The sequence below is a fragment of the Corapipo altera genome, unplaced genomic scaffold (genome assembly GCF_003945725.1).
Source record: "Corapipo altera isolate COAL_440 unplaced genomic scaffold, ASM394572v1 1, whole genome shotgun sequence".
NCBI classification, from domain to species: Eukaryota; Metazoa; Chordata; class Aves; order Passeriformes; family Pipridae; genus Corapipo; species Corapipo altera.
In genome coordinates, this window is record NW_020884873.1 from 26,032,557 (window position 1) to 26,104,645 (window position 72,089).

The 72,089-nt window shown below is 37.7% G+C and overlaps 1 protein-coding gene across 2 annotated transcripts; it reads left to right on the top strand.

The window, feature by feature from the left end:
• The first annotated feature begins 7,139 nt into the window (after positions 1–7,139).
• SLC6A15 (solute carrier family 6 member 15) lies at positions 7,140–44,163 on the top strand. 2 transcript variants are annotated; one of them, XM_027665511.1, is made up of 12 exons: positions 7,140–7,316; positions 17,756–18,232; positions 27,155–27,312; positions 27,762–27,888; positions 29,728–29,909; positions 31,126–31,236; positions 34,716–34,957; positions 35,063–35,255; positions 36,421–36,613; positions 38,464–38,623; positions 41,200–41,362; positions 42,797–44,163. In XM_027665511.1, exons 2-12 carry the CDS (start codon positions 17,944–17,946, stop codon positions 43,166–43,168), a joined length of 2,190 nt encoding a protein of 729 aa, XP_027521312.1. In that variant the 5' UTR covers positions 7,140–7,316; positions 17,756–17,943; the 3' UTR covers positions 43,169–44,163. The 2 variants fall into 2 exon arrangements, with proteins under 2 accessions (XP_027521312.1, XP_027521321.1); XM_027665520.1 differs by lacking the exon at positions 7,140–7,316 and adding an exon at positions 7,657–7,712 and having other exon boundaries at positions 42,797–43,212.
• Positions 44,164–72,089: the final 27,926 nt, after the last annotated feature.

Sequence of the window (72,089 nt, forward strand, 5' to 3'; positions counted from 1 at the left end):
ATTTAGAACGGTCTGTACAAAAGAGCATTCATAGAATCACAGAACCATAAAATGGTTTGGGTTGGCAGGGACCTTAAAGACCTAGTTCCAACCCCCCTGCCATGGGCAGGGACACCTTCCAAAAGCCCAGTTTGCTCAGATCCCCATACAACTTGTCCTTGAACACTTCCAGGGAAGGGGAGTCCATAGCCTCTCTGAGCAACCTGTTCCAGTGCCTCACCATCTTCACAGTAAAGAATTTCTTCCTATTACCTATCTAAATCTACTCTCTTTCAACTTAAGACAATTACCTCTTGTCCTATCACTACACACCCTTGTAAAAAGTCCCTCTCCAGCTCCCCTGTAGGCCCCCTTTAGGTACTGGAAGGTGCTATAAGGTCTCCCTGGAGCCTTCTCTTCTCTAGGCTGAGCAGCCCCAATTTTCTCAGCCTGTCTTCATAGGAGAGGTGCTTCAGCCCTCTGATCATCTTCGTGGCCCTCCTCTGGACTTGCTCCAACAGGTCCACATCCTTCTTATGCTGAGGACCCCAGAGCTGGATGCAATACTCTAGGTGGGGTCTCATGAGAGCAGAGTAGAGGTGTCAACCTTCTGGCCACGCTGCTTCTGATGCAGCCCAGCATATGGTTGGCTTTCTGGGCTGCAAGTGCATGTTGCCAAGTCATGTCAAGCTCCTCATTCACAGACACACCCAAGTCCTTCTTCTCAGAGCTACTCTTGATCCATTCTCCATCCAGCCTGTACTTGCGCCTGGGATTGCTCTGACCCTGCTGCAGGACTTTGCACTTAGCCTTGTTGACTTTCATGATGTTTGCATTGGTGCAGCTGTCAAACCTGCCAAGACCCCTCTGGATGGCATCCCTTCCCTCCAGTATGTTGCCAACACCTATCATCTGCGAACTTGCTGAGGGTGCACTCGCTCCCACTGTCCATGTCATTGCTGAAGACATTAAACAGTGCCAGCCCCAATATCAACCACTCGTCACAGGTCTCCACTTGGACATCAAGCCATTGCCTGTGACTCTGAGTAGCCAATTCCTTATCCACTGAGTGGTTCATGCATCAAATCTGTCTCTCCAGTTTAGAGACTTGAATGTCATGCAGGACAGTGTCAAATGCTTTGTACAAGTTCAGGTGGGTGATGTCAGTTGCTCTTCACTGACTGCTACTGTAACCCTGCCATAGAAGGCCACCAAATCTGACAGGCACAATTTGCCCTCAGTGAAGTCATGTTACCACGAAACACCTCCTTATTTTCTATGTGCCTTAGCACAGTTTCCAGAAGGATCTGCTCCAGGATCTTGCTGGGCATTGAGGTGAGAATAACCAGCCTGTAGTTTCCCAGGACTTCCTTGTTTCCCTTTGTAAATATGGGGGTTATGTTTCCCCTTTTCCAGTCAGTGGGAACTTCACCAGACTGCCTTGTCTTCTCAAATACGATGGATAGTGGTTCCCTCAGGACCTGCAGATCTCATCAGGTCTCATGGACTTGTGCACTTTCAGGTTCCTTTGATAGTTTCCAATACTCTGCAGAGGTGTGCATTTATTTGCCTAAGTGCATTTAATTATCTCTCATGGATGGCTTGCAACTGAACATCCTATGCTTTTTATTCCTTGCTGTCACAAAACTTAATTTATCATTAATTAAAACTGTAAAAGTCTTTTGGAGATTTCTGAAAATAAACACTCTTTTGTCTTAATATTAGATTCAGCTATTTACATGTTATTCTGAAATGCAGTAATTGAAATAGTAGCTCCTCCCTATTTAATTCTATCATAAAAGTATTAATTTACTTGAAAAACACATTCCCAGCAACTTTCTGGAAAATGAACTGTCTTGGATACAATACATCGTGAGAGGAAATTATTTTTAACTCATGTACCGTTTTGAGCTGCTGTAACGTTCTTTTTTTAGTCTCAGTGATTTGGGAATCAGAAAGAACTTCCTCTGGGTATGATTTTATTGCTATGATTTTATGATTTTATGTTAAGCATATAAGTTTCCTGGATTTAAATGGAGAATATAACTTCTGAGATTCTCATAATGTCTTGTATAGGTCCTGGTCGATGGCAAGTTGAATATGACTCAGCAGTGCCCTGGCAGCCAGGAGGGCCAACCGTGTCCTGGGGGCACCAGGCAAAGCATCGCCAGCCGGTCGAGGGAGGGGACTGTCCTGCTCTGCTCTGCACCGGTGCAGCCTCAACTTGAATATTGGGGACTGCAATATAAGAAAGATATTAAGCTATCAGTTAGTGTCCAAAGAAGGGCAATGAAGATGGTGAAGGGCCTTGAGGGGAAGCCGTGTGAGGAGCAGCTGAGGTCACTTGGTCTGTTCAGCCTGGAGGAGACTGACGGGAGACCTCATTTCAGTCTACAACTTCCTCGTGAGGGGGAGAGGAGAGGCAAGCACTGATCTCTTCTCTGTGATGGCCAGTGGCCAGGACCCAAGGGAACGGCCTGAAGTTGTGTCAGAGGAAGTTTAGATTGGATATTAGGAAAAGGTTCTTCACCCAGAGGGTGGTTGGACACCAGAACAGGTTTTTCACAGAAGTGGTCACAGCACCAAGCCTGACAGAGTTCAAGAAGCATTTAGATGATACCCTCAGGCACATGGTGTGAGTTCCTGGGGATGATCCTGTGCAGGGCCAGGAGCTGGACTCAATGATCCTTGTGGGCCCTTTCCAACTCGGCATATCCTGTGATTCTGTGATAACACATGGAAGCATTCCTTAGTAAGCAGTACCTTCTGTATTATTTTCAGAAACAAAATTCATATGTTTGTTTACATGACAGTTTGTATCTATCTGAATAATATTTTGAATGCTAATTCATTTTTCTCTGAGTAAAATAGGGTATGTACGTCACTCATTCTGCTGAAGAAACAATGGTCAATATACCATTCCATTAATTATATTTAAACTTTCAATTTAGTGAAAATTAAACTTCAAACACACATTTCAAATCCTAACTAGCCATACCCTCAATTTACAGTGTTCCTGGAACTGAGTATTTTAATCCCTATACAGACCCAATTCTTGCAATGCACTTTGATTTGCCCCAGACTGGGGAGGTGCCTTTCTAAATGTCTCTGGAACACAAAATCAGATGCTGCAGTCAGTAATCCATGCTTACTATGTCCAAGAAAATAATTCATGTTCTGAGTTATAAGGAAAAATCTTCTTCAGAATCCTGACCAGATGCCATCTCCTAGAGAACTAAGAGCAGTCAGAATGATGCTGCAATAAGAAGTCACAGTGACTTAGTGGTTCTGTGCTGTTCACTTGAAGTTTCTCAACATGTTTGTTACCATAAAATCAGTCAAAATAGGCAACTTACATAAAACATTTTTACTTTTTTTTTTTTTAATAGAATCCTTCTGTTATGGTTGGAGACAAAGTGTAATTTTAATTTCTTGAATAGACTGCTTCAGTTCTCAACAAAATAAGCTATTTTAAAAATAAAAAATTTAGGTTGAAAAAGATCTAAGTGATTCAGAATTACTGGATCATGAGGTTTTTTGAAAAAAAAGTGGAAAAAATAGGAATGGCTGCTTCTTATACAAATCATTATAGTTGATAATTACTGATACTACTCAGTTTACAATCCACAATATTCTGAATTGCAATAGCTGAAGCTGAAATTCACTGCTGAGCTAACATTGAGACAAAGAGAGAACATTAACAACAGTGACAGATTCAAAAGGAGCAAGATGCAATACTATCTAATTTCACATTTAGCCAGCATGTGAAAAAATGTAATTGACATGCACTGAGAATATTAATGATACTTGTATGCAAAAGGCTCATTTAACAAGAAACTGTCTTTATTGAAATATGCAACAGATTTTACAGAGAAGTCTGAATCACTAAACTGATCTGTCCTGGAAGTTCAAGACCCTAAACCTGAGGTATGATTTTTAACCAGTAATAATGACAACCACTTAGTATGGTTTCCATTCAAACATACTGGTGTATACTGACTCATATTTAGTCCTTTTTTAGTATGGGCTTGTCTACTTCACTTTAGTTACAGGAATGTTATTCTTAACTTTCACCTATTACTGAATAGCATACCATCAATCTAAGAAATATAAATAGTTCAGGGTAGAAGAGACTTTTAGAGAACTCAGTTCATTGCTAATTAAGATTGCACTTATTCATTAGTTAAAATAGGTGTAAAAACGTTAAGTTACTTATTTCATACATGTTTACGTTCAACAAAATTATAAAACATGTTATATTTGTTACATATTTGTTATATAGGAGACAAAATGTCCATCACATAGCTGGATAAATACATCATGGAATGGGGGAGCAACTGGCTCATGGGTCGAGTGAAAAGGGTTATAGTAAATAGGGTAGCATCAAGCTGGTGACTGGTCACTAGCAGGGTTCTGCAGGGCTCTATCTTAAGCCCAGTTCTCTTCTATGTGTTTGTAAATGTCTTGGATGCAGGACTCAAAGGAATACTAAGTAAGTTTACCAACGACACTAAACTGGGAGGAGCTGTTGTCTCCCTCAAAGGCAGAGAGGCCCTGCAGAGAGACCTCGACAAATTAGAGAAATGGGCAATCACCAATCATATGAAGTTTGCCATAGACAAGTGCCAGATTCTGCACCCGGGATGGGGCAACTCGAGATTTATGTACAGATTAAGAGATGAGATGCTGGAAAGCATTGGCAGGAAAGGGATCTGGGGGTCCTGGTTGATGGCAAGTTGAATATGAGTCAGCAGTGCCCTGGCAGCCAGGAGGGCCAACCGTGTCCTGGGGGGCATCAGGCAAAGCATCACCAGTTGGTCAAGGGAGGGGATTGTCCTGCTCTGCTCTGCACTGGGGCGGCCTCACCTTGTTTCAGACATCACAACATAAAAAAGATATTAAGCTATTAGAGAGTGTCCAAAGAAGGGCAATGAAGATGGTGAAGGGCCTTGAGGGGAATGACTTGAAGTTGTGTCAGAGGAGGTGTAGATTAGATATTAGGAAAAGGTTCTTCACCCAGAGGGTGGTTGCGTATCAAGCCTGACAGAGTTCAAAAAGTGTTTGGACAATGCTCTCAGACACACGTGATTTTTGATGCTTGTCTTGTGCAGAGCCAGGAGTTGGACTTCGATGATCCTTGCGGGTGTCTTCCAACTCAGGATATTTAAAACCTCTACGCAAGTAACAAGATAGCAAAACCTAGCAGGAAAATAAAATTGGCACAACTGCTTTTCTTCCAGTTGTTTTCTCTGCTTGTGCTTTTTTGTCTCTAAAGTTTTGACAAGGTAGAGGTTTTGTACATTAGCATTTCACCTTTGCTTTAGGATAATGGTTTTTTGTCATGTTGGTATTTCTTGCTTTCCACTTAGATTTTTTCTCTCTGTCCTCAAACTTTCTGAGTTACAAGAACAGATACACTGAAAGTCTGACCAGCAAATGAGGCTTTTTCTGTATGTGTGTGTAGGACCGTAACACAGATCTAAGCTCATCATTAACGGTACACAGAATTTAAAGGGATCTAGGAATGACCTTTTCCTATTTCTATTAACTATGCAGTCATCTGATAACACTACTAGTTCATTTACTAAATAAAGTATCACTCATGATCTGCCAAAAGAGAGCATGAATTATTCCTCTTATTAGTACTTACTATAAAAGAAGCTTATTTCACAATTAGAAACTTACTCAAGGTAAGTTCATTTTTACTGAATTGCAAACAATATTTAATCATTCGGTGCAAAATCTGTTACAGGACTGCTTTTACACATCGTTGACATACATTGTGGAAATTATTAAAGTGGACTAGCAACAATGAGAAACGCACAATGCTGTGATGAATTACTTTTATAATGAAGCAAAAATGAAAATAAGTCTGTATCACAGGTTTCTCACTAAAATAGGAAGGAAATGTAAATCAGCTAGGCAGACTATCTTCCTTACTCTTTCAAGGAAAATGACTCCTTGATTCACATGGTTTAATAAGGTTATGTATTTTTATTCAGCATGTGTTAAGATTGAAGCTGTTGCAATAACTGCTCACATAGTGAACATCAAAACCAGTTCACCCTCCATTCCACTGTGCCTATCTTCATCAAAGCCAATGTGTCTCTCCCATCTGGCTGCTGCGCCTTTGAACAGCTCACTTCCTCATCTTTACTACAAGCCTTCCTTTCCAGATGTGATCGATCTGCCTTTTTGTTTTCATTTCCCAAAGTAAAATGCAAGCCAAGAAAAAGCTGACAGAAGGGCAGTGAACAAATAAACTTCAAGACAGAATGTTTAGGGGGGGTGTTGAAGCGAAACGTCACCTTCATGTGACTGCAGTAAATACAAGAATCTGTGCACTATCACCACGGAGATGGTCGGTGCCTTCCATCCTCCTCACAGTCTTCATTCCTTCAGCCTCTAGGCTTGCTCCTACTCAGTCCACTGTGGTCACAGCACCAAGCCTGCCATAGTTCAAGAAGCGTTTGGATGATACTCTTAGGTACATGGTGTGACTCTTGGGGACGGTCCTGCACAGGGTTAAGAGTTGGACTCGATATTTGTGGGCCCCTTCCAACTCAGCATATTCTGTGATTCTCTACCCCTAGTGGCTCCCAGCCGCCTCCCGGACTCTAGCACACAGATGTACTCGCTGCGATCGCCCCCTTGCTCCTGGTTGCCCCCTCTTCCTTCCTCGGACTTACACTCCTCATTCCCCTTCAACCTCCTTCTGGAAAACCTCCGCGTTCCCCAAGGAAGCTCCCACCTGTGTGCCCACTTCCCGCCTCCAGGCCTCCCAGGAGGCCAACCCCTGCCCATATTCCGCTCTCCCGCCACCAGGAAGCCCAGGGCGGGCCGCTCGCAGCCCGTGTGAGCGGCACAAGGGACTTGGGAGTCGTCACGCGTTCGGGCGGGGAGCAAAGGCGGCAGAGGATAGAGATGAGCATAGAAATGAGGCACCCGCGGTGCCCAAGCGTGGCCGCAGGGATTTTGGCGCGGCGCTGCTGATGGCGCCTCCCTCCTCCTCCTCCTGCTGCCGCGTCTACCTCCTCCCCGCCCGCCTCCGGCGGAGGAGATGCTGCTGCAAGCGAGGGGGGGGGCGGCGTGGGGTGGTGAGCGCTCCTCCCTGCGTCAGGAGGTGCGGCTCCCCCGGCCCGGCGCTGCCCTCCCCCTTTCTCTCCCCCCGCCGCTTTTATGTCTGTCTTTAAACGCCGCCGCAGCGAGGGCTGGGCAGATGTGCCTGCCGCCGCCTGCCCGCCGCTGAGCCTCGCGCCCGCACGGCCCCGCTCGCCATCCGCGCCCGCGGGGGTACCCGACCCCCCCTTTCCGCAGCTGACGCCAGGCGGGCGGAGGTAAGGCATGGCAAGGCACGGCAGGGCAAGGAAAAGGCACGGCACAGCAGGGCGGCGAGCGCTGTGCGGGTGTGCGCGGGGTGGGCGAGCGGGCGGGCAGTGGCCGCGGCGGGGCGGCCCCGGGCTTTCCCAGCGCTGCCGTGCGGCCCCACCGCGGGGGCAGCGTGGCCGCCCCGCCGGCCTCGTGTGTGTCGCCGGGCGGGAAGGGGCAGGATGTGCGGGGGGGTTCCTTTCTGCCCGCTGTCCGCCTTCCTGCGGGCGGCGGGGGGCTCTCACCAGCCCACCAGAGAGGCTGACTTCGCCCCGGCGCCAGCTCTCGCTGGTGGGGAGAGAGCCGGCCCTCGGGAGACAATAGCGAGCGCCCCTTGGAAACCGCCCATGTGCTTTAACTGGGCGGTAGGTTAAAAGGATGTACAGGGCTGTTTCAGTTATTGTTATTGGGAAGGGCGAAGAATTTACATCCTTTTTCTACCACGAGTGAAAGAAATTTCATTCATCTCCCGCGTGTTGCGTAAAACACCTCGAATGCACGTGTAGCGCGTGTTTCGGAAGGAGCGGGGGCGAGGGCTGTTTCCATCCCGGGAGCACCGTGGAGATGCGCCTCCCCGCACGGGCTGCCCTGGGCTCTGGGAGAGCAGGGCGACCTCACCGTGCCGGGCGGTAAGGAAGCTGTCCGGGGCACCATCGCCGCCGGGGGCAAGGGCCGGGCCCGGGCGCTGCATTGTGCCGCGGAGCGTGGGCGTCTCCCGGCACGGTGCCTCCCAGCGCAGTGCCACCCGCGTCTCTCGCCCCGCGAAGGCGGAGGCAACCCCGGCGGGCGGGGGGCTGGTGCGCCCCGGTGTCAGCCATGTTTGGGTGGGTATGGTAATGAGGACCTTCTCCCTACCTTCGTGCCTCTTGGATTTATTTTCTGTTCAGGATTTTGATGGTTGCAGCCCACCCTGTGCGACGGCATATCCACCGACTGGATTCAGACCTGCGGTTTTCTCCTTCTTCTCTTTGATTTGCTTGTTAATCCTTCTTATTTTCTATGCTCACATTGACTGTTTTTGTTCTGATTTTTGTAGTATTAGAGCAGACTGGAATTTCTGCACAAGAAGAATTTTGTTGCTTTTGTTGTGGAAGTAAATGAGACGATTGAAATGTGGCTACACAATCACACTGACCTGCCATATGAGGGGTTGTGATGGGATTTGATGTGTTTAAGTAAATTGCACTTTGTTTTATTTGTAAAAGACCACATCCGCCATTTTATTTTCCATGTGGTATTGCTACATAACAAGTTCACTGCTGTAGGGTGGATTTCTAAGAGAAACCTAATAATTTTTAAGTAGTACGTCGCCGTCGATGAGTTGCTGTGACAGGGATCCAATACTCTGTTTCCCCTCCCCAAAGAAAATTATAAATAAGGTAAAGATTTTGTTATCTGATGTACACTGGTTGTATTTTGCAGCCAGCTTACTCCATTTGATTAAAAAAATAATGACAACATACTCAGCTTCTTTCTGTTTAGCAGTGTATTTCCCATTATCAGCATCACATTAAAAAGGAAACTGTAAAAAATACTTAGGAAAGATTGCTTAATTTTGTCTTGGCTAATACAGAAGATTTTTGTTTGCACATAGACCATCTTAAGATAATGATAGAATTATAGCCTGCATTCAGTGCCTATCAGACACTCCCTTTGGGCTCAGCTCTGCAGTTGAGACTCAAGAACAAAAAGTCCCATGGGTTTTGATCTGTACATGAAAAACAAAACCGTTTTATAGCTGTTCAGATGTTTCACCAGTAGTGCAACTTGAGTATGTGAAACTACCGAGGCATCTTGAAACTAGTTTTACAGCATAAGCTGATTCCTGTTGACCTTTCATGTCTTATTCTTAGGGAGTTTTTTTTTTCTTTTCACGTTGCAAAAGCCTGTATGTGCAAAACTTTTAAAATACCAAATTTGTCAGAAAATAAAAATATCACAGGTTATTCAGAAGCACAACCTACTAATTGCTGCTATTCCTTTTAATACAAATTGCATTGTTAAGATCTGTTGGAGTAGTTGCTGCTCAGGTGGCAAGAAATTACAGCACTTGGGAAGTATTCATGGTAGGAATCTTTTTGGGAAGACTTTTTTCTGAAATTCTCTAGAGTACCAGAAGCTTACACAACATAAGGACATGTTCACCTGTATCCACAACTACTTTCCATTGTAGTGTTTCACTCATATCAAGCAATAGTGTTCTTAATTAAAAGACAAAATACCTGTTGATTTTAGAAGGACAGTTTTCAGTCCTATGTTTTATAGATCACCATAGCAATGGTAGTAGCTTTTCCACTTGACTTTAAAGATCTCTGAATTCTCAGTTGCAGAATAACTTTGACATATCAGCAGGTGGCATCTTGAGCAACTCCCTTCTTCCTTGAAAATTGATTCAAAGTAACATTGCCATTATTCGAAAAATGTTCTCAAATAATTTAGGAAAAAAAGTATCATTGACAAAACAGTGCTATTCTACTGAAGAGCTGGAAGCACAAAACCTGGCAAGCCCATACAAAGTAATGTGAAAGCATGGTGGTAACTGCCAGAATGGTTGCTTTAGGTGATGGCAATAACTGGGCTGAACTTCCCATATGTCTACACTGAAACAGATCTCTGCATTCTTATCCTTCACTCCTAAGACTAGGGATTCCTTATTTGTATGGGAGAAAGCAAAGGAAAAGGTTATGTAACGCTGTGGACAGCAGTGTCTTGAGTCATGGTGCCACTAGTCTACTTCCCAATTTGGGAAAATAATTTTTTGCTGCTGGCAAATGGTATTTCTGCATTTCAAGAGTCAGAAATGTGTACTGCAGTGTTAATGATTCAGCATGCTCTCCTTAAGCCAAAATGGAGAAGGGATGGTAACTCCAATAAGACATTTGCAGTGTTTCTTTTTAAAAACATAGGGATTTATTGTAACATTACTTAAAAGCATGATTTATATAATGAAATTAAATAATCAGAGGAAGTAAGATTTCTGCTAACTCATCTATGATCAGTTCAGCTTGTTTGCTTATGCATAAAAAACAGAGGAAGAAATAATCACATAAATTCCTCCCAAGGACTGCTTGATTTACTTGTAAAACATTCTAAAGCACTGAGGGCAGACAATTAGGGTCTCAGAGCAACTATGTGTCTGATAAAGTCAAACTTTCAGTACTTGATTTTATGACTTAAATTAACATTAGTACTTTAATGAAATACTAAATATACTTTTATATCCTTTCACTTCTGAGAACTGTGATAAGATTGTACAATAAACCCATGGTCCTCTTGTATCTTATATGGTGAAGTTACAAAATGGAGATTTTGTTTCAAGTTGCCAGTAGTTACACCTTTCGAGTTGGACCAACAAGGGGTAGAGTTTTTTCATAATTGGTGAGATTACTTTACTTGTCTTCAGCTGGAAGAGTGGTAACTACTGAATTTGTTTCTTCAATAAAGTACATGTAAATAAAAGACTGTAGAATAAGTGATACATTTTCTCCATCTGAATAGGAGATTACAGTTAGCTCATACTGTAAGTCTGTGAAGTATATAATTGAAGTTGATTTGTGAGAAGAAAATACTGAGAAATCTGTGAAAGCAGGTGAGAAACTACAGTAAAGCAATAAAATCTTTAGAGTTTATGTTCAATGAAAAGAGCAAAATGACAGGTTGTAACAATCTGTCTCTTAAGTATTTGTTTGGCCAGTGATTCGAAAGTAGTAATACAAGCTGTTAAGATCAAGTCTATTGATAATGAACAATCCTGAGAAAGAAATTTTGCTATTTTTGTCAAATCATTTTGTTTGTCTTATAATAGTAGAAAGTATTCTCCTGTAACTAAAATTTGAGGAAACTAATCTGGGCCAGAAATTGTCTGCATTTGAATCTGTGCAGGCTCTTGATGTAAGATGAAGCCAGGAAGAACATTTTGTAGGAACTGAGAATAAATATCCCAGCAGTATGAAACAAATGTGTTAGTGTTAGTGAAGTCTGTGTAACTACCCATATCTGCAGAAGATGTGAATTTAGTCTTGCATTTTTAAATAGTTTTGCTATAGTGTAAATTATAGACAACAGAATAAAAAGCATTCACTTTTTCTAATGCTTTCAAGTCTCCCATAGCCCACAGAACTCTTTTTTTTTTTTTATGATGTTGTGTACGTATAACATTGATTTCTCTGCATTCTTCAGTGATGTTTTCTGAGACATGCTAATGCAAGTTTGTAGAATAATTACGATTGAGTTAAGCACCTATCAAATCTCTATCTGTTACTGACAGGCCGTATTAAACTAGGTAGGGCAAAATGCTAGATCGTGTAGTTCATGCTGAAGAGCAGCATGGTGGCTGCTTCAGTAGATAGATACAAATGGGCTTGGCTAGGCAAAAAGGCTATGGTGCATATTCCTATTTCCGCCAAAGAACACAATGCTGCATTGCAGCAGTAATTCAGTCTGTGCAATGAGTACTGTAACACAGTGTAACTCTTGCTGAAATAATTATCTGTACACAGATTCCTCCAGTGATAGCCATTTTTCACAATCACAGTACTCCCACAAAACGTGCTCTGCTCCTGCAGTCTTCCTCTCTTTCTCACTCAAATGTGATGGTCATTAGCTGTTCTTCTCAGCCTGTCTGCACCAGTGGCCACATTCCTTTTTGTAGACCCACAGCAGTCCCTTGCTCCTAAGATTTTGGTTTTTGTTTTTCTATATTGGTTGTTCCCATTGTACTTCTTCCCAGCTCATAGATTCATGTTTAAAATGCATTCTGTAGGTTTCCTTTTGGTGCAAAGGCTTCTCTTCTTCACCTTTGCGTATAGTTCTCCTGCAGTGATTTCATACAGACTGAAACCTTTGGCATGAATATCAATAAAAATCTTCTGTGAACATATGCCATGGTGAGAATTCTGACTTTTAGTTCTGTGTCCTCTGCTGAATCATCCTGGTTTCTTCATTGGGAGTCAAGGTGAAGATTTGGTGAACAGGAATGTAAGACGTAAGCTTGTGGGACTGGGCTGGTACACTGCATTTTTTCAAAGCCGAGATTAAAGTAATGTGAACTGGCTGCAGCTTTTTATTGCATTTTACTACCCTGTGTAGCATATTGGTATGTTAATTGCTTCATAGGAGAAGAACACAGTGCTCTGAAGAACAGAACATTGATCTCTTTATTCCTTTAATGACAAACATTGAACTTAAAAAGGTACCCATTCTTTTCTTGGTCTGTTTTTTTGTTTGTGTTTTTTGTTTGTTGATTTTGTTTTTGTTTGGTTTTATGATATGACAGTAGCCTTCTAGAAAGTCTGGACTTTCTTTATAGTCTTTTATGAAGTATGAACTCATGATTTTAATTTTTTCCCCCTTCTTTCCAACTCATATTGAAGATTGAAACAGTTGTTGATCAGGGAAGATTTGAGGATTATTTGTAATGCATTAAAAATTAAATGTAGGTAATTTTACCAAATTGCTATGTTTTCATCGTATGTAAAAGTAAGATTATAAAAATATAAAAAGTACACTGTGTTAGAAAAGAATGGAGAGCTTTTGGCCTTTCCTTTTTAGAGGGAACTGCTGGTTTTAAAAAGGAACACAATGTAAAATTATTGTGTTGTAATTTATGTCAGAAAGGCAATGCTAGAAGTTCTTTAACATTTAGTTAGTTGTTGCAATAATATTGTGGGATGTTTTAAACATGAAATTACCTTACAAATGGCTTTTTATAGAGGCTGTAATTCCAAGAGCATGGGGTAGTTGTACTCATTTATACTTTCAAATTGGTGAGACTTTTTTTGTGCCTTTTTTCTGTACATGTTGGCAAAATCTCCAGCCTTATAACTTTTAGTTGTTTACTTGTATTACACAGTTGAGACAACTAGAAGTATATGTTCTTCTAGTGGGTGCCTGTATATTGGCATGCAGAGCTGTCTGATAGAGATGTGTCGAAAGGAGCCTAAGATTCATTACCAGTGTAACGGTGAGAGGAGCAGAGAGTGTTGGACAGAATCAGCACAACTCCCTTACTACACATTCTATACAAGAAAGACTGTGAGAAAAGGGTGTGAAGCAAAGTTTTTCAGTGTGTCTTTTAGTGCTTTGACTAATGAAGTTCCTTTGGGTCTTACTGCAAATGCTTGCAGTTTGGTCAGTGGATTTTGTGAATTTGCCAGGATTTGTGAATGCAGGCCTGCAGCTGAAGTAAAAATTCTGTAGTGAGCCTGGATCTCCCAGAGAGCTAATTTGGGTCTGAATTCCTTGTTGCAAGGGATTATTACTGCTTAATCTGCTAGTAATGTGGCAGTCTAATCAGGTTACTTTACTTCTGCATGCTGATGCATTAAGGCTTGATTCTTCCTCCACAGAAGAAAATAACAAAATTCTCACTGTGTTTTGAGAGAGGAAGTTGGAGTCTAGAGTTTACTTGATATGTCAAAAAAGACTCACTCTGTTTTATGTTCCACTATGAGAAAGAAATAGATTTTAAAATATCAGGGACAATGCTAGTCATCATGGCTAGGCTTCACGAATGAAGATGTGGGACAATGCTAGTAAGACCTAATCAAAATATAACTTATTTGTTTGGTTTAGTAAGTTTTTTCCAAAAATTTGTTTATGCTAACTCAGATTATAGCTTGGTGTTATTTCAATGACAGAATAATTTTCTAAATGTTCTTCTAGCTGAACCAATTTCCTCTAGCTGTTTATCAATTTCCGTTCAGTTAAATTCCCTCAAACAATACAGAGATTTGTCCATTTAATTTTAGATTTTTTTTGTAGATGTAATTTTACATATGAAAAGGGATACCATCCTTATTTGCTCATTTCAGTTGTGTACAAGTCCAGAGAAACATATTCTTCAGTAAATGTGATGATAAAAATTCCCCTTCAGTGTTTTATCTGACAGGTGATATCATTTGAGTCACGAAAAGGATGACAAACTACCTGAAAATCAGAGCAAAGCCAGTTGATCAAATTCCATGATCTAAATCCAAGACAGAGAAAAAAATTCCTACCTACAAACAAACAGCCTTAATAGGACTAAATGATATTTTAGACATTTTACTTTTAATCCAAGGTACTGGTAATAGCATAGTAATGTTTTAAAATTCCTGACAGGATTTAGGACTTGGGAGTCCTAATGTAATAATAGTTAGTTTTATAAGTCCTTAGTAAAATGGTGATTTGTTATTTAAGTTTTTAAATGATACTTAGGAGAAAACGTCCATCACATAATGCTGTATTACTGCATGGGGCAGTGTAGAAGGTGTAACTAGTGGTGGAACTAACTGAAGAAGGAGTTTAAGAGAATTTGGTGTGATATTTCCTAATTTGATGCTGATGAAGAACTTCAGTTCAATACTGGACTACATCCAAATGATGTGGGAACCTAAAATAACATTTTATATGTTGAAGTGTTAAAGTTCAATACTGTGATATGGGGGGAAAAAAAAGAGAAAGCAAACTTGTTCAGTGGTTCATGTTTATCTAAACTGTGCTGGTGAGTAACCTTATTCAGTTTCTCCCTATTCAGTCTTCACTCGGGAGCATTCATATCTAGACTGAGCTTGAGCTGAGTAGTTTGATATCAGCCTTCTGCGTGGGTTTAATTTGGATCGAAGAGAGAGGCTTCCCTGTGCATCACTGACTGTGATCTGGGAGCGCCGAGCATAGACTGGCAGGGTCCTTGCACATACCAGCTGGGACCACACTTCAAACCTTTGTACCTGATGGTAGCATCTGGTGAGCTAGGACTCCTCGTTTGGTTCAGTACCAACTCCTTTAATACAGAGACCAAGTTGTTAACTCTGATAATTGAGGACTGCCTTTGGATTTGTGATGTGTCCTGAAGGACTGTCCTGTATCCTTGGTGCAGTCTGGCCAATAATAACATATTCAATTAGAAAACCAGTACTGTTAAAACTGTGGACCATTCTACTGAGTTTGTCTCCCACATTTTCTCAAACCCTGCAAATATTGCAAGTCTGTATAATGGTAGTTCTGTGGATAATGTCCTGCTTAATGGAAGGTTAATTAAAGGGAAATTAATACGTTATTATGCTAGGAGTAAAAGTATCAAGCCTAGTTTATCTTGAAGTGTAGCAATACAATGTTTAATGCATGATAGGATAGAATGATGCAATTTCTGTTGGAATTAACTCAATTGCGAGAGCTCCAGGTAAATCATATTACTGCCCTGCAAGTTACTGAATCTGAAATAATTAATACAGATATGACCTTTTAGAACATTTCAGTAAATACTAATGGATGACTTGTGCCTTTTTGACTGAAAATATCTTTTGCTTATTGCAGTTAGAGAAGGATTTCAGACCTACAGACAGTTCCACATGTGCAGCTGTTATATTAAATACGGAGAAAAAATTGTTTCATTTTAATGTAATCCCTGAGCTTGTTACTAATTACAGGAACTGAGAAGCTGCTCTAATTTACATCAGTGGAACAAAAGGAAAAAAAATGTTTGAAATGTGACTAAAAGTAGTGTTTGAAGTACCAGATGCTGTGGTTTATAGTCCAGAGCTCCATTAGGACTACTTAAATGCTTCAACATAATGTATTACTGGTGTATGCATTTTGTGTCTACATAGGTATCTCAGTCAGAGCTAAGAGCTCATCATATATGAACTAGAAGAGAGTGGAGTGCTTTAAAGACTTCACAATGCAAAGGACAGAACAGATAAAAAGAGGCTCAAACAGTCATTATTTAGCCCAGATATGAAGGATACTGTGTTAAGATTTCTCTGTTGTCTAAACAACTCTCTTTCCCCATTCTACTGTTCTGTGTATAGCTCATATGCTTAATTTTTTTTTCTTTTAAGAACTGGTATCAAGTCAAAGCCTGATACTAGTTCCACTGCATGGCAGAAGGACGGTTTATAGGACCCTGAACCCTCCAGTGACATTGGTGAACATGAAGCAGATCACAAGCTAAGTAGGCTCTACTGTGCTTAAAAAATTTGGGCTGACTGCCAGAACTGGAGTTGCTGAGAGGAGGCAGTAACAGAAGGAAAAGTGAGAAGACAGTGTTGGGAGTCTAGGGAATGAGTGAAAAGAGGTTACAATGGAGTTCAGTAGGCAACTGGAGTGAAGTTCAACTTCCAAATCCTTGGAAATTATTGGAAAAGGTAATTGCCCTGTTGGCTAGGAGGCTAGTGATAGTACTTGTGGTGACAGAGGTTTTATTTCTGTTGCTGTAAAGTCTCATCTTGATAAGCTTTGTGCTGGGTTCCAGTGGCTTAGCGTCTTTCCTTTGGGTCTGTCACAGAAGCAGCCATGAGGTGCTTCATCTCTCAGTTACTGTGGAAACTGTACCTTGCAGTTCTCTACTGCATGAAAGTTTGTCAGGACATGATACAGCCTTTGTACTATAGACCAGATGTTGCAGCAAGTCCATAAGCAAAAGCTGAAAGGTCTTATGTTTCCTGGAGTAATTTCTGATTCTCATCAGTTAGCAGTTCTTGATTAGACTTCTTGTGTATACCCTCTTTAGGGCTTTCATGAAGCTTAACACATAATTTAAATCCCTTTTAAGACTCTTAATTGTGCAGATGGCTTTGCACATACTAGTTTTATCCCATGTGATTAGAGAAGAATTTACTGAAAAACATTCCTCCCCAAAATATTATGGTTACCTTCAGTGCAGCAGCTGCAAGCAAGTCTGACTGTCTTTTTAAATGATTCCTTGTGTTTAAGAAAAACACATTCAAATGTGGGCATTTTTGTCTCTGTACATATAAGTTTGAAACAGTAGGCCTTTTAGGTGTATTTGGTTATGGTTTTTCAGGTATTTCAGATAGTTTCTTAGAAATAGGAAATAATTACAAATATCTAAAGCATCAAAGCTCGTAAGAGACGAACATCTCTCCTTTGAAACTATGGTTGTGATTATATATTCCTTGGTGAAGAATAACAGGAAAATAAGTCACCCTTGCTTTTGAAGCACCAAGTGCATTCCATATATCAAAATTTTAATTGATGCATGACTTTCTGAAATGGACTGAACAACTTAATCTACTTAGGTTAAAATATACTTTTAATAAATTCAAGTACAGCTGTAAAGTCAGGAAGTAATGGAATTAGGCTCCTAAATTTTATGTAAAGTGCATATCCCATTATTGCCTGCTAAGAAGAATCTTGTTATGCTATCAAAATATGAGCAATTAGCCCATCAGTCTTTAGGAACAAAACCAAAACAAAACCCTCAGCAAGTGAATGAAATGTACTCTATGTAAATATTTAAGACCAATTATTTCCTACAGTTTGGAAGTGGCTAACATCCCTTCCTTCTCTTTTTCTCCTCTTGTCAAATCATTAAGCAGAAATGAGTAAAACAAAGCACGTGATTTCAAAATTAATTTTCCTCTGCATAGTAGTGTAATATCTTTTTTTATTTTTTTTTCCCCCACAGATACTTTCGGTAGAACAAACGTTCAGAAACAGAAGTCATTACTCTTGATTCACTGGTATCAAGGACTCATCAGGCACCATCTTCAATCTGTTTCTTCAATATTTTTGTCCAAGCAGAGGGAGAGCTTACTTTAGTGTTTGTCTGTCTCAGCTGAACTTAACTTCCTTGCTGTTTGTCTCGTATTACAAATGCCTAAGAACAGCAAGGTAGTGAAAAGAGAATTAGATGATGAGGTCATTGAGTCAGTTAAGGACCTGCTCTCTAATGAGGACTCTTCTGATGATGCCTTTAAGAAGAGTGAACTTATGGTTGATGACCGGGAAGAAAAAGATGTAGATGTTGAAGAAGGCTCAGATGTAGAAGATGAAAGACCTGCTTGGAACAGCAAACTCCAGTATATCCTTGCTCAAGTTGGATTTTCTGTGGGATTGGGGAATGTGTGGCGATTCCCATATCTGTGTCAGAAAAATGGTGGAGGTAAGTTTTGTGATATAGCTAGTTGTATCTAAATGATTGATGCTAACTTTGCAGGTTTTGAAGTTAGCAAAGATAACCACAGTAAAACCTGCTTTTTCTGTCAGGTTTTTCTTTTAATTTTTACCAGAGCCTATGAGGAAAAACCCATATTCTCTTTATTTAGAAAGAGGTATCCATTTAAGTTAGTAGCAGATTCTTCTAAGATACCATTTCCTCATTTTACAGGTGAAAGTTCTTGATATGACCTTAACTAGTGGTCAAACTAGCAGCTAAGCAAAACACATTTTTATGGAGTGCTGCATTATATTGGACCTGGTTATTGTGCTAAAGTGTTCTTTATAGTACTTGGTCAATAAATCAAGGCTTTTGATCTTTTAGAATTTAGCAGTACTGAGCTTCACACCTTAACTTCCTAGCTTTTTAGCTTTTAGCTCCTGGCCATTTGCTCATGATTTACTGTTGACAAGAAGACCAAAATTCTGTAGGAGGGGAAAAAGGTTTTGTTTGTTTTTTTTTCTTTTACTGATAACGAATAATTTAAATCATTACACTAAGAGACAGCATCTGTTCTTGTGCTGTTAGACGGTTAACTTTTTTCCTAAATAACAAGTTACCTTTCACTTAGAACAGTAACATCAGGCTGTTTGTTCATTGACCATCTATGGTCTTGTATGCAGTTTGAAGTATGAAGCTAGAGACTTTCCTTCCTCTATGAGTGCAGGATTAGTTTTTTTTATCCTATGCTATACTGCACCCTACTATACTACATTAAGGCACATCCTATTGTAGCTAATTGCTTAGATGAATTCAAAACAAACCGGTCACTTTTTATGATACAGAAAGTGAATGTGTACAGAAAATAAAGAGCAGCATTTTACTCATAGTGAATTTTAGAAGTTGAATGACACAACTGATGTAATTAAGGAAGATAGAAATGAACTTAGAATATAATAAATGTATAATTCTCAATTTGTTTTCTCTCAGTTCAAGCAGTAAAAATGAAGTTTCTACTTTCAAATGTTCTATCTCCAGGATAAAGTCTAAATTCTTTTATATTTAGTTACTGTAAATATTTTTTTCACTCATTTAACTGCCCTTTTTTCTCTTTTATTCTGGAGAGTAAGTCATTAAATGGTTGATTAATGATTTGTGTGGAACCTAAAATTTTCTTCATCTATGACTTACATAAACTGAGAGAACATGTTGAATGTAGTTTCTCAAAACCCGTAGCTTTTCAGTGGATAGCAATCCTGTCTAGCCTACTAGACACAGTATAGAACTAGTCACTTATCACTACTAGTTTAAAAAAATAAATTTGTTAATGAATAATTTTTGAAACAAAATGATTCAGTGTATCATGAAAATGTTTATATTCTCTATAATTTCATCCTGAATATGGCGTCAAGATGTAGTCTCAAGGATAATGCATTGCAACAATTTATTTTGTGTAGTTGTGTCCCTTTTAAAGTCAGTGTTTATTGTAGTTGCCAATTTTGCAAGCCCTTTGGATTCTTCTTAGGACCAACAGAAAGGATCCATTAGTGTGCTTCTTAGAGTGTTGGTTTCATGCTGTCAGGTGCTTTTAAAGTTACTCTGCCAGTAATGGTAAATTTAATTCAGATCAAATATAAATGTATTAAAGGAATTAATAATTTCTCATTTTAGAAAAAAAATCGAAACCCCCCTGAAACCTCAAACCAACCAACCTTCGGGGATTATGTCACTTCATTACTCAAACTTGAAAAAATAACTATGATGTCACTTCAGATTGAAGGTTTTCTCCTGTGCTGTGATTGCAGGAACTTGGATGTATAATGTAGTCTGTGGTGATATGTTTTCTGCACGTGGCTGAGACAAGGATGTTTTTAGCTTTTAACAATAATTTTGCATAATTTTAGCAAATTGCAGCCTTCTGAACAATAGAGAAAAGGAAGTGGTTATTAGAGCTAAAGCTTGCTAGATTTTTCTCCATGCAAGATGGAGAAGGTGACACAAAACTTAGAAATGTGTAAAGTACATTGATGCTTTTTTATGTGTGCACAGATGGACAGATAATTCTCGCAAGTGTATAAAAGAATAGGGGGAGGGAGGGAAAACTTCAAACACATGGTAAGAAAACCTACACACATTTTATATGAGGTTCTGTTTTTCTCCTACATATATTATTTCAAATATGTTTTATTCTAGGTAAAATTAGAGTGGTTTTATGTAACCCATTTTAAGTATCAGTGTCAGAACTGTTCTGTAATCTTCTGCTGATAAAGCTTTACTATAAATACCTGTTGAAGTCTCTTAATATAAGGTAAACAACCTTTCTATGAAGTGTATGACTATGTCTCCACCTTCAGTTTAGTCCAAACATTTTTCGTTTTCTTCCCTGTGTTTAAGGAACTTATATCTGGCAAATACCATCAGGTGAGGGGAATATATTACAAAGTGGTAAACCAATAAATCCTGTTCCAATTTAAACCAAAAAGAAGTATAAAACATAGTTACTCATTTATCATTGCTTTGCTTCACAGGTTTCTTCCAATACTGTGCTCTAAAGCCACCGGTAAAAGAAAAGGCAAATCCTAAATGTGTAGTAATCTTCAGTTTTGTCTTCTTTTTAAACTTCCATGACAAGAACAGCAAAACTAACAAAATAAACATAAATAGATAGATAGATAAGGCACAGTCAGATTAGCCCGTATAGATATGTTATTCAAGGATTATGTGCAGAAAAAAATTGAGTGTTTCCTTCCTTCTTTTCAGTAGAGATTTAGTTTGTTAATGGCTATGGCCTGTGGTATGCTGACTATCCTGACTTCAGAGCTCTGTACTGCTTCACTGAGATACCTGTGATACCATCTTTAAAAGTAACTTGTGTAGTGCTATACTGCACAAAGAATTTGGGCGTCCCTGGGTATTTTTGCAGTCTCTGTTTCTGAGTCTGGTCTGTACCACCAAACCAGTTTCCTGCACTTTATTTCTTGTGATTATTTAACAGTTTCTCCTCTTGCTTTAATTAGTATAAACTCATAAATATTTAGAGTAACATCAGGTATTTTTTGTGGTTAACTAAGTTACAGTTAGACTGGGCAGCTCTTTACTGACTCACACTTATCTCATTCCCAGAAAAGTGTTTGTTGGGAGAGGTGAGAGGAAAGGCTATCATGCATGGGATGAACTTGTGTCCGCACTGGGGATGTAGCTGTAATGCACAATGTATTGAAAGGAAAAAAAAGAGGCTGGGAGGTAACTGAGCACACTTGAGGGTGCTCGTTTTCTTGACTTGAGAGGGAGGTCCTAAAGGAATTTTAAGCTCTGGGAGTGAGTGGCTGAAGATGTTCAGTAAAGTTTTGAGGAACTGACTATAGATCTCTCTGTTCTCAACACAGAACCTCTTTACCCCTGATGGGCAATGCCCAGTCCCCGTCTGGGACTTGGGGCACCTCTTCCACTCTTTACAGCCCAACAGATAAAAAAAGCTCTTTCTTCTTGATTCTTGAGAGGTGATTTGCACTGGAGCTGGGTAATCTCTAAGTTAACTTTAAATGTTTTTAATATCTATTTTGCACTATACAGTTTGTTTATTACTCTTTTACTACATAAAGATGAATATGTGTGTTTGTTCAGATAGGCACCGTTCCTATATAACAGTTTCATAACCTCTGTTAGCATGCCATAGGTTTAGAGCTGCCTCAGCTTTCTGTGATTGATAGTGAGCCTTAAAATGAACCCCTCAGGTCTACCCAATCTTGCTGAGAAGGCTAATAAATAGTGACAAACGACCTATATTTTCCTGCTGCTCATTGCTGTCATCTGGAGAACAGCTTGCACACCTTTCACTTTTTTCAAACAAAGGAAATATTGTCATTTTCCTTTAGGATTAGCAGAAGTAGAATATTTCTTTCAGCTAAGTAGAAGTAACAAAAGCAAATTAAATTAGCTGTTCTGCTAAAATGAGTGTTTTTATGAAGAAAAGTGAAGAGTCCACAAAATACCGCACACCCAAAGATTTAATGTTGTATTTTTGTGAGAATTAACTTAATTTTCCTGGGTTTTTTTAAGTCAATCTTTAATATCTCTGTGATGTAAAAAGTCAAAAGAACTAGTAAACAATGATAAACAGATAAAAACTATGAGCAGTGTAGGGAAAATTGTAGCAGATGATATCATCAGTATGTTTTGAAAAGATTGACCTGGGTAGAGTCACATCCTGAGTTTTTACAGTTAAATAGTCTGAATTTTCTACTGAAATACCAGCAGATGGAACAGTAAAGTTCTGTGATCTTATAAAAAGCACGGCAGTTATAGTGGAGAACTGCAGAGAGAGAAATATAAAAACTATTAAAGACTAGGGAGTTGTTAGGAGCTGCAGTTCGATTGTCCTAATACAAGAGAAATGGAAGCAAAGCGTTTCCTTGTATTCCAACACTTGAGTATGGATTCAATGGCTTTATTATTTAGTTTTTGATCAATAATTTATATTCCATGCCTTGAGTTCACTGATGACTTCAATATTTTTTTGTGAGTTCTGTATTATCAGACTTGAAATTTAGTTGTACTGTAGTGTGCTGAAAATGTTTTGGTTATATTTTGCAAGTGTAATTCTTCATTGAAGCTTATTGGCTAAGGGGATTTTCATCCTTTAAGCACAGTTTTGTAAAAAGGCATACCTGAACATTTTTGAGTGAAACTAATGACAGGAAGACTGTCCTATCAGTTGGATAGTACAGATAGAACATAAAACCATCTATCAGAGTTTTTCTGATAAAAGCAGTTCGTATTTTTGTAGTGGTAAATAATTTCACTTACAGAAGCCTAGCAGACTGTTAACCTATAGTGTTTTGTTGCCCACTTGTAATAACTTTGAAAATTTTAGCATTTGACATGGAACATAACTTGATATTCATCTATATGTTAGCTTCTTGCTTGCATTCTATTAGTAATAGTCTAGTAAGTGATAAGAACTGGGATCTCTCTTCAAGACAGTGATAAACTTCACCTTGATTGAGTAAGAATTAAGTCGGACACTAGACAATTAAAATCTCTTAGAGAAGCAGATGAAACATCTGGAAAATTAATATATTTTTCAGGTTACATCACAAATGGCTAGAAGAAGAAAAGTTCTTCTCTACTATCAAGATGCTAATGGTTATGTCACCTTGCATTACTGCTTTTGAAATTATTTTCCAACTCTTTAATCACTATGAGTCATGTAATTTTATGATTTTTTTCCTAAGCATTTATAAGAGCTTAAATTGAAATGTTGTTATTCCACTTCTATCAATAATGTTGTTAAATGTAGTACTTATTGTAATATCAAGAGAGACAATTTACCAGCTATCCCATTGTAGTGCTTGATTAAATAAAAAAATTAAGAAATCAAAGCAATGCTGTGCACAGTGTTAACAGTCACCAGTTCATGAAATCTTTTGTATCATTGTTATTCATTCTATTGAAGAAGGAAGAGGTATGTTTTTTCCTTATGAAGTTGAGATTTTTTTTTTAATATGGAAACCAGTGTTTAAAGCCAAAATATGCCCCCAAAAAAAAAAAAGTGACTTCACAGTAGAATAATTTCATATATATAGAAAGGAAACCTGGAGATCCAGAACTACACAGAATTGTAGTATTCAGAAGGCAACTTAACTGGTAGAGATAGCAGACAACTGATTGGAGGATGTTGTTCAAGACCAGTGTGTATAGTTTATTATTCTAATTCAAATAAAACCAGTCATTATCCAATACTGCAAGGACCCGTGTTTTCATGCCCAGACAAGTAAGAGACATGCTGAGCTGTTTCCATAGTAATTCTGTTTTAGGATGAAGGGAAGATGTCTTACTTTGAAGTATGTCTAGCTTCAAGGGAGGACTTCAAGGACTTCAGCAAAATATATGCCCAGAGATGCTGTGGTTTCATGTTGACTCTAGACACAGAAACCCTTTGCACCTGTGATATACAGGTGTATGATCCAGATACATCCAAACTGTATCATACTGAAACTCATACATGCACAACTTTCCCTATGTCCTTTTTGGGGAGGGGAGAGGAGCTCAACAGAAGACTAGCACTTCAGGTGCTTTGCACAAACCTAGCAGTATAGTGGTGAACTCTGCTGTCTGGCTACCCACGCTGAATTACAGGGTTGTGTCATGTCTAATGTAATGTAGATTTAACACCACATTTATTTAACTCATTTAGTAGAATCCAACTGATAAATCTTGCAACTTACATTCATACTGCACCATAAAATACCCACATCCACCCAGTCTTTAAACATGTGCTTAACTTTGCAGCCTTGTGATTAAGGTTGTGGACTGGGACACTGAAGAGCTGGGTTCAGTTCCTGCTCTAGTACAGTCATCCAGTGGGATACAGGGTAAGTCACTTAGGCCCCAATTTTTTTTGAGCTGTTTAGGTTTGTCTCTGCTCAGCTATGCCACAGCTGCCTAATTAAGATCTAATGTATCATTTACAATAACTCTTTATCAATTACTGTATCAATTTACAGTTATATGATATAAAAACTATGTACTGTTGACTTTCAATTAATTGTATGACCAGATTTTTAATGATAGTGATGCCAAAGCTTCTCACTTGCAGTATGAATTGACTTCTGCCTTGCAGAAGTTTTGAGCGAATGTTGATGATAAATCACAGGTATTTAATGGTATTTGTCTTACATATTCCTAAGACAGATAGTACCCCTCATTTTGGAATGTGTTTGTTGCTCTGTTCCTCAGTTTTCCTCACATTTTTTTCTTTCTATCTCTGCTGTCTCTCTTTTCCTAGTAGAAAGTAAATCCTTTGTATTCTTTCCATTATGTGCACATAGGAGATGAACCACAAGAGACACCGAAGTACTGAATGGGAATGTAGCTGCTACCTCAGTAAAAACAATCTTTCAGTAGACACTGTAGTGTGCTGAAATGGGTAGATAGGCTCTGATGTTTGGCTCTATGAAGGGAGTATTGCAACCTCAAAACAGGTGTATGTTTTAGAGCCTGGCATAGGTTTTGACCAAATGCTGCTCAGACAGTATCATTGCATAGCAAATTATCATGTCATGAAAATAAAACGCGGAAGCTAGTTCATAGCCTATAGACTGTGAGGTATGTAAGATTAATATTCTTTGTCTGGTCCACCAGTAGTTTTTCACAGAATTGTCAAATGTTTTGAGTTGGAAGTGACCTTAAGGATTATCTAGTTCCAATTCCCCTGCCACGAGCAAGGAACCTTCCACTAAACCAGGTTACTCAGAGCCCCATCCAAGCTGACCTTGAATGCTTCCAGGGATGGGGAATCCACAACCTCTCTGGGTAACCTGTTTCAGTGCCTCACCAACCATATACTAAAGAATTTGTTCCTAATATCTAATCTAAACCTATTCTCCTTCAGCTTAAGTCCGTTCATCCTTGTCCTGTCACTACATGCCCTTGTTAAAAATTCCTCTCCAGCTCCCTTGTAGGCCCCCTTTAGATATAGGAAGGCTGCTGTAAGGTCTCTCCGGAACTTTCTCCTCTCCAGGCTGAATAACCCCAACTTTCTTAAGTCTGTCTTTCAGCCTTGTGATCAACTTGGTGTCTTGCCCCTGGACTCCTTCCAACAGGTCAATGTCTTGTGCTGGGGGCCCTAGTTTTTCACAGGTTTTATTTCTTCTGTCTTTTTTTCCCACTAGTCTTGGCCTCAAGACTGCAGTTACTCCATGCTTTGTATCTTTGTAAGATACTTGTGATGGAAGGGGATGTCCAATCAGTGTGTATTTCATGAAGAGCAAAATAGCAAGTGGACCTGAATAGGAATGGATGGTACCAAAACATCTGAGACCACCTTCCCTGAGCCTAGGGAAGTTTAGGTTTTCTAAAATAAACTGTATTCCATGAGATAAGCTGCCCACTAAGTATATGAAAATGACAGTGTATTTTGATAGACTCCTAAACAAGCCCTAGAAAGTGACACTGGATGAATAAACTTGAATTAAGACTTAGTTGGAGTTGAGGGTAAATGTCAAATTCGTTTCTGAACTTTGTTCAACATCTCTCTCATTACAGAGATGAATAGACTGATCATACAAGCTAATAGCTCTGAGTCTAAGCTTCTGTGGTCTTGCTTTAACATGCTGCAGTCTGCATCTCTTAAATGCTTTTCTTAAGCAATGGTTGCAAACAGAAATTCTGAGCCCTTTGAGTTAGTTGGCCAGCCAGTGCAGTAGTCTGTATTGCAGTATAAGAGTCGACTGTGAAAGAAAGTTGAGTGCCCCATTGCTAATTGCTGATGCCTACATGTGTTCTTAGCTCTAGTACTAAGTATTCCACAACATTAAGGAGAAAGTTAGGCTCTGAACTTTTCAGTGCACTTAGTGTATATTTGCTTGCAATTAGACTTACTGAAATAAATGGATATACATCCTTTGGTTAGGATTGTGTATGATCATGGGAATAAGACCTCAAATATCAGGAATTCTTTTTACATATATGTTTGCATAACAGTGAAAGTAACAGTTGCATTTTCAAATATACCTTGAAGGAGAGAGTTGGTGAGTACTGTAAGATCTGGATCTACAATACAAGTCAAGGTGTAAGGTTTTTTAAGAAGTGTTAAGTCGGCTCCCGATGACTATATTTCTAAAAAGTTTGATCAAATGCCCAGAATTTCACACAAGTGAACAACTAGTTTTAATAATATCCCACTTTAAGTAAGGTTTGCCTCAAAAATGTTACAGTGCTTTAGAAAGTCAGTGTGTCTGGGTTTTTAATATCTTACAAAGATGTATGACCAAGGTTCGGGTAAAATTACTCTTTGCATGTGATCAAAAAGCTTTGCAGTGCATGACAGTAATTCAACCTTGAAGCAATTAGGAGTTTTGACATTTGTTCTGTCAAGTTATGACTCTTCTTTCATTTACTCTGATTTATACTTTGTTCCCTTCATAGGTGCCTATCTTGTGCCATACTTAATCTTGCTACTGATAATAGGGATTCCACTCTTTTTCTTGGAGCTTGCTGTGGGGCAGAGGATACGCCGAGGGAGTATTGGTGTGTGGAATTATATCAGCCCCAAACTTGGTGGAATTGGATTTGCAAGCTGTGTAGTAAGTTTTTTAACATTGTGTGGTTTGCTTTTAGGCTGCATGATTTAGACTTTGTTTTGCTGCAGGGAAAGGCCCTCAATTTGTAGCCGGGTGTCAAGGTCAGTTTACAGTGATCTTAAAACTTGAATTGGTCCATTAAAAATGTCTGTTAAACCAGTTAACTTCTGTTTTATGATTCTTTTGAAATTAGGAGCTATGGAATGGAGTAGTCTTCTGGGCAAAAAAAAGACCCGTGAAAGTATAGGTGTAATGTGATAAAGACGGAGAAAAATGAAAATTTAGAAAATGTCAGATACTTAAATGGGAGAAGCTATTCCCTTTTTATTCTGACTTAATTAAAATTGGGTTCAGTGGCAAACGCGCAGAATATGCAGAAGTTCAGCAGGGATTTTTTAATTTTGCTTTAGAAACGTAACTTTTTGACCTTTTTCTTTTTTTTTTTTTAATAGGTATGTTTCTTTGTGGCTCTATACTACAATGTCATTATTGGATGGAGTCTGTTTTACTTTTCCCAGTCTTTTCAGCATCCACTACCTTGGGACCAGTGTCCTTTAGTTAAAAATTCATCTCATACCTGTAAGTCTGTAATAATATAACATTCTTAAAAATTATATAAAATATATAAAATTTGAGATTTTGAAACATAAAGGAGAAAAAATACAATTAAAAAAGGTATTTGTGGACAAAAGTGTTGTATGCAAAGCTGGTTTTTCATCTTAATAAGATGCCACATTACAGTATTTGGAAAAAATACAACAGAGAAGCTTAATCTAAGAGAAGAAATACACTGTATTTGTAAAGAAACATCACTGTCAACAGCATTTTAAATGGTCATGAAATTAGGAGAATGCTATTTAGTGTGTTGGAGAAGAAAAATAATGTGGTTTCTTTTTTTTCTGATGTTGATACTACCTTTTATGCTTACTGGGTGAAAAACAAAGGTGGAAGAATATTTTTACATTTCAGTTTGTAGGATGCTTCCCAGCAAGAAGTTGTTGTGTTACTAACAAAGGAGAAAATGGAAATCTGTAAACATCAATGAAATGCAAGTGATAAAAGCACTGTTTGCTTTGTAAATTAATATAGATGAGATAATTGATCATTGGGTTGTTCTGTAATGGGATGATCTTTCATGGGCTTATTATATAACAGCATTAAAAGTTCCTTATTCCTTGAGTTTGGTTATCTTGTAACAGTTACACATTTTGCATTATTGTTGCTACTGAAATATGAATTTTTTTTTTTTTTTTTTTTTATTTCAGATCCTAAATTTTCGTTATCTTTTGTGGGTTTCTTTACCACTTGAATAAAGAACATAATTAGGGACATTTGAAAAGTTGTACCTTTCTAGTGTTTTTTCCAGAGTTGCATGCTTCAGTTATTTGAAATAATCAGTATTTGTGAATGTTGACACACAGTCAAATTGACTGTAGTCCAAAAGCTATCGTCCATTAATTGAACCACAGTGGTTGTTTATGTACTCTTTATTCTGCCTAAATATTAAGATACAGTGTGTCAGCTAACTTCAGCAGAGGCCATGTAAACTAATCTTAGAGAAAGTTATTATATTTGATAACATCATTTTTGATAGGTTATTTCAGTGAAGATCTGACATCTGTGTTAGGTTGCTTAAAATTAGTATATTTTTCCCTTTTTTTCCCTTAATTATCTTAACTCAGGACATACCTTAGCTATGTGCTTGATTGTTAGTTATAAATAATTTACAAAAACTTAAACATTTTCTTTGAAGAAATCTTTTTATGTGTTATATCTCTAGATACACACAGTTTCTTAAACTGTTTGGAAACATGAGTATAACAGAATTACAGTATAATAAAAAAATCACTTCTGGAATACACATAGCAACTTTCATTTAACATAACTGTGTAGGAGCCATTTATTTCCTTTTCTCATCACTTTGGTATCATGTTATTATTTTACTGTTTATAATAGTAATTAAGTCCCTGTTTATTTGAGTGTCTTATCAAAGTGGATACAATCGAGGTTTTGTTTTCCATGTTTTCAAATTCATGTTCATTTCAGAGAGATAGTTTTCATAGTATGTAAGTCATGGATAGATGATGTAATCTTATGTGTGATAAGTGGAATGTAATGTCTTCATCTAGGCCTGCCTACTGTTTAGTAGTGAAGTGAGAAATAAATTCTACCTTAGACTAGGATTAATCATAATGTGGAGGAATACATTAGCCCAAAGGGGTGTTTTAAAATATATACCCAGAACCTTTGACTGATAGCAGTCACTTTTTCTTCTAGAGAATGTCTTAAGACTTTTTTGTGAGTTTAGTTTCTCAGTAAATGATGTTGGCACAATTACAAATATTGAGAATTGGCAGAACGTGGTTATGAAATATGTCTCCCAAACCCCTTCTTTACTTGCTAACATCTCTTTGACAGTTGTGGAACCAGAGTGTGAAAAAAGTTCTGCAACCACTTATTACTGGTACAGAGAAGCACTGAATATTTCCAGCTCTCTTTCAGAGAGTGGGGGTTTAAATTGGAAGATGACTATCTGCTTGCTGGCTGCCTGGGTCATGGTATGCTTAGCCATGATCAAAGGCATTCAGTCTTCAGGCAAAGTGAGTATACTGTTTACCTGCATGGTATTGTTTTACGTTGAAGCATTTCAGGATATTTCTGTTCACTGAACCCTCTGTTTATTCTCATGAAATCTGTAGGAGCAGGTGGGAAGTCACCCCAGTATTTGTATATCCTCAAGTAGAGGAATGTTAGTTAAGCATTAGAATTACAGTAATTTTAGAGGGAATTGTAGTAATACAGTGGGAATTGAGATCTAAGGAAATACTTTGCTTCTCATCAGCATAATTGTTGCAAGTAACTGTACCTCAGCTTTATTGTGCAGCGTAAGTCTGTGTGTTTTGAGTGTCTCAGGAATTAGGTTTCCATGTGTACTCACATTATGATTGCAGTGCACCCACGTATGCAAGCTTCTGTCATTAACACAGCTACTTTGTAGGATTCTGGATTGTTTCTTTTAACTAATGACTTACCATCCCTTGGCATCTGAGTACTGTCACCTTGTCTTCTTTGCTTTGCATGCAACCAGCTGGGTTGGCTAATGAATGATTTGCTAGATCTGTTGATCTCAATGGGATTTTCAGAGGAAAAATAATTTGTTCCAGTAGCAATTGCTATTAGAAAGTTTGGCACTGGTGTGCCAATTTCTGTGACCTCCTTAGAGCACTGCAGTTAAAGAAGTAGCAAGTTTAACCAGAGAATCATTTTACTAAACTAAACAGAATAAGTTTTCAGTGATGGGGAATGAAAGATCAGATTTGATTACTATTTTTTGTTGTTTTAACAGTAAGCATTACTTAGTGATTGAATTCATTGGTTATGTACTTTCTATTGACTCTTTGTTTTCTTTCCTTCTGAAGACACAGTGAGTTTCTATGCACACTGCATATCTTTACGATCCTCAGTACTTAAGTCAAAGTGCAGTTGTAAAGTGAAGCGTTTCTACAAGTCTGCTTCTGTCTTTGTTGTCATCTCATTGAATTCATACTGAATTTCCCCAGAAGCCCAGTTGTTCGTTATCAGTTAGTGAACACTGGCAACTGTATTATTTTAGTAAAATACAGAATTTCTATTATAATCATGTGCCTTTGCTTTCTTCTGTAGAGACGAGGGGAATTGGAAGTGTTCTGCATAGTTCTTGGAGCATATGATTATCAATACAGTCATGTATCCAGAGGATACTGAGTAGTGAATGAAGCTATTGAAAATAAAGTCCACATTAAATGTCATGTTAAATTTCTTCTTAATGTTTTTCAGATCATGTATTTTAGTTCCCTTTTTCCTTATGTGGTACTTTTATGCTTTCTGATCAGAGGACTGCTCCTTAATGGGTCAGTGGATGGAATTCGTCACATGTTCACACCTAAGGTATGTGCTTAATTTCTGCTTGTAGAGTATTAAAGTTTCGGTGGCAATTTGACCATTTATGAATGCTCTCATTTAAGCTTATTGTCTTCATAGAACATTTGGCTGTGTTTCTGTTGGGTTAAATTACAAAATTGTTGTTTACCTCAGTGGCACAATATCAAGCCCTGAAGTCCAATGGCCCTTAAGTATTCCAAGGGTCTGAGTAAAGTTACTTCCCTTAGATAAGGGTTCCTGGAGTTAGATGCCTCTACAAAGTAACTAAAAGTGCTATTTACAGGATTCAGGATGTTTAGAGAGCTCCAAATATGGAGAAGAAGTGAATCTTCATATCTTACCATTCTCTCGTATTGAAATGCCTAGTCTTGGGATGTCACAGTGCCTTACTTTGAATTGTCACATGACATTACATAGTTATCTCATCCCTTTTGAAAAAGAACATTTTTTTTCCCTTTTTTGTAAATAAATTAATGCTGTTTGCATAGTAGCCCCAAGTACAGGAGGCCTGTATTTAATAGTAGTGGAAGTACTCACCACTCAGTTTTCCTTGTCCTGTTTTTCGTGGTTCACACGCCAAGATAGCAGCAGTTCTAAGCATACATTTTGTACTACCAGTATTTTTACCAGGAGCATGCCTTACAGGGCTTTAAATTTTCTAACTATGGAGGTGATAAGGGATGTTATGAATCATTGTTTAGCTTGAAGATCTAAGTTCTACCCACACCCATCTCAAATGCTTGCAACTGTATCTATACTACAGGAACAGCATGTTTTGAGTAGTTTTAGCCATACTCAGGAATGTACAATACTGGGCTTCCTATTGTATTGTGAAATGCACTTTCCAACAGGTCCATTTCATAATATAGTTGAGAAGAACAGGACTAACATTTCAAAAATGAAAGCTAAATAATAAGATGATCAAAATCAATGCACATAGTGGCTAATGCCAGATGACAGGGTCTTGTCAGTTGTTTTGACTCCAGGTGTTCTGAGTCTAGAGAAATGTCATTCTATAAAAATGACCTTTGTTAGCTATCACCTTGGTGCAGTTGTTCTCCACGTCACTCACTGTCACCACTTTAGAGAGTCATGGTTCTGCAGGAACTTGCAGGCTGCTCAGACAAGTTTGGGAAACCTGAAGAACAGAAAAATGTAATGCTTACTAATGAGAGGATGTCTAGAACAGAGGTGGAATGATGTCTTGAAAATATAATTTGGTTTCTCAACCACAGTGTTAATCCTTTCTTTGACTGGAAAATTACCACTAGATACTGAAGGAATAAAAATACAAAAACTTCCCTTGAATACCAACACCTCTTCACTACTCACTGTTTCATCTGAGTTAGACTTAAAATAAGTTGCAGTTGATGCTTACTTTATAGTTACATTATACTTAATTATACAATTGTCTCAAGTGTTCAGATAAATGATCTCGAAAGAAAAATTGTTTTTAATTTATTCTGCTAGTTTCTCGTTCTGTATCCCAAAATTTAAGTTGTGGTTTAAATTTAAGTTAGGAGACCTCCATGTCACATGTATTATATGTGAATGTAAACCTTCAAAAGTATTTTAATTATAATTTTCTGGGCACTAATTTGGACTGTAGGTTCATATAAGACTACCTGAAGAAATTCAGACTTGCCGCATCTGTTGTTCCATTTACTCCATAGTGCTAACAGTTTATTTCGGCAGGCAAACTGTACAAAATTGTGCTAAACCAATCTAGCTTGGAAATTATTCAGGTAGATGGATGTGAGAGAGGAATAGAAGCCATCTTTTTCAGCTTCAGTTAGCTGAGCAAATGACCACGTTTTGACCACAGACGATCACAGCACATTCCCACAAGACTTGTGCCAGCATGGCAGAGGACTGGCACACATTGGTGCCCATATGTGAAAGGCCAGGGCTAATGTTGAAGGGGAGAATTTCTCTGTTTGGCATGGTTGCTGAACAAAGCAGAAATTCTAAATAATAATTTTAATGGAAAACCTAAAGAAAGATATATGAGAAACCCACTTAAATCAACTACTGCAGTTAAACTGTAGGACTGAAGCTGAAATGCAGAGCTCCCAAAATTTCACAAGCAGTATCTAATAGGAAATCAATTACAAGCTTATTTTGAAAGTCTAGATGATGTGTATCTAAGAACACAATACTTTTGATGGTACCAAATGATACATTGAGGAAAGTGAGAAGTGTTTTGATATTTCAACTGTTTGGCGATTTGGTAGAATTCTGCGTATTCCTCGAGCTCCCTCTGGTGGAAAAACTCTGGCATGACTGTGGTACAGGCAGTTTGAACTACTTGCAATAGCTACTTGTGCATTGTAATTATAATATAAGTCAGGAACAAGTTTATTCTCGTACATACCTTTTCTTTCCCCAAATATATTGTATTTTATCTATATATAAATGACTAAAGAGGCTATCTGCTACCTATCTCTAAATATTATATCTTCATGGAAAACTGAAAATTTTTTCAAAATGTTACAACAGTAGCAGATTTATTTTTCCTCAGACTAAGACAGTCAGTCTAATGATGCTGTCATCTGTGTTGATGCTTTTTATTTTTACTGTTTTTAGTAAACCTAGGGCTTAAAAAAAATTAAAATCATATGCATTAATGGAGGCCCTGAATCAGCTTGAGAAAATCTAATGTTTAAGTTTGACATCTAGTTTGGGGTTGTTTTTTTTTTTGTTATTCAGTATCTAGAAGAATTTGAGGTAGACAAATGGTGACTTGTAACTTTGTAACAAAGATTTTTTTTGAATGAGCAATACAGTTCCTCTAAATGAGCAATGCAGTTCGATTTTTTTGATAAAAAGCTGTTTTGCCGTCAAATACCATTTAATATTGGGTTAAGTTCAAGGCATCTGACTTAGGGAAGATCTGACTTGTGGACTATACAGCTTGAGAGGGGCAGTGTTCATTTCATATATTTCATTTTGCTTTATATATTTGCATGTAATAGAATTCCATATAAGCATGTGTATCTTATGTTCACTTTTCTATGTTTGTTTGAAAAGTAACAACAAAGCAACTTTCATCATACTCATTGAATTTATGAGGGTTGATCATCCCAAAATACATCTTAATTCTAACAAATATCAAAGACAGTATATACTGTAAATCAAAGACAGTATATACTGTAAAAAAAAAGTTCTCTTATTTCTCGGTGTAACTTGCTGCTATTTCAGTTACATAGCTACAGTAGTGTGTCGTTGTTAGAAACATAATGTATAGCATGTTTGTCTGACATTTAGATAATATAAAGTCAATAGAAATTCTGACCCATAAGTTTGCTCAAATTTGGATACCTCAGCTTTCATTTTATCATAATGAAAACATGTTTGTAGTGGAGTATGATCATTTTGTGATATAGATTGTCTTCCTGATCTTTTTTCTGTTGTTTTTTTTTTTTTTTTTCAAATAATAGAAATGCATATTATAGCTGACATATATTATATCTAATTTCAAACAGCTTGAAATAATGCTGGAGCCCAAGGTCTGGAGAGAAGCTGCTACTCAGGTGTTCTTTGCCTTAGGGCTTGGATTTGGTGGAGTCATTGCCTTTTCAAGCTACAACAAGAGAGACAACAACTGCCATTTTGATGCTGTACTGGTGTCCTTCATCAATTTTTTCACTTCTGTGCTGGCAACTTTGGTGGTGTTTGCAGTTCTGGGCTTCAAAGCCAATATCATAAATGAAAAATGTGTTATCCAGTATGAATATCCATTTCTTTTTTTAAATTATTTTTATGGTTTATTTCATTCATGAATTAACACAGAACACTGAGTTTGATCTTTCTATTTTATTGTGTTTTACAGGAATTCAGAGAAGATTTTAAAACTTTTGAAAATGGGCAATCTCAGCCAGGATATGATCCCACATCATATCAATTTCTCAAGCATTACAGCAGAAGATTACAATTTAGTTTATGACATTATACAGAAAGTTAAAGAAGAAGAGTTTGATTCTCTTGGTCTGAAATCTTGTCAAATTGAAGATGAGCTTAACAAGGTGAGAGTGTTAAGTAAGTCTTAAATATAGAGAATATGAACAGATGCGTATTTTTAGGCCTGAAATGAACTGTGAAGTGTACCTACAGAGAGTATCAGTACAATGTACCTATGAGTTGTGCATCTGTAAATACCTAGATGAAAACAAGGTTGCATTCCAGCTCACTTGAGGACTTTTGGGTCTGATGTCTTAAAATAGTCTTCACTTTTTTTGATCATTATATCATTCCCTTTATGAGGTGAGAAGTTTTTAAAGTTCTGTTTTTTAGAAGAATTGACCATGAGGATTTTTTCAAAGACTAAACAGAGGTTTACCTATTCAATGCCTCACACTGCAGTGTCTTACAATGTTAAGATACATTTTTAGATATAAATACTACTATACTGAAAGTAAAAAATTATTCTCTAATGAATAGCATCCTGTTTTGAAATCTTACAGTAAGACAGATCTGTAAAACAAATTATGGTTTTCTTGCTTTAGGGAGAGACTTACATATTTAAACACTGATCTATATATAGTTGCACCAGGATCTGAAGATAAAATGTAAAATCTGTGACTTAGACTTTAAAAGTTTCTGTACTATTCCTGCCATTTAAATTTGAAACAAAGATACAGAAATTAAGTCTTTTTTATACTTACTGGAGAAAACAGAGTGTATTTTGTAGCAGTCCTTTATAATAGCTCTCATGCAAAATCATCAGTGAAAGAGAGAAATAAGTTCTGACTGGACTCAAGAGAAAAATTTTTGATAATGAGAGTAATCAGACATTGGGCTAAATTACTTCAGGGAAGTGGTGGATTCCACAACATGGAACACTTATATGGTTCAGCTGGACAGGGTGCTGGGCCATCTTTTCTAGACTGCTTTTGCTGAGAAAGGTTGGACCAGATGATCCTAGAGATACCTTCCAACCTAGTATTCTACAATTTTATGAAAGAACTGCGTTAATGTCAGTCACCTTATGAATTCTCAGCCAAATCCACTGTTTCACTAAATAGTATTAATTAAGTGGAAGAATTGCATATTAGATAGCAACTTCTCACTCCGCCTTCAAGATGTAGTTGATGACACTGCATGATTACCAGGTCAGACTGTCACACTACCAAAACCAAAAAAAAAGTTCAGGAACAATAACATAATTTTTTTTTTTTTTCTCACTGACAGGCAGTTCAGGGAACTGGTTTAGCTTTTATTGCCTTTACGGAAGCAATGACCCACTTCCCTGCTTCTCCCTTCTGGTCAGTCATGTTCTTCCTCATGTTAGTAAATTTGGGGCTCGGAAGTATGTTTGGAACCATTGAAGGCATTATCACACCCATTGTTGATACCTTCAAAGTCAGGAAAGAAATTCTTACTGGTGAGTTACACAAACTTTCTTTTCTCCATAGAGGAATAAGCTAATTTTTTTTTGAGAGTATGAAGTTTTTTCTTTTTTTGACATGAAAGCGTACAGATCATTTTACAGAGCAGTAAATCACTGTATTCCAGACTGTATTTCCATACATAGGCACATTAATATATGCCAGTAACGCATTTTTCTGAGTGTTACATGAGCAGAAACATCCTAAAACTTAAATTTTATTGGAGGACTAATTTCTGTTACAGGTTTCTGTATGGTCAGTCCTGTTGGGCTGTTCCAGAATACTTTCCATTCCAATTTGTGTCACGCATAAGAGAAACAAAGGAAAAGGAAAGAATGACAATACATTGCAAATTACTGCAAATTATCCCTAAATAAACTAAATGAAATCTTAATTTATGATGAAATTTTTATTATGCTAAAATCAGTATAGTTACTCTCTAGAGAAACGGACATCCCTTCAAGTGGAAGTGAATGGGTCTCGTAACTTGGAATTAGAGGGCCTACACTCTTCCTCCAGAGGGATTGAGAAAAATGCATTAGTGATATCAATTGTGGCATATCACCGGGTTGCCTTTGACTCCAGCATGTGTTGAAGTTCCAGTATGTCCGGCACAGCTGCACTCAGCAGTGACGTGGCATCATTCAGGCCATGATAGCCTGCTGTTAGTCTCCCTTCTCCAATAGACATCCACAGTGACCATATGGGGCTGTTAAAGGGTGAGCGAGTCTTGCTGATTGCTTCTAGGCTGTCACTCAAATCGTCTTATGAATGGGAATCAGGGAGTCTCAGGTGGGTCATAAGAAGTGGTCTCTAGCACAGCTGATTCTCTCAGATACTGAATACATCTTTCCATGGTGGCCCACTTGCCTGGGTGACATGTAACATCTTATATGAGGGAATGTCTTTCCTTCATACCTGACAGGATTATATCCAGAGGCTAAGAACTTGTGTCCGTTTTCCAATTGCTTTGTCAATGCCCCCTTCTGTAGAAAGTGATCCCAGCTGTTTGACTTTCCTACCCTCTAATTCCAGGCTACTAGCCCAGTTATCCCAGCACTGGAGCAGTCAGGTGCTCATTTACACAGTGGCTGAAATATTTTGCATATCCCACAGCTCACTCAGGGATGAGGATCATCCTTAGCCTGAGTTTCCAGTGGGGAGAAAAAAAGGCACCTTAACTGGAATAATCAACCTGACTGATGCTCAGCCTACAATTGATTTCACAGTTTATTGAAATTTGACTTATTTTATGTCTACTTAAGCATTTTGTAATAATATTATTTGTAATAATATTATTGACAAATTTAGTAGGAAAAAATTATATTGAGATCCATTATGCAGGCATTAAAGAATACATTTCAGGTTGTTCTAACGAAAAGAAGGGACAAAAATGTTGATGCTTAATGCACAAATACATTTAGACAGATCCTAATTGAACTTCATGCCATGAATGATCTTTTTGGGGGAGTCTGTTCAGCCTTGATATTTTTTAGAATCACAGTCTGAAACGTTTTCACTATCTTTTTCCATGTTTTCACTTCTAAGTTCTTTTCACTTCTGATTTCCAAAAAGTAGTGACCAAGTAACGTGATGTATGATGTTTTGCTTACCAGTTCATTTTACCCTTGCATTCACATTACATTTAGTGAGAAATAGTCACTTGATTAATGTCTGCTGCTTAATCAGGGCTGCTGTAATATGGCAATTCGAGTAATTCTAATTGCATAACTTTTCCATTATGTAGGGAAGAGGTAGAATTCCTAATGTTAAAATTGAGACTCTCTAAAAAGTAAAATGTTATCAACTTCAATTATATGAAATAACGAATTTCTCTTTATTCCAGTCATATGCTGCTTGGTAGCATTTTTTATTGGCCTGATCTTCGTGCAGCGCTCTGGAAATTATTTTGTGACAATGTTTGATGACTACTCAGCTACTCTGCCCCTGCTAATCGTGGTCATTTTGGAGAATATTGCGGTCATCCGAATTTATGGAATAGACAAGTAAGTGAAGGAAATGTATCTCCCTGTCCATATCAACAGTATTTGTTACAATAATTATTTTAATTATATTTAGTGAAGTATTTGTGATGTACACAGAAATACAAGTAAATAGAAACTGGTCAAGAATCTAGTCTGTTATTAAGAACAGGTTTGGAGCAACATAAATTACATCAGGACAGTGTACTGAAACTCAAAGAGTGATTGTAAGAGGTCCAAAGAAAGGAGAATAAAGTTAAAGAGGCAAAATTAGAGAGTTAGAAAGGAGGCTAGATATGAAAGTATGAGGAATTTGTATCAAAATAAGTCATGAAAAGAAAGATTTAAAGAAGTAATAGCCGTGGTCTAAGCAACAGATGAGAATGAGTATTCTGAGCAGGTCTGCACTATTCCAGGCAGTCTGAGAAAGTAACAAAGCAAACTCGATGGAAGTAACAAGAAAAAAGTTTCAGTTTATGAACTAGATTTAGTTTGGGGTGTTGTAGCAATTAATTGTTCTTTACATTAGTTGTGAGAGAGGAAATAGAGGAAATGACAGCAAAGAACCGGGTCAAAACTTACTTGGAAGCAGAACAGTTGACAATGAAGTAAAGTGACCTGGCAGTGATGGGGTGAAGAGAAAAGACCATCAAGACTCTTTTTTTTTTCTTCATTTTATGACCAAAATCAGCAGAATGTGTCCACCAAGCAAGATCAACGTGTGCCTCAGTAGAAAGATTTATGTCAAAAACAACTTTTGCCATCCACAGGTCAAACAAAGTATGCTATACTAACATGTCAAAGTAATGAAAACATCTGTGATTTCTTTGCACAGGCAAAAAGTGTGACGTAGAATGGGTGGTTTTTCATTTGACTTTTCACTGTTCGATCGGAGTAATCAACCAGTCTGTTGTCATAGTGAAACAAAACTGTATTAGGAAAATATAATTATATGGTTCCCAGACGTTGGTTCTGGTTTACTCAAATAGTGCCTGGTCTACTTACTCAGACAATTCCCACTTGGGCTGCATGTATAATCCTATAATCAATCACATAGATATAAAAACGCCATGTATATGATTTTACACGTGCAAACAAAAGATGAAACAAATGACCTGGTTATCAGTCAGGGAGTGTTCTACTGTGAATGGAGATAGACATGCCAAAAGCCAGCATCTTACCTGTGAGGAACTTGATGTTTAGGCATAGCTAAAATATGGTAATCCTTTGATTCTGACTCAGGGTGCAGGTGATTCATGTTTTCAGAAGGGGTTCTGATAGGATGCAGTCTAAAGTTAACAGCCAAACTTCTCATTCATAATGACACCCAAGTATTCCCTCTGGACTATTCCTAATATTTCTTCTGATGTATGTTTCTCCAGAATATCCTTAAGGAACATGGCAGTCTTCTTTGCAAACACTGTCAGAATCAACAACCTCAGGTTGTCATTGACTAATAGTACCAAGGGTTCCTTGTCGATGAAGTTCCATATATATGTCTTACTGGACACATTGTCTTTGATCAGATAGTAAAAAACCAAAACATAGCATCCAAAGGGATTACAAACAAAGGATAGAAAAAAGACAACATGTAAACAAGAAGGAAAATCTGGAATCACTGCTAGCGGAGCCTGATAGCTTTTAGAAAAGCATAAGTAGGATGGAGTCAATGAAAAACTTTAAAGATAACAGATTTATGTTCAACTGGATGAAGAACTGGAGATCTCAGAAAGAGGGCTATTTGTAAAGGGCACAATCCATTTGTAAATTCAGTTTCTTTTTAATGATGTGTTTAATTTCAGTGTAAACAAACAATAGAATGGCCCAAGCTGTGCAGTTAAAAAAAATGTTTTAAGAGTCTATATGACAGAAACTTCATATGTGTAACTTCTTTGAAAACATATTTATTGCTATAAGAGCCTTTTTTAGATGGACATTTCAAAAGGAAGTAGGACCACAAGGGATTTAAAACAATCATTGCTTGTGAACACTCTTAACAAGTTATTTCTAAAAGTATTCTCTCTTTCTTCTGGCTCTGGAATACTCCATCACAAGTACAAAAATAGGAGTTTTGTTCATATTATAACTTAAAATTTTGAGGAACAAGGAGGCAGTTTTATAACTTGGCAAAGTTTTGTTTAAGCAGCTTATATGATACAAACCATAGCTTATGCCTAAAGTTGGTTTTTTACACTGCAGCACACGTGAGTTCAAAATTAATTTTGCAGAATCTGTAAGAGGTGCTGGTTGTGTATGTCCTCAGAAGTAATGACATATGCCTCAATAAACAACTCAGTAGACAATGCAAGAAGATATAAAAAAGAATCTTATAAAAAAAAGGTGTGTTTAAATATCTTTCCAGCACAGTCCAGCAAGCAGCTTACTAAGTCACTGTACTGTGCAGCAATGCCTTTTATTCATCTGTTCTGAAGAACTGGTAATACAAGCTCTGTTTTTCAGCCCATCAAGTAATTTAAACTGCAACTGTTTCTATATATGCATTGTTTCAGTGTGTTCCCTCAAGTTAGGTGATATGTACCAATTACAGTGCTCAAAATCTCAGTGTCTGCACTAACAATAACCTTTTTATCCCTTCACAGATTTATGGAGGACCTGAAGGATATGCTTGGGTTTTCTCCAAGCCAGTATTATTACTACATGTGGAAATATATTTCACCATTTGTATTGTTATGTTTGCTGGTAGCTAGCATTGTCCAAATGGGATTAAGTCCTCCTGGCTACAATGCTTGGATTGAAGATACGGTATGTATATAGTATGTATGTGTACATATGTGGTATGTATATATACATGATACCATCATCATCATAATGATCGTATCTGAAGTATTTCAGAAATACGTGAACAGACAAAAAGATTGGAATTAGAAATCCAAAATTGGTATAAATAATGACGTGGTTTTTTGTCTCAACTGATTTTGATGTAAAACCAACCATTTTTTAATATTAGAGTAGTTCTGCTTTAAAATATAACTGACTGACACAAACCTTCACGCTTTTGGTGACTTTTAATTTGTTGATGTATGATTAAGAAATTGTTAAGTTTGGGAGACATTGTTCACATTCATTAAGTCTTATTTTACTGCAGAAAGGAGATGGGTGATAACACTGAATAAATCATTTCAGATATCTCATCAGTGTTTTTTTACATGGCATTAAATACTGAAATTTAGCCATATCATAAGTTTTCCTTTTGGAAACACATATCAAAATATAGGTAGCAGCTGCATTAAAACCTTTTTCTAATAAGAGTATTGGATTTGAAAAAAAACTTACCAGAGTGAGCAGCAATCAATTCTGCGCATGGGCTCCAAGAAGAGATTCACTTAAGGTAACTTCTGAGAGTTCTGCTAGTTATAGGCTCGTCAGCCCTCAGCTGTTTCTGCAGGCTTGTCATGCAAAATATATAGAGAGTAAAATGTCAGAGAAAATAATCTTGGGACAATTGCCCAAAATAGCTGGAGGAAAACCACAGCAAAGACAGGTAAAAGATAAATACAAGAGATTGGCTTTATAGGTGGATGCCTGCCTCTATCCAGACACCTACTGGTTTCTCATGATTCTCAGAACAATGCTCCTGTTGCGTTTGATTCTTGCCCTGAAAAATTAGAAAGAGAAATACCTTAGAATACCAAACATACCATTCCTTTCCACATACAAAATTAGGCAAAGGAAGCCTGTTGGCCAGTGATGCATGGATGCGCGGTGGAGGTGCCCCAGTAAATGCATTTGAGTTTACATGAAGTTTATACAAAGTGGAATAATTGAGTCAGTCTCTGTTAAGGCCAGTTATTAGCCTACAGAACAAGGACTTATTTGCCAGGCATAGTTTACAGATACCACTGCACCCTTGTCTGTTATGAGCATCCTTTAGAGGATCAGTGAACAACTACAGAGAAATGTAGCAGCCTAATGTGAAAATCTTGATTTGGGTGTCTCTAGAGTAGAGTGCTCTGAACGTCTCAGAAACTGTGCAACAGTTAGTGTTACTCACTGGCAGACAGATAGAAATCCTACATCTCCATGACTGTTCAAATTTGATATCTGCAGTGGTGCCCACATTGTGGGTACAGGGTGGCAAAAAAGGATGTGTTTGAAAACTGCAGGCCTTGATGAGGACTACCTGTTTGTTCTTTTTTGGTAAAGATGTATTAATAGTGTTTCTATTGTGTTTCTCAGGCTACGGAAGAGTTTCACAGCTATCCAACATGGGGAATGATTGTCTGTATATCTTTGATGGTGTTGGCCATACTGCCAGTCCCAATAGTCTTCATTGTGCGCCATTGCAACCTTATCGATGACAGTTCTGGTAGTTTGGCATCTGTATCCTACAAAAGAGGTCGGATAATAAAGGAACCTGTTAATATGGAGGGAGATAGTGCAAGTCTGATTCATGGGAAGAGTCCAAGTGAAGTGCCGTCTCCAAACTTTGGCAAAAACATATATCGAAAACAGACGGGCTCACCAACTCTGGACACTGCTCCAAATGGACGTTATGGTATTGGGTACCTGATGGCAGATATGCCTGACATGCCGGAATCTGATTTGTAACTACAGAAAAAAAAAAAGGCTGTTTGTTTCTTCTCTCTCTGATCATGGTTCTCGTATGAGAAGTGGTCAGCTTCACTTACTAGAGTGTGATCTCAGGTGCTCCATAGTGACAGTCTTTTAAATGTCATGACTGTACATACAGGTTGAGAAAACTCCCTTTAAATTATCTGGACTTTTATTTGCACTGAAGGAAACACATTCAAATTCAATGGCAGCCTACTCTACCACCATAGCCAAGAATTTGATTTTTTTAATTAATTTCTAAGTTTAAAGCTCTGTCTCTGAAGCCCAGGTCTCACTCAAATGATGAAATATTTCCAAGGTTATATAATTGAAAAATCCCTTTTTTCAACTAAATTTCAGGTTAACTCCCCAATATTAAAGGTGTACTCAGTAGTAGTTCACCTAACTTGTGTTTGTATAAACACCTGTATATACTTTATGTAGATATGCTGTACTTATTTTGTTAGCACTGATAATTACTTAGGCTTTTAGCTGAGTAAAAAACAAACCTGCAAACTATTTTCTTATGTAATAGCTGTATAGAGCAATAGTATTAGAAAATCAAGGAGTAGACTTACAGGAAGGCGATCAAAGATTCCCTGTTCACTGGGGACTGCATAAACCGTGGCTGTATATTTTGTGTAAAATATTTCTTTTTCAGTGTGAAAACAATGTTAGAGTGAGTCACTCCAAGAATCTTAAAGATTGTGCAGATTCTGCATTTTTTTCTATGCTGTGTGCCTAAAAAAGACCTTGATATTTATTGTGGTTACAAGATTACATATATATTATATTTATATAATATACTAATAATGTAAATATGTATATTATTCTGTATGTAATTGTTTCAAAAGTCGAAGCAAGATGGCTTTCTTAATTAGTCTCCTTCAGTTTTGCTTCTGTTATATGCAGATATTTCTTTTTCAGTAAGTAACTGTTAAGAACTGTATGACATTACATTTTAACCTATGAATAAAGAGATTGATAAGGTATTTTGCTGTGATTTCCTAGTACACTTACTATATATAACACAGGCTGCTTTTCCCTTGTCTGGACTATCTGAAAGAATGGCCAAATAAAGATGTTAAAAGAAATTGGAAACATAAAATGCTAAATCAGTCATCTTAATAAACCACTGGACAGTGTTTTATTCTTAGGGGCATTTACTGTTAATACAGTAGTTGATGTAGCACTGTAAACTGGCAGGATGGTGTGGAAGCTAGTACATGATCTATTCCTTACCTTAGAGAGCTTTAAAGTTAGGCATAAATTCTGACTTAGCTACCTCTAATAAAGCAAAGGGCAGAACCTAGTTACACTGTCCCAGCATCAAAGAACTAGATTAATTCGTCTGAGATAAATGCAAGTCTCTGAAGCTCTGTGCCTCAAGAGTACAGTTTTGAGCATGTCAGTGTGGAAAAGCTATGTCAAACAAATGAAAAGGAGCAAAATCCTAAACCAAAGCACTTCAGCAACTTGATAAAACTCCTTATCTCTTTTGTCATAGGAGAATAATCCCAGATAATTTTTCGCTTCTAATCTGAGAGCTTTTGAAATGTTTCCAGTCATTTAAAAGTTGAACTAGCATTAGTTGACTAAAAGCTGTATTTAATTATCAGGCTTATTTTATGTTTGATAAAAGTTGTGAACATAAAATAGCATTTAAAGTAGTCCTCTAAAATGCGCTTAATGGTACATTAAGAACTGGCATAATTTAAGCAGGTTATTCTTTTATAATTGACCAATTGGCAATATTAGTATGTGTGTAATGGATCATCAGTAGAGACACAGGGTAAGCACGTACAAAATATTCTTGCTGTGGCAGAGCAGCAGCAAATTTCTAACATCATAAAACATCAGGCTTCTAAAGTGACTGTTCAGGGTAGTTGTCATGCATCCCTTTGTGCCCAGTCCACAGAGTGCAGAAGTCTGTTCTTACAGGTTAGTTACCTGTAGCGACACATGCTTTTACTTATATAGACTAGTTTTAGATGTGAAGTCATGGCCAAATGTCTGCTGCTACAGAAGATCTGTTAAAATGAATGTAGCAAGATCTTCCTATTAAAGTGCAATAGCTACTTCTGTTTAAAGCATCACAACGGGGATTAATGCTACTTTAGCAGACTGCTGAAGATTTTTCTGCTGGGGAATATATGTCTTGTTTCTACCCTTTTGCTGTTTCCTTGAACACTTAATGAGTATTAAAATTTTCCACTCATTTAAACAACTACTTCTCATTTGGTTGCTTCCTATTAACTTCAGTTAGGCACGTCTCACCTCAGCCTCATGAAATGTTTCAGGCTTCAGAAGGCCCAGAATGTATGTCTTGTCTACTGCCAGATGTTCGATTCGTAATTTGATCATAACCATGACTGAACACCCTCAAGTGCAGAAGTTCTTTGACCTGTTTAGTATGATGGGCTTAAAAAGACACTGTGTGTCCAGCCTAAAGAAACAGGACTTGAAAAAAAAAAAAAGCTAGATGTGAAGCTTTAAAAAAATTAAAAATAAGTACTATAAAGTGAGACATCCAAGTCCTTCCATATTAATGAAAGAACTGCTGAAGCAAAAGTATGAAATTGCGTGTACAGTTGCTGTTAAAGTCAAGGAAATACACAACACTTTGGTGCTTCAACTTTGGGAGCAAAGTAGTAAAAGAAGAGGGCAGGAGAGAGAGGTTTAATGTGTTTTTCTACTTAAAAGCCAGAATGACTGTATGTTGTGTCAGTCATAACTAAAATTAATTTGCAGGTTTTTTTTTAAGGAAAAGATCACTGTGAAAGTCAGCCATGCTTAAAATTAAAGAAAATCCTATTTGGGTCTTACACAATCAAAAATGGCCTAAAACAAAATTATCCATGTGAAAAGTGAAAATAGATTTCCAATATGATTTGTTGCAGTGGGCCTAAGGGTCCTCGGTTAACCAATATGCTTTCTGAGATCTGATTGAACAATTGTAACCCTACTCTTGGGGAGCAGCAGATACATGTTAGGCCATTCTCGTGCTGGCATAAGGAGAACAGTGATCTTGTCACACTAGGGAGAAATCAGTTATGATTGTGATAGCGGTAAGCAGAGAAAAAATTATGTGTTTGCAAAAGGGTTTTAAATACTCAGAAAATACTTGAGTGTATTATCCACAATAGAATACTAAATGAATTCAGCTGAGATGCAGTGTACTCAAAAAAAAAAAGCTTTCTACTTCTACCACATCTTTGAGAAATTAGCGGAGATATACTTATGCTAGTTTAAAAAAGAGGAAGGGATTTTAATACAAACAGCTAAATGTCAAGTTAGGTTACGTGGTTTGAGGAAAAAGAAGGAAATCGACATATAAGCTGTAATTTACTTGCTTTGCCACTGGATGGTGCTCATATTTCATGTGTGTTGGTAAAATCGCAATTTCGGGAGTTTTGAAAAGGGCAGGATAATGTATTTGTATTCTCTACCAAAACAGAACTCTTTAGAATGATCATGGTCTTTCTAAAGCTCACAGCTTTACTAATCTGTACCTTCTGCTGCTTCCATAATATTTTGGGGTTTGTTTTCAAAAAGGGAAGACTAAACAAATCTTTAATGCTAACAAAAGCAACAACATGCTGTCAGTATCCTGTTGCCAGGTAGTACACTTTTGGTTCTTGAGAGCAAGCAGTAGCTTCCTGATTCAATATTTTGAAATAAGTGGTTTCTAGTGTGGTTTTTTTAGTATTGTATTAATTGCTAGTCTCATTTCTTAAATTAGCAAATTAATTAGTCGACAAATTAATTAGTGGAATAAGATAATCCCAGACTATAATATTACTACTAACACTGATAATTTCACTGAAAACTGCAGTGCTTCTCACTGGCATCATCAGTAAATGCTGAAAGTTGCAAGGAGGTAGATGAAAGTTGGGAGGGGGGACAACAAGGAGCCCTCAGAAGGGGCAGCAGCAGAACGACTGCTAAGCCTAAGCCTGCAACTTTGCTTCTGAGGAAAAGAGCTACTGAGATGTCTGGTAGTGTTTTAAAAGTAGTACGGCTAGTAAAACATGCCTTGGGCAGCTGTTTAACCATTTTGGTAAGGAAGGTGTAAAGTATTTCCCACTAGCTCTGGCAGAGCCACCATGCCTTTCATTTATACTGTATACGTCATTACTACGAAATGAGTGAAAAATATTAACCGACACTCTTGTCCAAAATCAGCATCAGTACATGTCTGTTGATTTTTTCTCAACAAAGTGCACAGAATGGCAATGAAAGCTCCCATGGCATAGTCTGTAAATTAGGGTGTTAAGATAAATAATATATTCAGTGAAAAACCAGATGTAAACATTCTCCCTTTTTATTCAGTATGTTGTTTTCTGGTTTTGTGAAGTCCTCCGAATATCTCATGTCCAATCCAAACTCAACAGGTGGAAAAAGAAGAATGTGTTTTCCAACAGTAGAAGTTCAAGAATATGAACTACTCTTAACTAAGTTGAACTAATTGGTGAAAAGAAAAATGGTTTGAAAAGACAGAAGAAATTTCCTTCAAAGCAAGTCCAATTGATTTTCAGATTTTTGATTCAAGCAAAAAGGAAACATATGCAAAAGAAGAGTCAGGTTTGCAATCCTGCAAATACAGAATTAAGAAACATGTCAAAAGACTGATGAAGGGGACTGGAACTGAAATGGAGCGCATTAAAAGAAGGGAGAAGGAAAAAGATACTGCTTAAATAAGGCTCATTCATAAATGACAAAGTGTAAATTGAATAGGTAGTAGCTGATCGGAAAGATTAAGAGGTATAGGGGAAAAAAAGGATTTTGGAAAGAAAACAGATTTTAATGGCTGTGTGAAGTATGATGTAATCAAGCCTTCAGAAGAAATAGTCTTCAGTTAGATATAGCTGTTAAATAGAGGTATGAATCAAAGGTAGTTGAAGTTTTGTTAGCATAGGAGAAGAAGGAGAGAGGAGGAATGAATCAGGACAGGAGAATGCTGGGCTGGGAGGAAAGACTTGGCCAGTGTCAGAATCAATTTCCCTTCAAGTACTCAAGTGCCTTTGACATACTGAAAAGCTTAGTTACTTTTCATAAAGCATTTTGAGATGTTCTGGGGAAAGATGTTAAAGAAACGCAGCCTTCCAAAATTATTTCATTTTAGCTGTCTGATTTGAGGACAGGGTAACTATCAGGGTAAAACAGAAGCTAAATTGTGCCATAAATTCAAGGTTTAAGGAGAAAAATAATTACTTAAAAGCACAGAAAGCTCAATGTATGATGATATGAGGTGAAGGAAAATGAGTTTGTGACTAAAAGCTCTGATATGGAGACCACTGTGTTACTGTGATTTAGCATTGTGGTAAATTTCCTGAGCATTTGCCTAGCATCAAGGATATGAATAGGACCTGCCATTACTCACAGACTTGAAATTAGCCAAAAACTCAAAGCACCTAAATGATACGCGTTTTACTGCCCGGTCCCTGGAATGGAAACCAGATACCCAACCTCCCATATGCAATGCATCTGAGCAGTGAAGTGTTCCAAAATTATATGCCTATAAATGGGCAATATTTTGTGTGAAACTTAAGTGTGACAACCCCTTGTTATCACAAAAGGAGAAACTGAGGCACTCTGGAGAAACTGTCAAGTGGAGAGATGAGACAATAATGTCCGTGCATCGCTACAGAAATTGAATGTTCAACTCTGTTCAAGTATAAAATATTTTCAATCTGAGTTTAATTACACAAATATTGTATATAATAAAGTTGTCATGAATGTTCTGCTCTCCCATAGGTAGCAAAAACATAAAAGACAAACTGCTTACCTGACACAAAAAATAGAGAGGCTTGCGAAAAATGTTGCAAACATTATACATACACATTCCTTGTATCTATATGTATAGATAAACATATATCTAGCTACAATTCACCTTACTTTCTGAGAGAAGAGCAAAAAGGGGATAGAAGAGTTGGCACTTAAGGATCTGTCTTTACTCCTCAGGAAGGTTTACTTTCAAATAAGATTAATATTATTCCATAAAGAATCTTCAAAGCAGTGAAAGGCTAAAAGTGAGGTCACTAGATAAAGAAAGAGGTTTTGAACTAAAAAACTAAGAAGGTTCTCTTATGAAATTTTGAAATTTCATAAGAGACTCTAAAATTTTCCCCAGATCCTCTAGGATCAACTTAACAGGGCTTCCATAGACATCCTAGATGTTGCAATGCAAGGTCAGTCTCTCATACATCTCAATTGACACATTGTTATAAGCTTCCTTTTGATTTTGATTCCTCTCTGCTGCCCCAGGATTTCTCAGATGGTTCCCATTTTCACCACAGGCTGCACAAACAGCTGTGCTGAACAATGGATGTGATGGTGTTGAAAAAGGAAGGCAAGGCTGAGAGCAGAAATTGCTTAAACCTGCACTGCCACCAAAGAAACATGGATTTTTGGTTTCAGCTTTATAAATGTTCAGTACTCTCTATGAAAACTATGTTATGAACAAATAAACAATAGCAAAAATATCCAATCTCTTAAGGGTTTTAGATAATCTGGAGTTGTCAGGTAGCTGAAAATTATACAACACATGGCATACAGATAATATATCCCTATAGCCATATAAAAAGCACTGGTGGCACTAAATCGACTTTATAGCAATCACTAAATAACAACAGTATGGACTGAATTGGAATTCTTAAGTTTCTTTATACAGCCTTTTTCTTCTGTTTTCAGGTATAACTTTTTCTAGCCTTCCGTATCTGTCTTTTACCCATTACAGAATCAGCAACCTTCAGGACTCAGCAGTTTGTTGAAGTACCTGGAGCTTGCAGAAGCAACTTAAGAGTATTTATCTCACGCAGGTACAAATGACTTTCAAATTATCTGCACTTTTCATTGCCTTTACAGTTTGAATGCAGAGCAGCTGAGTCTGTATTGCTGTGCTGGACAGAAAACCTTGTGCCAGCACTGCATAAGTCAGAAGGAGTCTGGTCCAAATCACAGTTACACATGCTGCTTCTCTTTGTATTGTCTGTGTAAAGGACACAGACAATAATTCTTATTCTCTGAAACACTTCAGACCATTCTTAGATGGAGCACCTGTTGTGGGATGTGCTGAACAAGCAACTGAACAAATCTAGCAATTTGGTGAGGAAGAGGAGGAGGTTGTTTTTTATCTTCCTACTCTTACTCCTCCCCACTTTGGCATTCATCAGACCTTCACAGACAGATCCATTTCATTAGCCCAGCAAACTGCTTCACTTTTGATTCCAATTTATCTTTTGTTAAGCTGTGAATCAAAGTGATTGGTCACAAGGATGTAATGAGTGCAAGCACAGGTGCAGGAGAAAGGAGGTGCTGTACAGTCAGGAAAGGAATAGAGGGAGTGGAATAGGGGATGGACCTCTCTCTTTTAGTACTAATGAAATTATTATATGTGCTCAATCATGTAACATTAGACCAAGCCAGAGATGTATGACTGGATAATCTAAATTTTGGCCTAGTAGGAACAATTCTCAAATCCCCCATATAATAAAAAGCCTATCTTACGTGTACATGAACTTTCACACTATGTATTGAATTGGTAAAACACATTCTTATTAACGCATGTTAATAGTCTCTGGAACAAATTGTGAGGGATATGTTAGTGCCTTGTCATGTCTTCAAAGTGAATATGATAGTTTGCCACTCCTTTAGTTTTTAACTCTGCTTTCTTGCTACTGCTGAACTGACTCAATAAGTTTCCCTGTTTTGAAATGTGATTGAGTGTGCTGTTGACCTTTCATCATCACAGTCATAATACTGAATAGCTAATTTTATTTAACAGTATAGCATTACTTAGCTATGGGAAGCCATTTCTTTAAAGACTGAAATGTGTCTAAAACCAGATCTGAGATTTGACTCCTAACACATTTATAGACATATGAAGTTTTGAGTGCTGTCCAGGCCAAATACTTTAGCAACTCAGCATGTGGTATAACAGATTTTAAGACTGTGTCTAAAAATGAAGAAAAATGGGGTTTTCTTCAGGCAAGGTACTGACAGACAGTGGTATAGGTAAACCTATTCAGTGGGAGATTCTTACTGTTCCCTCAAGACAGTGTTTTACTGAGCTACTAGAAATGAGTACTCAGCTTTAGTGAGACCTAGATGTAAATCTTTAATATAAATAGAACAAAAGCCAAGGAAACCTCATCTGGTTTCAGAGATTTTGAACAGTCTTACAATTGTCCTTTATGACAGAAGCAAATTGTGGGGTAGCATCACTCTGCATCTTCCTAACCCCAGAAGATTTATGACAATTGTTAAAACAGGGAGAAAAATGCAAAAGCAACAAAATGAGTCACTAAATGAGATGCTCAGTTATAGTCCTCTCCACTCTCCTTTGTTAACAGACAAAATACAGGAGTAAACCCCTCCAAAACTGAGAAAATAACGCCTCTCTTCAGCTTTTTTGTTTATTTGATGTTAAGGAGGTGAGTCAGGTGGTGCATAATAAACCAAATGGATTAACCCCTCGTTTTGTGGGCTGCAAGTTAATCTTAAGAGGAAAATGTGATATTTCATGCTCTATATATACTAAAAAGAGGAAGGTCTTGAAAGTGGGACAGAAGATTTAAGCTTTAAAGTTCTGTTTACTTTAATGGGTGTCATGTACCTTAACCCTGTGAAAACATGTCCTTATGCAAACCATTAAGGATGAAGATTTTGATTTTTAAATCTTTCATGTACTACACATCCTGGCTTGCATGTCACATAATTGTGCCAAACTGTGCAGTGTGTGCCAGTATCTTTTTAATTTTCAGTGCTCTGGCCCCTAATTTGTGTTGACAGTTTAGTCTTGAACTAATATAGCTGCATCATCACTAGCATTAGAAAGAATTCATCTGTGCTGGCAAGTGCTTCCTTTCCACATGGAGGAGACAGTTCTACTCACTGATAGGTGTCATTAAGACTAAATTATTCTGGTTGTAAAAAAAAGACAATTTTGCCACGACAATATCTTACATGCAGGGGCAAGTATACTTGTAAGTGCTGTATATGTGATATTTCCCCACCTTTAACTTTTCATCTCTATCTTTCTATTAAAACAGAAAAAGAAAAAAAGGAATACAAACAGATTTGGGAATTGATTCTAGTGAGGTCAGATTTTTACCAGACCTGTGAAATTGTCATCTTTGTAATGAGTAATGCTTGGTAATATTGTAAAATTCTCTAAATCAACATGACTGAGGATTCTTCTGGTGCAGATAGAGCTGCGCAATTTCCATTAGATACCTCTCCTTCCCCTGACCCTGGAAAGGGGCCAGTTGCCAACCTAGGGGAGTCAGGACACTGCCAGCAACTGGGAATGAAGGAGTAAGAGCTGTTACTGCTGTTGGAAACAACAGGCAGTGCACAGGGTGTTGCACAACCTACACAGGTCTTCCCTCTTTGCTGAAGTTGAAATGTTTAATCCTATGAAAACACAAGAATAATTTAGATAATTTTAGCTCTTTCCCAGAACTGTGAGACTCATGGTACACATTTTCTGGTTTGATTTTTTTTCTTATTTTTTAGTTTAAATCTGTACTTGCACAAGGCTCTCATGAAATAGGATGTTTGATCTCCATTTTACAGGGAAGAAAAGGACTAGAAAGACCACAAATGAAGTTTGTAACAAATTTAGAAACTAATATTAGATCATGCTAATTGGAAAGGACAGAAAGAAGCTGACACTTTCCTTATTAAGACAAAAAAAGAAATTTGTCCTTACTTCCAAATGTAATTTTGTGGGATTAGGAGACACTAGATAATTATACAATTTCACATGTCTAGTGTAGGGATGACTGGTACTATAACCCCTGGAAAATGTGCTTTATTGGTTTTTATAGCAGTTTTTGAACTAACAAAAGGAGCAGGCAGTTACCTACTTTAATTGAGGGGTTTAGCTATCTTTTTTTTTCCCAGTAATTTCTTTTTTAAGGTGGAAATAAACTAATTGAGCGTTTTTATTTTAAAAGTAGAAAATTTAAATGCATGTTGATATTTCCTGATGGTGTGCAGTTAAATATAGCACCTGACTATCCTTTGGGAGAATAAGATTGTGTTGAGAATAAGGTGCTGTACAGACAAGGCACATGTGGAGCTGTGACATTCTGTGCACAAACGTCCAAAGAGCTGAGCACCAAAAATGTCAGGACAGATATAGAATGCAAGCAAGCTTGAAGCCTGTTCCACATATTCAACAAGTATCTACAAACAATTGCTATAAATAGCTGACAGAAGAGAATTTCTTAAGGTCGGAGTACAGAAATATGGAATTATGCATCAGGGAATACCAGTTCTAAACCTAACTTTGACAGAGATTTCTTGTGTGACTTTATTTCATCTATCTTCTATCTGTCACTTTCTGCATAGAGTATGAATATATTACAACACTGATCTTAATATTCCCATAATAATAAATTTTTCACTGATACATTGAAGACAGCGAAAATAGGAGAATGAATATGCTTTTTCTAGTTAATAAAAGTTTTCTGGTTTTATATAGTTTCTTTCCAAGAAGGCATAAGGAATTCTAGCTGCACTCGAGTGAAGGAAAGTTATATCAGATCAACAGTGATAAAGTACTGGGTTTCTTGAAGTCAATATTGGACTCAGGCAGTTCCACTGGCAGTAGAAAATCCCTTGACAGGCCTGCAGTTTCCAGGGTCCTCCTTCTTGCCCTTCTTGAAAATCAGGAAACTGTTCGCCAGCTTCCAGTCAGCTGGGACCTCTGAGGGCTGCCAAGACCGCTCAAAAACCACTGAGAGAGGTTTTGCGATTACATCGCTCATCTCTTTGAGGATTCTGGGATGAATCCCATCAGGAACTGTAGATTTTTAGGGATCCATCTGGAGCAGCATATCCCGCATAATTTCAGTGTTGACTGGGAGTTGATCATTTTCGCAGTCATGGTCCTCCACCTCAGAGCACTGAGACCAACTTGGTCCATCATCTGTGTAGAAGACAGAGGCAAAGAAAGGATTAAACTCCTCTGCCTTGTCTCTGTGAGGTGACTATTCTCATCCTGCAATGGACCTATGATATTTCTATACTGCCTATTGCCATTTATGTATTTGAAAATACTCTTTTTATTGTCACCCACATTTCTGGCCAGCTTCCACTCCAGTTAAGCTCTAGCCATATGATTTTTCTCCCTACAGTGGCAAGCAGCATCTCTGTATTCTTCCCATGTCACTTGACCTTGCTTCCACTGGGCATAGACCTTCCTTTTTTGCCTTATTTACAAAAAATTTTGTCCCTTAGTTCCTCAAAGTTCTTCTTAGTCAAAGAATAATTCATCGATATCATCCTCCTGTCCAGGAGGTCTATGGCAGATTCCCACAATGACATCTCCATTATTTGTTTGCCTTTCGATTCTTACCCAGAGCCTCTCAACTGTACCATTGCCAACCGGGAGCTCCATATATATTCTACCCCTTCTATTACACACAGTGCCATCCCTCTATCTCTGCTGCCCTACCTATCCCTCCTGAAGAGCCTGTAACCATCTAACAGGGTACTCCAGTCACAGGACTCATCCTAGCAGGTTTCACTTATGTCAGTGATGCCAAATTTCTGGGCCTGGGCCAAAGCTTCCAACTCCTCTTGTTTGTTCCTCATGCTACGTACGCTGGGATAGAAACATTTCAGGTGTATTTCAGGTGCATTGTAGCCAATACCTCTTGAGGCAGACTGAGGGATCCCATGAGTGCTGGTTTTCTCAAGTTTTGGCACACCATCCCTTTGCTTATCACTGACCAGCCCGGTTATGCCCCTTTCCCCCTTCCAAGCCAGTTTAGATCTCTGTCAAAACCCTGCTAACTCCTGTGCTAAGACTCTTTTTCCCCCTCTGAGATACGTACATCCCATCAACTGTCAGTAGAGCAGGTGTTGAGTAGATCATCCCATGGTCAAAAAACCCAAAATTTTTCTGATTACACCAACCTTGGAACCACTCATCTACCTGGTGGATCTGCCTACTCTTATCAATAGTATTCCTTATTACCAGAAGGATCAAGGAAATTGCTACCTGTGCTCCTGATCCTCCTACCAATTGTCCCAGGGTCCTGAAGTCTCTTTTGATTGCCCTCGGACTTCTCTTTGTTATTTCATTGCTGCCAGTTTGAACAACCAATAGCAGGATAGTAATCAGAGTGTGTTCTTAGACTGGAGAGTTTTCCAGTAGTATCCCTTACCCAAGCCCCTGGGACACAGTAGACCCTTCCCTGTGAGTTGGGTCTGGTTTGAATATCCAGCCCTCCATTCCCCTAAGAAAGGAATCTCCTATTTCAACTACCCTTCTTTTCCTGTTAACAGAGGAGGTCTTTGTGTGGGGTACAGGTGGTGTTGTTTTAGAATGCCTCACTACCCCAGAAGAACCTTTACTCACCTCATCAGTTGTCTGGTCTTCTAGTTCCAGAGCCTCATACCTGTTGTAGAAGGTGCCAGTCCTACCTGTCAAATTCTGAGAAGGAGGAGGAATTTTCCTCCTGGTACGTGCAGTGACCTGCTTCCAACCTTCATCAGACTCTTGAGTAACAGTCCTTTGATTAATTACCCTGCAGGGTTCTGAGTTCACCTGCTTCTCCACTGCAATGGAGCTTCAAGACTCCTGAGAGCCTTGAGACTGTAGCATCTCAGAAAATAATCAGTCTCTCTCTTGCTCATTCACTTGAATACTACAAAGCCTGTTCACCTGGTGACATAGCTCTTCAACCACAGCACACCCTCTGCAAAAGAATTGTTTGTCAGCCCCAGCCTCACAAAGAGGCATCAGACACTCCTGGTAACTTGTGACCTGGAGAGGTGCATTTGCAATCAGCAGGTCTATCTGGATGGAAGCCTCTGACAAGAATGGTACAGCAACTCTTGCAGCTAAAGGGGGTAAAGTTATGGAGAAGATTATTTTGGGAGGTATCGAAAAACATCTGAAAGACAACTCAGTGATTGGTCACAGCCAGCACGGCTTCATAAGAGGAAAGTCCTGCTTATCCAACTTGATTTCCTTTTATGACAAGGTTAGCCACTTAGATGATCAAGGGAAGCCAATTTATATCATCTTTCTGGATTTAAGTAAAGCTTTTGATACTGTCTCTCACAAGATCCTTCTGGACAAAATGTCCAGCACACAGATGGATAAACACATCATGGAGTGGGTGAGCAATTGCCTCACGAGTTGAGCACTGAGGGTAATAGTGAATGGGGTAACATCAGACTGGTGACCTGTCACACATGGGCTCCATCTTGGGCCCTGTGCTCTTCAGCATCATAATAAATGACTTGGACATAGGACTGCAAGGGATACTAAGCAGATTTGCAGACGACACAAAACTCTGAGGAGCTGTTGACTCCCTCGAGGGCAGGGAGGCCCTGCAGAGAGACCTCAACAAATTAGAGAAATGGGCAATCACCAACCATATGAAGTTCAACAAGGGAAAGTGCTGGATTCTGCACTCAGGATGGGGCAACCCCTGATGTACGTACAGACTGGGAATGAGATGCTGGAAAGCAGTGCTGCAGAAAGGGACCTGGAGGTCCTGGTTGGTGGCAAGTTGAATCTGAGTCAGCAGTGCCCTGGTAGCCAGGAGGGCCAATCATGTCCTGTGGGGCATCAGGCAAAGCTCAAGGGAGGGGATTGTCCCACTCTGCTCTGCACTGGTGTGGCCTCACCTTGAATATTGTGTGCAGTTTTGGGCACCACAATATTAAGCTATTAGAGAGTGTCCAAAGGAGGGCAATGAAGATGGTGAAGGGTCTTGAGGGGAAGCCATATGAGGAGTGGCTGAGGTCACTTGGTCTGTTCAGCCTGGAGGAGACTGAAGGGAGACCTCATTGCAGTCTACAACTTCCTTGTGAGGGGAAGAGGAACCACAGACACTGATCTCTTCTCTGTGGTGACCTGTGACAGAACCCAAGGTAATGGCCTTGAGGAGGTTTAGGCTAGATATTAGAAAGAGGTTTTTCAACCCAGAGAGTGGCTGAGCACCAGAACAGGCCCCCTAGGGGAGTGGTCACTGCACCAAGCTTTCCAGAGTCCAGGAAGTGTTTGGATAATACTCTCAGGCACACAGTGTGACACTCTGAGATGGTCCTCTACAGGGTTAAGAGTTGGACTCTATGGTCCTTGTGGGTACCTTCTAACTCAGCATGTTCTGTGATTCTATGGCTTTTGCTCTCCACTAAAAACATTCACCACCATCTTACTTGGCCAAAACATAGATTTTTCATAGCCTAGGATCTAAGATAATGCTCAGATTGCTTATGTCTTAAGTCACATATGTTGCGACCAATATAGGCTTGCTCTTTCTCTGAAGGAAACTGGCTTTGTACTTATGTTATTAGGTGCATAAGTAATTTCACTTTCTTTTATAATTAATCTGTGGCTGGTCAGGACAGAAATTGTCTTTGTAAGGGCAGGAGTCATTGATCTACTGCTCAAATTTTCTACCAGTATCACCACACTGGGAGTGAAATAGTACATCCACGAAGCTGATCATTGTAATAACAATAAGAATGACCTGATCTGCAGAACAGTAAAATTATGCCCCTCCCTAGGCAGAATGAGAGTTAGGTAAATGAGATTCAGGTAAATGAAATTAATTTTTTAACCTTTCTGTCAACAGTTTGTTCCCAAATGCAAAGCAAAATAGTAAAATACAAGCTGAGATGAACAGATCTGTAAACAAATGTAGATTTTCATTTCTTGTGCGTCCGTCATGGTATACTGTTAAAGTGCTTTGGGTCTAAAGATTTGCTGATAAGAGCACAGATTCCAATCTGTGCAACACATCTGGAGAAACACTGCATATCTCTCAGGAAATAGATTAATGAAGACAGAAATATGGATTGGTACAGAGACAGATAGATCAGTGAATCCCCATGAGAACCATTCTTCTCAGTGTCAGAAATGCCTGAGAGTTGCCTGTGACACTGATCTGTTTTCTCCATTATGGTAGTATAGAGCACTATATTCTGGGCAGAGTGTCTACCCATTTCATTTTCAAGTGCAGTCATAAGTGTACCTCCAGCCCATTCAATATAGTGTGGTGCATAATATTTCAGTTTTATGGAAAGAGGCTTGAGGTAATCAAGTATGAAGTGGGTTAGGCAGAATGATGCATAATGCTGTCCCCATACAGAATGTAACTTGAAAAAGCGTCCAGCAGGGGCATTAGCTGGAGCTCTTCTCAAGAAGTTTAACACCATAATTTGGCAGTGTTAGTCCAAGTTTGTTCCAGTCACACCACATAGAGGAGAATGTAGGCAAGGTTGCTTTCATTTAAAGAACCGCAGGACAAAAAGAATAATTTATGTGCAGGTTTCAAGGAGGGTTTGGGACTTCGTAATCATTTTGCAAAGTTGACAAGCTGAAGTTGGTAGTTGCTTGGAAATTCTTTGTGGAAGAAAGATGCTAATTTGGTACTGAAATTTTCTTGAAAATATGACAGTTTCTCCTGTTATTTCTGGTAAGAAAAAGAAAATACAAAGCAACAGGGTGAGAACATCACATTTTGAAACCTTTTATTAAGGATTGTTTTTATTTTTAATGGAAGTATATATTCATCTTTTTCTGGAAAAACTGTACCATGTATAGACTGGTACAAGCAGTTCTGGTGGCTTTTGCATTAGGTGAAATACCTCTATAGCTAATGTGCATGCAGATGTTGAGACTTCGTTGGAGTAGCTCTTCCTAGAAATTCAGGCCATATGACACCTGGATTTCTTATTAGGACTATTGCGTCATGGGGAACGCCTCACAAAATCAAAGCAGTTGTTTTTTTCATAGTGTTGTGGCTAATAGTCATATTTAGACTCTGGCAGATTATGTAGTCATAAAAATGAGGCTATTTTTGGCAGCGGGGATTTTCTGATGCTTGTGGGAATGAGGTGTTTTGTTGATAGTTTTCTTCAACCCACTGCAGAAACTGCTGGTGATAAATAGGTCAGCCAACTGGAGACATTTGCCAGAGCTGTGAATTTCATGGGGCTAAATTTCATTTCAAAATCTTCCCTGTCCTCATAAAATGTGTTTGTTCTTCAGAATGATTTCATTCTAACAGATAGGCTTGGACTTCAAATAAAAGAATCAGTGTATTTGTAATATCCCTGCAGATAACTTGTGTAAGTTGTCAAGTGACCACCCACGCAAAGTACTAAGAGTAAGAAGTCATGGCTCACATTATCGTGAACCAGAGAAGATACTGCAGGTTACCATTTCTGCTGTGTGTGCATTTTAATAGTTTCTTTGAATCAGACTTCTGAGATTTGGAAACATACAATTCATGGACACAAAAAGACACAGTACAGCATAGGCATGTAGCTGCTGAAAACGTACAGTACTGCCAGCCAAGTAAGTTGAGCAGAAGAGGAATTACATGTCATGCTGTTGTGTTTCATTATATCTAAGAACAATGGACTAGGGAAACCCCTTAAGATGCAGAAAAAACCAGTTATCAATAGATCTTCAATTTACTTTCTCCATATACAGAATATAAATTTAATTTTAAAACATAAAGGGAGACGTTTCTAAAGGCGAACAACACCCCCACTTTGAGAATTTTGCCCTTCTTTGTTTCAAACCATAAGTATAAGCCAGGAAGAGATTTCATTGCCTTTGCTACTGTAAAGGAATTCATAATTACATTTTACTATGACCAAACCCCAATTTTCCTAAATCAACCGTGCAATTTTTTTTGCAACATTTCTAGGGCTAGTGGTTTTTTTGTGTGGAGGGAGATGAATGATTTGATATAAAAATACTCTGTTTGGTTTTCGCACTCAGAAAGTACTTTTTATCCTCCTATAAAACAGAAACCAAATAATGAATAACTTGAAGCAAACCAATTCACTGCTTCATATTTTCATAAAACTGCACAATGAGAACACTGGTGTATCTTTTCAAATTTCACAAGTAGTGATATACTTTCCCCAGTGAGTCACACATAGTCAACACCCAGTAGTCATAGTCAGGGTAAATGCATGTGTAAGAGATTTATTTTTTTTTTTTTTTTTTTGGACAGGTAGTGGATAGTGGAAATCAGCTGATATATAATATGAATGCTAAAAGATTTCATGGTGATGTAGGATTCTTTTTGATGAATGTGTTTTACAGGATATAATATTGGAATGTGTCAGTGACTGCCACTCCACCTACTGCACAAGGAAAACATCAGCTCCACTTGTTAAAAATAATCCCTATATCCTAAGGGATTCAAGGATGGGGATTTAGTGCCAGGTAAGTTAAGAGGCAGAACTAGTAGGGTCCACAAGAAGAGGGAGAATCAAGGGATACTTATCATAAAATTATTTCAAACTCTGCCTGTATTTGAATCTACATTGCTGTGGTTTAGCACAATGCCTTTTCCCTACAGTCAAGGAGAAAATGAAAAAAAAGGTTGAGGTTGCTGCACCCATGCATCTTAATTTAGTACAGGAAGACATCCTAATCAGTGTCCAGCTCTGCCTCTTCTTAAGAGATCACTCAAAATCCATTTAACAAAGGCTCTAAGAACATTTGAGCTGTCATCCTCAATTGTGAGAAAGGAGAACTGCTCCAGGAAACCTTTGTTCCAGTGTGGAAGTGAAAAATGAGCTGCCTGTGAATGCCATCCAAAAAAAGGAGAGAACAGAGTTTGGCTGGACCAGGTAGACTGCTAATAGCAGGGGGAATAATCAAATCAGAGCTGAAAATGGACTCGATACTAACTAACTTGCACTATATGTGACTCCCAAATCTGAACAGCCCTCATATGAACTGGAAAAACTCTAATTTCTATTTGTCAGACTAGGAAGTGCATAGCAGGAGGTTGAAAGAAAGAGTCACTAAAACTTCAGACATTGCTTTTCCACAAGATATGCTGTCCTTAAAAGAAAGGGGAACCATACTGGTCAACTTGGTCTGCTCTGTGACAGACTAGTGATGTGCAGCTCTTGCGTGCACAGGTGCTATGTGAAAAGTTTGGCCTTCTTTTGGCAGCTTTCCTTGCTATTCCTACTGTGTAAAAGCAATTTTAGAGGGATGTAGAACAAAGCTGTTGGCAATAAAACCTGCATTTAAATTGAAGCATAGTAAGAACCACATTGTAAACTATGGTGCAATGGTAAATCATCATTAATCACTCTTATTTTCTGTGGAAAATCATTATTGTTAATAACAGCATATGGTTACTCTTATGGAATAAGTAGATTGGAAAGCAAGAAACCATTTGCATGGTGTCAGACATACCAGTCTATTAGGGTTATTTGCTTAATTGTAAATTTGCTTCAGGTTTAATGGTAGATGCCTTATTTTTGCCGGTTTCTCCTACTGTAAGCAACTGCATAAAAGTCAGCTTCTTGTTGTCTAAAAGCTCAAGGAGAAACACTTTCCTAATTATTCCAAGCTGGATACATTTAAGAGCAATTTCTTCTGTAGCTCCTCCAAGCATTCTGTAAACACCTCTAAAAACTGGTGAAAGTTTCAGCCTGAATGGAGGTATGTGGATATCTATAGTCATAAAAAATGATCTGCAACTATATACGCAATACGGTTTGTGATAAGCATCTGGCTTCACCCTATTTTAGAACTGTTTCTTAAGTAAATATCACTTGAATTAGGAAAGCTGAAAACATCCAAAATCTGGACATGCTAAAATACTAGTGATCTTACTTTTAAACCAGGTTTGTGTAGGGGTAAATACACAGAAATATAAGCATCCTGCACTAGGTTATCTTTACTTTCTTTACCATTTTTACCCATTGACTAAAATGTTACCATTCAGACGTGAAAGGTACATAATTAAATCAAATACTACTATAAAAAAAGCAACTCCGTCCTACGGAATTGTTGATTTTCTCCAAAATCTTTCTAGTTTGTCTTATAAGGTAACACTTATAGTAAAATGCATTAAAAGATCACTAGTCATGCATTGATTCCACACGTTTTGTCTGGATGCAGACCTTTGTGTTTATAAAAAAAGGTCTGTGTTTGCCTTTTTCACTTCTGCAAGTGTCTCACTGCAAATTTGTGCCTAGCTTTCCTTGGTGTTCTTGGCAATTGCTTTTCCAACCTATCACTCACATTTAATATTTCTCAAGAATTAGCACAGATTTCAAGTCTGCAAGGAATCACCTTAGCTTGACCTGCTTGTAGAAGCTGTAGACTTTAAACTGGTAAGTGATTTATCCAGTCTGCCACTTCTGAGCTAGAGATTTTTTAGAAAAATGATCTAGGCTTTATTTAAAGACTGCAGATGATGTAAAATCCAATGCCTCACTAGAAAAGCTATTTCAATGGTTACATACTCTGTGTTAAAAAATGTCTTCCTCAATATTTGTCTGAATTTGTCTTACATTAGCCTCCAGCCATTGCATATTGTGAAGTTTCTGCCTGTTAAAGATGCTCATACTTTAAGAAATTTATTCCACACTTAACTACAGAAAGTAATGCAATCGCCTTATTTTTCTCTTGAATAAACACCAGATGTGGACATCATCATCAAATAATGATTTCACAAATGTTATGCAAAGAAAAGCAGTAGGAAATGACAGTATATACATTTGCACCTTTCAATCCTTATTTTCTGCTTACACATAAGAGATTCACCATGACATTCCCAAAAATTACATTTACCAGAAGGCTGTCTCAGTACCTTTTTCTTAGTCATTGCTTTTTAAAAATCATTCTCCAGTTTGTTTGGCTTATTGACCTTATTTTTATCCGCACAAACTTTGCTCAGAACATGGATATTGATAAGAACTAATCTTTCATTATTCAATACTGCAATGAGTTGACCTTGGTTGACTGTCAGGTGCCCACCCAGCTACTTTCTCTCTTCTGCTCCTCAGCAGAACAAGGGAACAATATAAGATGAAAAAGCTCATGAGTTGAGTGAGGCAGATCTTTCACCAATTACTGTCACAGGCAAAACATTCAACTTGAGGAATATTAATTTAGTTTATTGCCAATTAAAACTAGAGTAGAATAGTGAGAAATAAAGCCAAAACTAAACACATCTTCTCACCACTCCCACTACTTTCCAGGCTCAAATTCTTCTGACTCCTCTACCTCTGTCTCCCCACTCCAGAGTGGAGCATTGGGATGGGCAATGGGATTGTGATCTGTTCATAATGCTTCAGGTCTGATGCTCCTTCCTCTTCATGTTCTTCCCCTGTTCATCATGGGGTCCTTCCTACGGGTTGCAGCTCTTCTTGAACTGCTACAGTGGGGGTCCCCTGCAGGCTGCAGTTTCCTTCAGTTACATCTATTCTGCTGCAGCATCAAGTCGATTGATATCTGCTCCAATGTGGTCTTTTATGGGTTGCAGGGGGACAGCCTGCCCCACTATGATCTGCTCCATGGGTTGCAGGGAAATCTCAGCTCTAACATCTGAAGCACTTCCTCCCCCCCTCCTTCTTCCCTGACCTTGGTGCCTGCATGTCTGTTTCTCTCACTTTTCTTTCACTCCTCTCTCCTAGCTACCATGTAGCATCTTTTACTCTTTCTTAAATCTGTTTTGCCAGAAGTGCCACCACCTCAGCCAGAGCCTCAACTGTGCCCTGCAGGGCAGTCTGACATCTGGAACTGGCTGTGACCGGCCCAGGGCAGCCCTGGCCTCTCCTCAAGGAGCCTCTGCAACCCCCACTGTCAGCACCGGGTCATCTGCAACCCAGACATCCACCCCTCACCTTTGTGAAACACATATTTAAGAATTATTGTAAAGTATACATTCATCATACAGTCTGCGTAAACTTCACTCACATCAATAAACAGAATTGCCCACAGCAAGGTTGAACAGATATCATGACTGCACCAACTACAGTGGACAACACGTGCACACCACACACCTCATTCCTATACCAAATTACAACAACAAAACATTCCCCACAAATATTCTGCTTTCTAGCAGTGTCCAGATCAAGATTTGCCTATTACCTGCTGTCCTTTTCTTGAATTCCTCCAGAGCCCACGTGTGGCATCAGAAAAGTTTGTGTTGTGTTAACCTGCTCTGACCTCACAGCAGCTACCACAGCAGCTCCCCTGCTGCCAAACTCTGCCACATTAATTAAATACAAATACCCTTTCTCTTTTTGTGTCATCTACAAGTTTAATGAAGAACAATTTTGTGTTTTCTCTCAATAACCATACTGAAAATCATTAGCCACATACATATTAAATAGATTCCTTTGTATTCTTTATTCTCATTCTTTATTTTTAACTGTTCTCTCATCTTAATGACAAATGCATGCTGTATTCATATCTGCTCATTTTCCCTAGATAACTGATAAATGTATTGAAAACTTCCAAATCATGCACTAGGTTTGTGGCAAGCAGCAATTAATCATCTTTCTAGAATTTCAATACCTTTTTTTCATAAACCTTTGATACTGTTCCTTTAGACAGTTTTCATACGACATAATAACATTTGATACAGATGATTTAACTTTCAGTAGTGTGTTTTCTTATCCACAGTAAATTACACTGAAACATAGGGCCATATTTTAACTGGGAGACTTATTAATAATTTGAAACTCTGCTAAACTCCCCTCTGGCACAGTAAGTATGGACAAAAGAGCAAAGAGTGTTTTTTTTCTTTTTTTTCCCCTCCCTTTCTCTGGTTAGGAAAAGTTCGTTTTCACAAATGTTTTTCAGAAAGTGTGCTCGAGGCAGTGGAAGCTGCATAATGTCTATAGCAAAGACTCCCTTCCTTTTTCAATGAAGGGTCTAACTTAAGCACACAGAATCCTTGTCTGAATAGGTCAAAACCCAGCAATATTGGTACTGCTGAAATAGTGGGAGTATGGCAAATGGAAACCAAGAATAGGTTTAATGATCCTGACACCTAGTCTTACGTCTTGTGGAATATAGTCTGTAGGACTTTATCCAGGAATGTGCAGAAGTGTAGCCTTTGGCTGCACTAACAGATGTTCATCCTTCCATTCCCTCATTGTAAGAATGATCTTCTCCTAGTCTATTACTGTGTCAATGCTTTTACTGCTGTGACAACTCTATGATCCTGTATGTCAGCCTATGAATCATGAAGGATTTTCAGTCCTGATGTAGGATCTCCTTGAAGTTTATCTCTTCCAGTGAAAGGAGAGAATACCTTTTTTCTCGATCATGAGTCCTTGTGCCAACTGACTTGGAGAGAATAGAAAAATGATGTCTCTTAGTATGAAAACATTAACCAAATCATCAGGCAACGGAAACAACACGTTCACTGTTATTGCCATCAATACGAGTTTTAAAAGGATCTTTAAACCTTTGGGGTTACTACTATAATTGTAACCAAAGGTAATACTTTGAAATAAAATACTCTATTTAAAAAGAGAATGGCATATTATTCCAATAGTAGGAAATACAATACTCATTAGTAAGATTTTATGTCTTGAAAGTCTCTTTCTCACATGCTTACTTGCTGTAAATGTGGATCAGAATAACTTTATACTGCATTCCTAAAGTTTTTTTTAAGAAAACAAAGGTGGCATGGTATTTCAATTTCAGAAATATTGTTTTTCCTTAGTGCTGATCCACATATTATAACCTGAAAATGACTCTGAAACAAGAAATAGAACTATTTATTGTAGTGATACTTCAAATAAGCAGATTCAAGGAAATACTATGAATAAAATCTTATTAGTAAATTTAAAACTTTAAAAACAGAATAAGTAAAAATATCTGAAACACATCCTGGCAGCGTCATTTCACCAAACTCACACTGCGGTTTCTTATTTTTCACTGATTTCCAGTTGAAATTAATGAACACCTGAAATAGAAAAGGCATTTACGTCCAGATACATACCTTTAACCCTCTGATGGTTAAAAGTCTAGTCTTCCTCTATAGGAACCTTCAGAAAGGTATGCCATCTTCAGAGCTCACCCTGAGTTACTGAGGACAGAAAAAGAACAGGTTCCTACCTCATGTAGCCTATAATAGTACATAAAATAAAGATGAAGTTGATTCTGCCTTTTTGGTCAGCGAAAGAACTTCAATAGCAACTTTCATGGGACTTCAAGAAAGTTGCTAGAAATTTGATTTTTCTCATCCTGCCACTTATTGAAGAAAATATTAATTTTGTCCTTTGGCATAAATATATATGCAAAGAAAACAGCTTTTGTATGAACAAACTTCTGTGCCCTGTTGTAGCCACGTCAGTCAAGAGAGAATCAATCAGGGAATAAAGAGTATTGTCTTGGCTTGTTTCAGGGTATGTACTTGCCAATGTAATGTCAATAACAATTAAAAAGAGATCTGTGTTTTCAGTGTGAGTTTCAACTTCTGTATTGAGAAATTGAAAGAAAAAACCCAAAACTGTACTGCAAATTAAAAATGACAGTTCTCATTTTTGCCTATGGAAAAGAATGGTTTCCCATTTTAAATTGTGTATTTAAATGAAGATCAGATCTCTTCCATTAGGTTAGGTTTTCAAAATGAACAAATTCAATTCTTACAGCTTTTCATGCTATTATTTTTACCCTCTGAATCAAATTCTATTTTATTTGCTTGGAGTTTTATATTTCAGTTCCCAGTATTAATTTTTATTCTTTAGTTATTTTCAATTTTTATATTTTTTTTATTTTCAGATTTTGTTCATAATAATATATCCAACTACTTTACTTTTAATTATGTTTCCAATTTTAACTGCACATCATTTCACTTAGGTCAACTTTCTTACACATTTCTGATTCCTTTGAAGGGCTTTTGTTTCTGAAGTAAATCTGCCTCTTTTTATTTCTTTCTTCCCTTGTAAATTCTGCTCAATTTATTCTAGCCAGTCTGGTTCTGATTTATGTTTCATTTATTTACATTTCATTATTTTCACCTTTTAAACTTTTTTCACCCTGTGATTTCTCATTTTCCAATTCTTTTCAACTGCTTGCAAGTGCCTCCCCCACATCTATTAAAAAACCTTGGTTTTTATTGTATTAGCTTTTTTCCTCCTTGCTGAAAGAAGTCTTCCTTCAAATATTTTTCTTTTTTTTTTTTTGAACATTTTTTTATTTTCACCTTCCTTGCCCAGTCCTTGTAAAACCAGTTGAAAATTGATGCTTTTTAAAATTATGGCTTGCGATTTTCCTATTATGTTTAGCACCTAAGATAGCTCACTTTTCTCTACCTAACACTTTGAAATGATTTAGGGTTTTATTGACATCTCATTTTACAAAATAAAAAAGAGAGGGTGGGAGCGTATCAGCCTCAGATGGTATGTTTCTACTCACTAGTTGACTGTGTTAAAGATGAAAAAGGAAATAAAGATCTGTTTTGCTTTGTAGCAAGATTGGCCCCAACATGGAAAGAGAAAAAAGGACTTGTTATAAAGGGAGATGACTGATAAAAATCATGATGGAATATTGAAAATAACATTAAAGGCAACATTGTGGCTCTAGTACTCTTTTTTCCAAGTTGTTAAAAATGATATAAAAATGTAACCCTGTTCTCCGTTACATTTCACACTTTTTGGAAAAGTCCTCTTGATTGAGACAAAAGTCTTATCTCATATTTCTGTTTTGCAAATCTATTTTCTATTTCAAGACTGCATTTTATTAACTATTTCTGAAATCTAATAAAATTTTCTTCTACATATACTACAATTCTGTATTTCCTTTTAGATTTCAATTTCATATCATTTGAAATGAACACGGCTTTTAAAATTGAACCAATGCAATGGTGAATACACACCGTGCAGTATGGGACAGGTACATTGTTCAAAGGAAAGATTGCCATTTATTTTACGGGACACTAGACTGGTCAGGTTGTTGGTTGTTGGTTTTTTTTCAGATTAGAATCATAAAATGACATCTGGAATATTCAATGACTTTCACAGGAATTTCTTGTTGTCCTCTATATTCTGTTTATTTTAGCTAGCTTTGTAGTGTCAGCACCTGTTTCCCTCTGCTGTAAAACAGGTAAATGATTTAAGCATTTTGATCTTTAATCTTTATTGGCATGACGAAGTTGGTGCACAGATGTTCCCAAAGCTGCAGTATACATTACAGTTATATTGGTTGGGTGTGGAAACGTGGTTTATCCAACCTTCATTCCATGAGGCAGAATGAGTGAGTGTGTGTCAATAACAATTCATTACATGAATTCGTGTCTATTGTAGCATCCTGTAATAAAGTACATTGCTTTATGCAATGTTTGTTTCCACATTAATTGCATTCCCTGTTCACAGCACAAAGTAGAGAGGAAATCTGCCTCATTATTGTAATTTGACCAGAAATACATGTACAGACCACACAGTGAAATGTTTCTCAAGGTCAAAACAGGAAAGTGGGTTTTTTTTAATGTGGGATTTAATATTTGTGCTTTCATAAACTGAGTTACTGTTACATAATAAATGTTTCTTTAAGAAAAAATTAAATCATTACTTCTTTTATAGCTGCAAACCACAAGTTTCAAGCAACTCAGCCTTCTTCTGTGGACTTTAGATAATTACATAACCTAAAAACTCTGAAATCTCTTTGCTTCCTAAAGTCATAATGTTCACTTTAAAACAGAATAAAACACCAAACTGATATTTGTGTGCAACCAAAAATTTCATTATAATGACTTTCTTTTTTTTTTCTCCCTTTTTGAGCCCATATTTTCCCTGAAGTATTTCAGCTGCATAGAAATAAGGAAAATTATTCAAAGGCTCTTTAAAAATTCTGAACAGAATTGTAGAACATGAAAACTTATTATCCTGGTGACCACTGTCATTAAATACTTTCAAAACTATGTTTGATGGAAGAAAAATGAATAAGTGGTTGCTCCTTTGTGTGGGCAACCTAAATCACACAGTATTTGGCTTATTATTTGTGCTAAGAAATATATTCTATCGATATTTTTTCAATAGTTAAATTAATTTTCAATTAAATTAAAAGAGTGCATAGTTTCCTCAAACACTCTTTTGACCAACATGTAATTTTGGCAAGAATGATGAATCTTTAGCCAACACACATACAAATCTCTGAATTTTATGAACAAAAATGTCTAGGTTTCTGTTTTCTAAAGAAGAAAAATCAGTGTTTGGGTTTTTAGATTTGACAAAAAAATGTAGATTTCCCATTAAAAATTGTAGAGGATAGGGCAAAATTTGCTTATGAGGAATGTTCTCCATCTTTACTTTCCAATTAACTTTACTATTTTGCAAGAGATTGAGTTTATAAAAGTCTGGAAGTAATAAAATGATACCCTGTAGACTGACATTTGAACTTGTTCAATTTCTCAGTCGTTTTAGCTGAAATCCTGAGACTTGCACATTTTTATAACTGATTCACATTATTAGGGGTAATAAACATTTGCATTTTATTGACTTGCCTAAATTTGGTTCTTATACTATTATTAACAATTATGTAAAATTGGCATTATTCTGTTGATATACGAGTTCTATATTAAGAGAATAAATCATCAGATGTGCCATTCTTTTCCTTCAGTATTATCAGACTTACAACAATTTCATAAGGACAAGTCTACTTCAAGAATGAGGACTTGCACAGGTCTGAGCTCACATGCCAATAGAGGCTAAATAAATAAATCAGTATATGTTTTCACACTAAGAAATATAGTTCAAAAAGTTATTTAATAGCCAATCTTTGTAATACACGCAATATAATAAAAAATACCAGTTAATCACTTTGCTCCTATGTGTCATCTGATGGAATGTGTGCAATTACATGGATAACACAGAGGAATTATATTTTTACTCCTGGGGGTATCTATGTGAAGTTACAATGTAAAAGCTCACTTTTTCTGGGCTTTGCTTAGTTCTTGTACTTTTCAGAAGTAACTGTGTACTAAACAGAAAATAAAATCATAACAGGTACATAAACAGTTGTCCTCACTGCCAACATCTTCAAATACAAAGGTATCCAAAAATTTCTTCAAGATGATGAAGGGACAAAAGATGCTAAAGAAAATGTAATAGTTAAAAAAATGAAATGTCTGTAGTTGATCAGACTAAAAATTCTCCCTTTAACCCCTTGTTTCCTTCATGCTAGCTTAAGGTAATAAAAGCCACATAACAAAATGTGCGAATTCAATATATTACGTAAGACCTCAATATGAAAACTCCCTGGTTTATGTTTCTATATATTACTTAGCCACAAATGTATAACTAGATGGACAGATAAGTAAATAAAAGCATAAACCAGAGACTCTCAGTGGGGGGGTAATCTACCATCTCAGCAAGAGAGAGTTCAATGGAAAACGCAGTAAAAATATTAAAGAAAAAAAAACCTGGATAACATGAAAACTGGAGTTCAAAGTTTAGTACAGAGTTCCAACAGAGGTGGGAAACTAACTATATTACATTACTGTAGGACAGTATTGCCTGTTCTTTTTGCTAGTTGCTCTGGATTTCATTTACACTAAAAATTTGGAAAAAAATAACTTTTTCCTGAAGGGTAGATTTCTGAGTGACAAAGTGATATGGGAAGTACCATTAATTTTCTTCTTTGAACAGCATCCCATTGTGCCAGAAATGCAATATTACAGTTTCAAATAAAAAAGGAAAAAATATTTTTTTTCAGAGGGACTTTTTTTTGCTGCTCACTGGTGATGTAACATTTATTAAAGAGGGCATAAATATCTGCTTTGTTCTGAGGAAAGCATAGCTGGTTTATTTGTATTATTTATTAAATTAATTTACTAATTCAGAGTCAGATTCTTAAACACTTCAAGATGCAGGTCACCATCGAAGAAATTCAACAGGGTTCTAAGTTCACTGATTTCAAGGGGGTAAAACATCAGTACTATGAGAACATTGAACAGCTGTCTAAAAGCTGATTGCAAATCACTGTACCTGACCTTTCTTCACAGGGTGTACAAGGGACATACTGACAGGATACACATGGTAGCCCTGTTTTTAAACTGGTTGAAACTTTGTGTCAGGACTACCCAATGGGTCACCCTTACCAGCCAAATTTCTTGCATTCCCCAGTATCAAACCATCTGTGCTTGATGTGCTACAACAAGAACAACATCAAAGAAAAAAGGGGCTCTCAAAACTACTATTTTGTAGAAGTTGGTTTAGTATGAATGTGAGTTGAAAAGGTGCTCAACTGTATGATTAGGAGAGCAATGTATTAATGTGTTTGTGGATAGAAGATGGATGCCATCACAGCTCTAGCATCAGATGCCTTGGCAAGTTTATGACAAGAGATTGTGCAACATCTGGATTTGATAAGAAACACTTACACACAGGAATAATACCATGAATGGATTACAAAAGTGAGACACAAGAATGCTGTTGCTGAGGGTGCAAGAGTACACTATAATAAATGCTTTGTGGACTGAATTTTTACAATATGCTCCTTGAATCCAAGCAGGCGAAACATCTTACACAGCATCCATCCATGACTTTTTTGTAGTGTCAACAAAAAGAAATAGAAACAGAAAGATGTTAGTTCTGCTGAGTCAATCAGTTCTAGGGGATTCTTATGCCCATTTCCCTCTTAGGCCTAGACACAGAGTATCCAGAAAAACATCTGTGGGAACTATCTGAAACTGCCTTGGGATCCCTCAAAAATCAGGCTAAGAGACTGTTATTTATGAGTAATGATCAATTGGAAGCTTAGTAGAGAGGAAACACAGGAGTATCACAACTGGGCTTCACCCCTAGTAAGTGTTCACCTGACAGAGTCAGAAGGTATCATCTGTACCAGTCACAGCAAACAGGTCTATAATAGTCCTTGTGTCTGCGTTTGACCCTACTTTTGCCTCTTGTCAGTCTGTTCCCAGCATTTGAAACAAGCTGATTTAAGTAAATATTAACTGTTTTTTCAACCATATAAAAACAGTTTTGTGTACAAGAGAAAAACATGGTATTCAGACTTTCTGCAAAGCAGCCTCACCTCAACTGCTATGTTCAAGTTAGCACCATTAGCATCTCACATTGTTTCTATCGTGATCAACCTTGATTTTAAACTGCTTGGCCTTTCAGCTGGGAGAGGTTTACATCAAAACTAATA

What these genes read in the sequence shown, in the direction of transcription:
- SLC6A15 (XM_027665511.1), top strand. Translation starts at nt 17,944, where the DNA reads ATGCCTAAGAACAGCAAGGTAGTGAAAAGAGAATTAGATGATGAGGTC. An exon ending in GTGTCAGAAAAATGGTGGAG is followed by an intron (nt 18,233 to 27,154) that starts GTAAGTTTTGTG and finishes TTCCCTTCATAG; the next exon opens with GTGCCTATCTTGTGCCATAC. An exon ending in CAGGAAAGAAATTCTTACTG is followed by an intron (nt 36,614 to 38,463) that starts GTGAGTTACACA and finishes TCTTTATTCCAG; the next exon opens with TCATATGCTGCTTGGTAGCA.